Source organism: Mercenaria mercenaria, chromosome 11 (assembly GCF_021730395.1).
Source record: "Mercenaria mercenaria strain notata chromosome 11, MADL_Memer_1, whole genome shotgun sequence".
NCBI classification, from domain to species: Eukaryota; Metazoa; Mollusca; class Bivalvia; order Venerida; family Veneridae; genus Mercenaria; species Mercenaria mercenaria.
In genome coordinates this window covers 7421330-7492548 of record NC_069371.1, presented here as the reverse complement: position 1 = coordinate 7492548, position 71219 = coordinate 7421330, and the positions used below count along the sequence as shown (strand labels likewise).

Here is a 71219-nt window from a genome sequence, read left to right as displayed (position 1 = left end):
ATAGTCCGTTTCCAAGATGAGCGCGATATTGAACTGATATTGGATAGTGCATACAAACTGAGAGGAACTGAGTACGGCATTAACCGAGATTACCCTAGGGAAATTGTTGAGGCACGTGCAAAATTATGTTCTCGGTTTAAGAAAGAAAGAGCAACCAATCCGAAGGGCAGTGTTCATATTGGTTACCCAGCCAAGTTAATTGTAAAGAAAAAGGTAGTTCAGGACGAATTTCCTGACTGGAAAGACATTATGAAATCGTCAAGAACAAAAAACCCAAAAACATTGAGCCCAAGAAAAGCAGAACAATCAGTAAAACCACGTCCCGACTCAGTCCCAACTAGTAACATGTTCGCCGCACTTTCTATGGACACAATTAGAACAGATACTAGCGATGACAGCGATTCCACAGACGACACACAGGAAATAGACCAGTATAGCCAGTCTATGATCCAAATGGAAGCCCGTGTAAACCGCAGACATTCTACATCGGAATATGCCGCTGCTGCAACAGGCGGTCCTGCGGATGTTGTTGTACCCCCTAATCGTTAGGACAAGAGGGGGAATGCTAACAAATATAAGTATGTGCAGAACAATAAAACAGTCGACAGTTCTTTAACCGGAAATACGAATCATATGAACATTGCAGTACTTAACGTTTGTGGCCTGAAAAGGCGTATATTGTATCCTGAATTTATTTCAATCGTAAATAAGTATGATTTATTTTTTGTTACGGAGACCAAACTCGATGATAATGATATAATTGAAATTGACAATTATTCATTTATAAGTAAAACAAGAAAGCAGAAGTATTTAAGAAAATCAGGTGGTATTGGTGCCTTCATCAAAGATAGTATTATAAAACATATTGACGTTATAGAAAGTCAGTCAGAATATGTACTTTGGCTGAAAATTAGAAATGATTATACACATATAGGCTGCGATATTGTTATAGGTGTTGTTTATATACCACCGTTACATTCTAGATTTTACAATGATGACGAATATGAAATCTTTGAAACCGAGGTAGCTGCTAAATGTGGTAATTTTGAACATGTATATATTTGTGGCGACATGAATGCTTAAACAGCAGACTTGTTAGACTATACAGAAAATGATGATTTTTTAGCAGATTTTTTCAATCTTGATAATGAGATTATTAGGTTTTTTGACCAGAAAGCGCAAATGGAAGCTTCTAATATACCACTTAAAAGAGTATCTTAAGACAAAAAGAAAAATAATCATGGTTATAAGCTTATAGAACTCTGTAAAAATAATAATCTCAATATAATTAATGGTAGGCTCGGTAAAGATAAGTATAGGTAAAATGACTTTCAGAAACGTATCTATAATTGATTATGTAATATCCTCTATACCAGCTTACTCACTTCTTAAGGATTTTGAAGTTATAGAAGTAGATGGCTTAAGTTCAGATGGACACACACTTCTTAATTATAAAGTACAAGTGAAGGCAAAATGTAACACTGGACATGAGGAAATACGAAATTTCAGACCAAAATGGAATGAAACGCACAGTGAAACTTTTACAGTAAATGTAGACATAAATGCTATAAATAGCTTAGTTGCTGATATTGAGTCCACCCATTTCACAACAAGTCAATATAATATTAATAGTATAACAGATAAAATGTCAAATATCCTATTACAGAGTGCCAAACAAAGCTTTCCTGAGAGACATATAAGAATAAGACAAAATTATAATAAAAATAAACCATGGTTTGGCACAGATTGTGAGAAAGCAAGAAAAAACTATGCAAAAGCAAGAAAAAAATATGACAAATACCCTTCAGAATATAATAAAGTCTGTTCAATATCTGCATGTAAAAAGTATAAAAAAAAAACTATGAATAAATATATCAATATTTACAATAAAAATCATGAAAGTGTACTTAGGAAAATGCAGAGAAATAAGCCAAAAGATTATTGGAAATATCTAAATAAGGTCAAGCCAAAGAAAGCTAATGATGGAATGCCTCCAATCGAATTATTGTATGACCATTTTAAAAATGCCAGTAACCAAGCTCATGATACTGACGAAACAGAAATAATAAATAATATTGACCTAGAAAACAATGATAATATATTAAATGGTAGAATAACAGCCGACGAAATACCTCGGTGTATAAACAATCTACAGAATAGCAAATCCCCAGGCCTGGATGGTATTGTAAATGAATACATAAAAAATTCAAAAGACAAAATGTTACCTCTATATATTTCCCTATTTAACATTTTATTAGAAGCAGGTATTATCCCCCAACATTGGACCGAAGGTGTCATAATACCAATCTATAAAAATAAGGGTGACTCTGGGGCCCCAGAAAATTATCGCCCAATTACACTGCTAAGTTGTGTCAGCAAACTATTTACATCAATTTTAAATGAGAGATTAGGCAAATTCCTTGATGTAAATCAAGTACTCTCAGAAAATCAAGCCGGATTCAGGAAAAACTATTCTACCAGTGACCATATTTTTACTTTGAACTCAATAGTAGAAATTTTAAGACACTATAAAAAACAGATTTTTGTATGTTATATAGATTTTTCAAAAGCTTTCGACTCAGTCTGGCGTGTCGGCTTGTGGAGAAAAATTATTAATTGCAACATAAATGGTAAATTTTTTAGATTAATAAGAAACATGTACTCTAATATAAAATCCTGCGTCTCTAATGGGGTAGTAAACTCTCCATTTTTCACATGTAATTGTGGTGTGCGACAGGGAGAGAATTTGTCCCCTGTCCTCTTTTCCCTTTTCCTTAATGACCTTGAGAACTTTCTGGAAGCAAAAGGTCATCACGGGGTAGAGCTTAATAATCCTGAAAACGACATTGCCACTTTCCTCAAAATAATTGGTTATTATATGCTGATGACACAGTTATAATAACTGAAAATGCTAATACCCTTCAAAGTTGCCTTAACGACTTTGTTGAGTACTGTAAAACTTGGAATTTAATAATAAATAAAGAAAAAACCAAAGTCATGATTTTTGGATCAAGAGTAGATAGAAATTTTTCTTTTAAAATTGAAGATACAATATTGGATATTGTCAATACATACAAATATCTAGGAGTATACTTCGCAAAATCTGGAAGTTTCCTAACTGCAAGAAAACATCTTGCACAACAAGCAAGGAAAGCAATGCATCTTCTTTATGCAAGAATCAATAACCTGAATTTACCACTAGACTTAATCTTAAAGCTCTTTGATAACACAATTTTGCCAATACTTACATACTCATCTGAAATATGGGGTTATGAAAGTACTATTATATTAGAAAGAATACATACTGAATTCCTAAGGAAAATTTTTAAATTAAGAAAAAGCACACCATTGTATATGCTTTATGCCGAACTAGGAAGATATCCATTAGAAATAACTATAAAGTGCAGAATGATTGCATTTTGGAATAGGTTAATGACAGGCAAACAAGATAAATTATCTTACCGTATATATAATTACATGTTAAATCTTCCAAATTTTGAATCAAAATGGATAAGCTATATAAAAAACATTTTTAGACAAACTGGCAGAATGGATATCTGGTTAAATCAGCATGAACTCCAAAACAAAAATATAAAGTACATTATAAAACGTACCTTGCTTGACCAAAATCTACAAAATTGGCAAGCATCTTTACAGAATTCAACAAAGGGTCTTAACTTTTCAATTTATAAAGAAACAATTGAATTGGAGAAGTACCTAATAACATCGACTAAATATGAGTCATCCCTGCTTATTAAATTTAGAACAGGTAACCACTTCTTTCCAAACGAAACAGGGAGATGGGCAGGCCAAGATATTAATCAAAGAACATGTCCACTGTGTTTAAGTAGAGATGTGGCGGATGAGTTTCATTATCTACTAAAATGCCAGTTTTTCCATGAACAAAGAAAACTGTTTATTAAAAGATATTATTATACTAGAACAAATATACTGAAATATAAAGAACTGCTTACATCCAGGTCAATTAAGGAATTAAAAAACCTCTGTAAGTTCATAAAAATTCTATTTCAGACACTTAAACGATAAAATTTGTACACACAATTATTATATATAAGCTGCCGCAACCGAATGAATAAATAGTGAAAATATTTAAAATAAAAATAATCTATAAGATATATGACAAAACATTCCATACCGCATTGTATTTACCTGTACAATTTCCTTTTTTTTGTATATTTTTGTTTGTTTGTTTGTTTTTGTTTTGAACTGTGTATCTATCTCATAGAAGCATGAAATCTATATGAGCTTTGAATGTACACTATACAAGAAATTCTGTTCTGATTCCCCATTAAAATGTTTATTTTATATTTATATAAGGTATGAAAAGTCTTGTAATAAGTGTAGGTTTTCATAATAAGCATACAGTAACCCTATGTTAGATTCTGCTCTGCTTTGTAATGAAAAATAATAATGTGTAACAAAATTTCTAAAGTATTACTCACAGGTCATGAATTGTACTGTTACATCATGCCTTGATTTTTCTGTTTTGACCACATATTGAGCATGTTGAGAGATGCAAAATTTATTCCAATGTTAATCAATACGAATATACACTTTCACACCGCGTCATATAGATTTAAAACACTTTTCTATTCCTTTTGAATTTACTTTAACGAGAATTTCTTGTCTATGAATAAATTGCACGCTTCTGACCCGTATCTGGGTTTAATACACAACTGACACAGTTTCAATTGACACAGCGCGTGACATAACGACCAATCAAAATAGATTATTTTAATAGAATTGTTTGGAAATCCAAAATTATAGTCTGTTTCTCTAGATCGCGTGTGCATCAAATATGTTTAAAAAAAATAGGTCAAAGTATACATTCCCCCTCATTTCATTTCCTTGAATGAAATCCGCTTTTTAGTTCTTTTTCAGTTTTTTTTTCTATTTTTGTATAATATATTGTATCTTATATCTCAAGTCAATGTAAATTTTGTCTTTTTTTTTTGTAGCTTCTACACCATGTCACATTTTTGAGATATATACAATGTATTACTGTATACTCTTGTGTCACTTTGTGATTTGAGTTTAATAAAGGTAATGTTGTATGTTGTTGTTGAATAAAATTATGCCAAGAAGTTGTTCTAAAAGTATGCTAAATCCCAAAAAGGAACTTTCAGGCAAACTATTAAGTGGTAGGTTACCTATTTTGATCAGTATGACAGAGGAAACTAAAAGCTTACGTGGGACGTAAATTGTAAAACAAGCATGTGTCTTGCTTACAGATTTTGTAGCACTCTGTCCTATAAAGTATTCCGGAGGCAGAAATTTTCCAAGTGTGTTTAATTTTTGATAACCACCATTTGTAGCGCTGAATGTGACGTTCAATCTGTAAATTGAAATTTCAGACCTTTAGACTGACTTTTCAAGCTTCATATTAATCGAAGGGTAAATATAAATAATATCGTAAAATCTGACTTCAACTAGTTCAATGGCTACAGTCTAACACGCATAAGCGGACTCCTTTATATAACGTGACCCGGTCTGTAACGGCAAGCCTAAGGTCTGACGGATGAACATCCCTATATAAAGAATGAATATTCATATAGCGTGACTCGGTCTGTAACGGCAAGCCTAAGGTCTGACGGATGAACATCCCTATATAAAGAATGAATATTCATATATCGTGACCCGGTCTGTAACGGCAAGCCTAAGGTCTGACGGATGAACATCCCTATATAACATCCCTATATAAAGAATGAATATTCATATAGCGTGACTCGGTCTGTAACGGCAAGCCTAAGGTCTGACGGATGAACATCCCTATATAACATCCCTATATAAAGAATGAATATTCATATAGCGTGACCCGGTCTGTAGCGGCAAGCCTAAGGTCTGACGGATGAACATCCCTATATAAAGAATGAATATTCATATAGCGTGACCCGGTCTGTAACGGCAAGCCTAAGGTCTGACGGACGAACATCTCTATATAAAGAATGAATATTCATATAGCGTGACCCGTCTGTAACGGCAAGCCTAAGGTCTGACGGACGAACATCCCTATATAAAGAATGAATATTCATATAGCGTGACCCGGTCTGTAACGGCAAGCCTAAGGTCTGACGGACGAACATCCCTATATAAAGAATGAATTTTCATATATCGTGACCCGGTCTAACGCGGTTAAACACAAGCTAAAATGATACAAATGTCCGATAAAGTGGTCACTACCCAGTCACTAATAGAACGCCATAATTCATAAAGTTTTAAAATGCCTAAGTCATATAGCATTTAAATAATGTAGTATTCAAAAATATGTTCATTTCAATGTTTATATAGGTTTAAATATCATATGAATATGTTTTATACGTTTACAATGCATGTACTCGGTACAATAAGTAATAATAAAACCCGGTATTATTCTCATTTTTGATCACCTTATATTATGTCTAAAAATGAAATCCTGGATATAGTGGTCACCTGTCTATAGTGATCACTTTTATTCAGTCCCTTTGCTGATCGCTTTAAACAGGTTAGACTGTACATGTACTTGCTTACACTTGTCTTTCTCTATCAGAATTATGTACACATTTATATTCTATTAGGTTTCATATGTCAAACTGAGCAATATTTAAAAGAATTTAACAGGATCAATTCAAGTCATTTCAAAAACCTAATTGCAAACATTTATAGTACATGTACATGCATTTCTTTACATGCATACAATATCTTTGAACAATATTTCCATTGGGTTATTCTTAAGTTTTGTCATCGATGATAAATTACAAAAACGTTGTTTTTAAATTTGCTTTATTTCATCTGCACACATTTACAGATTGCTTTGGAAATATTTGGAAATGTACAACTGTCTGGCAAGAGAAAATGTACTGAAGGTCTCTACTTACGTGTCGGCGTGCTGAATCAAAGTTTTGAATTCTTGGTCTGTTATTGTACAGTTAAATAGTTCGGTTGGGCTGTCCCTGCTAGTTCCATTACATCTTATATAGTATTGTTGGTCGGCACGTTCCTCTGTATATAAGATTGTAAAACACAATTAGTTAATAAAACATAGTTGCCTGTTCTATTACGTTTCCGAAATGAACCATATTGTTTTGGCATTGGTCTGCAGGAAAATATCACATCTTGGCCATGATATGTGGAGTTCGATAAGAGTGCTAGTCAGGTTTAATATTCTCGTATAAAAGAAAGAGTAATCATTATATTTTATACTGAAGATTTATTTGTGCTAACGCAATTCTAGCATAAATGCGTAAAAGGTGATAAATTAATACATTGTCCCTCTACGTCATTAAATTTCCATGAAATGCGTGGGAACGTCTACGTTGTTTTTCCACGTTGACGTCATTTCCTTTTGAATTATCCGCTTTGGGGCCGTAATACATTTATTTATTTGATGAGTTTAACGTCGCACCGACAAAATTATAGGTTATATGGCGACTTTCCAGCTTTAATGGCGGAGGAAGACCACAGGTGCCCCTCCGCGCATTATTTTATCACGAGCGCGCACCTGGGTAGAACTACCGACCTTTCGTAAGCCAGCTGGGTGGCTTCCTCACATGAAGCATTCAACGCCCCAAGTGAGGCTCGAACCCACATCGATGAGGGGCAAGTGATTTGAAGTCAGCGACCTTAACCACTCGGCTACAGAGGCCCCTCCGTAATACATTTACTACGTTTTCCCTCCTATTAAGAATCCTCGAAAAGTTACAAGAACAGTAGTTTTATGCTAGAATATATATTCATATATAACTAGCAATGCTTAAATCGTCACAACGATATTATGTTGACGTTAAGTCGGCCATGTATGCATCTAGAAATATCGCTTACGAATTCGATCGAATATTTTACTAATCCCCAATGATAACGTGATTCCCGCCGAAACGCGAGGACGAGTCTAAGTCATGATAACTGATGAAATAACCATTCATAATGCTTGCACATTACTTGACAAGCAAATATTAGTATTTCTTTCATTTTAAATATCCACTAAGTATATGGCAACATAGCTCAGTTGGGTAAAATGCAGACAATAATTGGGTGTAAGCAGATCGTTTTGTGGGTTCGAATCCTGAGGGTTTTTTTCCAGAAATTTTTGTTGTTTTTCCTATTCGTTTTCGTATTCGTTTTCATTTTTACTTCCGTATTTTTGTTTCTTTCTTTGATGGTTTGTTGTCGAGCACGCTTGCGGTGAGCTGATACGGTCGCCACTTTCGGTATATGTGCGTGCGTGCGTCCGTCCGATTTTGTCCGGATCATAACTTTGGCATGCATAGACCAATCTTGTTTATATTTCACATTAATGTTTAACTCAATGAGAAGGCATGTCATGTGCAAACCCATGTTCCTATCTCAAAGGTCAAATTGAAGTCTGTCCGGAGCATTTCTCCTTCATACATAGGATTTTGATGTAACTTGGCATGAATGTTCACCATTATAAGACGGAGTGTCATGCGTAAGAAGCAGGTACCTAGGTCCAAGGTCAAGGTCACACTTAGAGGTCAAAGGTGCTGGTGGGCTCGACATTCTGCCCGTGGAGATACTTGTATTTGTATATATGTCTTCATATAACACAACAGTATGTTCATTATTTGCATTAATCAATATCATCTTTGTTATATAATAAACTATTCTGATCTGCCATGTCGCCTTTAGATACCTCTCTGTCGTGTTGTCACAGAGCTCATGAAGGAATCTTAATTTTTATGCAAAAGTGAAATAAAAATTAAAAAAATAAATAAATGTCGATGCTGAGTTTCGAACCCACACGGCATAGGATCTGTTGAACATGGACTGCATGCTTTACCACTGAGCTAATTCGTAACTAGTATAAAATCTAGAAATATTTAGATTGTAACATGTTAGGAAAATGTTGAATTCCCTATGTTCCATTTTAATCTATTTATAGTCATGTTTGTAAATATCAAGTTATCGTTGGGGCATAGTACTTATTCGCATGTTTAGAAAACGAAATATCACATTGCACTATTGTTTTGATTAATTCACACACCCGCTGAATTGGTTATTTTGCAACGTGTTTTAATAAATGAGCGTGACGACCTACCGTATGGGCATCATGCATGCTCGAAGAAACAGTTCTATATCATTTGATCTAAATCTTACAATTCAAAAATTCGAAATATTTTTTTGCAAAACTGTGTTTGAACATAATATATACACTCGGGCTGTTATACTTTGTTCGAAATAATGTTTAAACGCCCATCGTGTATAAATAAGTGTTTAGCTATAGATTATTTCTTAAGAATATAGTTGTTCTGATAAAAATCATTCAAATGATACGCTGTACTGTATAACATCAAATAAACAAATTTGACACACCATTGTTGAAATCAAGCACTCTTAATGAAATACTGCTTTCAATTATTCCCACACTAGTGCTGTTCACATAACCAGGTCTATCGGGTAAGGATTCCGGCTGTTCGTACGTTGTCTCAAATCGGAAGTCCATTTCGTTGAAAATTCTCTGATTGCTCCAGACCACTAACTGACCGTCTCTTTCGTCCGTGCCATCCAGCTCGAAATAATAGAGAGACTTGTTGTCGGTTCTGCGGATGTGACGGATTGTCGTCGTTGATTTTCCAATATGTTGTTTGTATCCACTGTCATATAAATGAAAAAGTATAAAGAATATGCTGTTCCGTTCAAATACTGAATGACTTTGAAGTTTAGCGAAACTTATAAAAATACAATATTAACAATTATCTATCTTGTTGTCGGTTCTGCGGATGTGACGGATTGTCGTCGTTGATTTTCCAATATGTGGTTTGTTGTTTGTAGCCACTGTCATATAAATGAAAAAGTATAAAGAATATGCTGTTCCGTTCAAATACTGAATGACTTTGAAGTTTAGCGAAACTTATAAAAATTCAATATTAACAATTATCTATCTTGTTGTCGGTTCTGCGGATGTGACGGATTGTCGTCGTTGATTTTCCAATATGTGGTTTGTTGTTTGTAGCCACTGTCGTATAAATGAAAAAGTATAAAGAATATGCTGTTCCGTTCAAATACTGAATGACTTTGAAGTTTAGCGAAACTTATAAAAATTCAATATTAACAATTATCTATCTTGTTGTCGGTTCTGCTGATGTGACGGATTGTCGTCGTTGATTTTCCAATATGTGGTTTGTTGTTTGTAGCCACTGTCATATAAATGAAAACTTATATAGAATGAGTTGTTCCGTTCAAATACTGAATGACTTTGATGTGTACCGAAATATATAATAGTTCAATATTTATAATTATGTATCAAGTATTTAAATCAAAACAAGACACAAAAGGTGTTGGAAATGTCAAGATCAATGTCAAAATTAAATTCCTGAACTGGCCCAATCAAACTTTCTTTTTGTTTACTTCTTGAGTATCCACGTTTTTGTACCATTTTGTTTGTGTAAATAACATATTATATTTACTGCACGACTTGAATTAGAATAATGAAATACATTGGCATTTTCAATGCTACAATAGAACAAAAATAATCTTCTTTTAAATAAGTTTGACCAGGGAGAAATTTTGGATTGCACGAACAATTATATAAAATATGTATGTTAGCAAAGTTTAGCTCTTTATAATTAGTTATCTATCCAAAATGTTCTCGGTCAGAGAAACAGTTATATCATTTCAAAATCTACAAGTGGTAGATACAAAGGAAAAGCAATTGAGAGATAATGATCATCAGACCTTGTCCCAATATCATTTACCAAGACCAAATTTAATGGCTCAAAATTCTTTTTCAAGACAGCGCAGGTCGACAGTAAGTTCAATTAACATTTGCAATACTGTATAAATGTCATATATAGTTCAAAGCACAGGCAACAAGTAGTAGATTTTAGAGTTATACAGGTGGGTTTGTTTTTGTTTATATTTTTCCCTTTTTGGTTTTATCTTTTGTAATTTGGTAATTCTTGACAAAAAAATCAACCAACATTATATAGTTCATAATCTATATGCAGCAATTTCGAATCATTAGTCAACATTTACATGATTCCAATAAAATAAGATGCTTCTACATATTTCCAGAATGTGTTTGTACAATATAGCATTGTCGCTCTAAGATGATTTATATGTTGCTTTAAACTTGATACATTCAACAAAGATGCCCACAAACGTTATTTTGGATGGATGAATGAGCTGCCATTTCAAGAGATATAGAAACAAATTGTTTTGCCCTTTCAGATCTAGAACTTATATTTGTTTTTATCCGTACAGAGTTTTGAATGACCGGTAAGCTCTGTGACCGTGACCCCTGACCTACTGACTAAAGAAACATTTAAGATGATGAAGTTTAATAACGAAAGGAATGAACATTCCCCACTAAGGATCACTGTCATCTTGTCCTTTGCCCTATGATCCCAGAAGCAAAAGGGTCGATCATCTTATGACCGCATAAAATCATCCTATGCACTTAGATATTTATAGACCCAAGGATTCTCCAGTCATTGATCGAAAACAGTTTTTAATACAAAGATCACTGTGACCTGTACTTTTTTACCCCAAAACAATACCGTTCGTCCTATCAAAATTGACAATCGTGGGCTAAAGTATTCTCAAGCTATTGATCAAAAATCAATTTCAGTCTCTAAGTCACTGTTACCTTGAACCCTAGCCTACTGGTCTCAAAAGAAGTTTCGTTTTGAGGAGGCTGCGTTTTTGGTGCGTGACATTCCCTGTTTGATATCTGCTTTGTTTTGTTTTTTTTTGTGTTATTTCATCACACATAATAGTCACAAGGTCTATTACTGTAAGTGCAAGAACTCTCCAGTTATTTATCCGTAAGCCTTTCTAGTTTCAATGTCATTGTGACCTTGACCATATGACCTTCTAATCTTCAAAAGCTACCCTCTCTCTTTTGAACAGAAAAGGCTTAAGTATACACTAACCTGACATCAGATTAGAGTTGATACTTCTGCATGTAACATTTATTCCAATGTGAATATGTTAGTTAAAATGTAAAGAACGGTATTGAAAATTTTAAATCCATTTGTCAATTAATACTTTTTAATAGCGTTAAAAGTGAAAAGAAAACTTACTTTTCATGCATCCGTACTCTGAGACAGACTCTTTGGTAAAACCAGCAGTGCAGTTACATTTGTTGTTGTTGAAACAGTTGCCAGGGTAACATGGCTTCTCATATGAACAAACCACTGAAACATCACATTCTTTATAATATTTCGAGAAGATTCTTTTAATTGCCTGTCTTAAATTAAAATGACATTTTAGAAAAGTACAAAAGTGTATGTCAGGTACCGGTATAGCTGTAAGTAATAATGTAACTGGCATTTAACTATTCACTGGTATAAACAAAAGTACGTGTAAGTTTAATTCTACTATTGATATACACCAAAATTTATTTAAGGAATACGTGTGACTTTAACCTAAATAAATCCCCGTTGAACGCAAAACAAATGAAATATAAAAAAATGGTTTAGGTAAACAGTATATAAACAGCCCTAATTGTCCATAAATAACATGCCATTATCTTTATACCAGATTTCTTTAGCGCCCTGTTCATTATACACACGTTTAAAGGCAAACTCCAACGCAGTGATCACCCTTGCCACTTCGCTCATTGATGTCAATGAGCGAAGCAGCAAGGGAGATCACTGCGTTGGAGTTTGGTTTAAAGGCACTTTACATAGAATTACTCCCTGTATGACGAAACAGCATGTTTCAATTCAAGGAGGTTATCTACCGTGTTTCGTTATTTTTTGTGTATCCTAGTGTGTTTGCTTTGTGTGTTGGTCGTGTTCACATCTGCGTGCCAGGTTAAGGTTTGGAGAGGCTGCGTTTTTCGAACATGACTTTCCCTGTTAGATACTTATCATTTTCTTTTAGTAAAAGGAAAAAGAAACCAGGCAAATGGGGTAGACGATCTTTGCTTTTATTATTACGAGATTTATTGTTGATATATCCTAAAATGGGCATACTTCGGAGAATTTGGAGATTTTGAAAACTGTAAAGGTCACGAAAATACAAAATATAAAAAATGATCAGTTAAGTAAAAATCATATCTTACATGTTTGACAGAATTGTCCATTCGCAAGTCCTTTACAGTCGCACACACTCGGATTTGTGCATTCTCCAGGACCACAATTTGGTCTACATATTGCTGAAAGTAACATGAAAGTATGTTTTTATTTCTAGGACTGTTTATTATACGTTTTCCGTTTTCTGTATTCAATAAGCCGATCCCAGTTGAAATGATTTAAAAACTTTTTTCAATTCCCCTGTTTCCACAAGTTCACATTTATCTTTCAGTTGATATTTTCCTGTAAAGACTCAAAACCTACGCCTGTTGTAGTGTGTGTATATATAATTCCAGCAATTTTCCGAGAACGAGCGGCTTAATCCTTAATAGTCGTTTTATTTAAGAATATACAACTTCAGGTAAGGTAATATTTTTTTGTTTTTATTGTTATCTCGCCATAAGCATATTTCAACAAATCTAATGATAATTTCTTTTCACTACTTTCACTACATCGGTCATTTAACTAAAATCTTAGTATCGATTAAGTTATTTAAACAGTGTTCTCAGTGACGCGTAGCCTGGGAATCCAGTCTGACTATTGTTTTCTACCTGCAAATTGACAGCCTGGGGAAAACTGTTTACCGACCGCAGCGTCACCTATATTACACCCGAAATATGCGGGTGTATGATAAAGAACGATAACTTCTGAAAGCAATTATCCATGGCTAAAAATAGAAACGGAAAAGACAGATGGGAATCGTGTACATATGAGGGTTTCCGAACATTTCCGGGCCATAGACAAATACTAGTTTGTACCTTCCATAGCTTTTCCATCAAGTTGTAACAACTTTTAAATATGTCAGAATAAACTTAAATATGCGCTATAGCTACCAATTGTAAGATGCTATATTAATGCAGCCCTACTGATCTACGAAAATTGCCGAACTTTCGGTAGCATGGCCTCGTTTTCGTTTCAAACAAGCGTAAATATGATTACATGTTAGTTAGGATATTTATAGAAAATCGATAATCAGTAGTGACATAGAAACTCCTTCAGATTTCCCCAGGTGTTGACAATATATGAAACTCGATGGATGCAAATTAACACTAATTAGCGCTAATTAAGTGAGATCTTTAATGCATATATATTAGGTATGCTTTCTTCTGACAAAGCACGAATATTATCAACGGTTTCCCAGGCTAAGTGAGGCGTTTTATAACGGTGTAACATTTTGTCGTTTATTATAGAACTAAAGAATTTACGGATGTTGCAGTTGTAGTCTCCCCTGTGTGTCTATCCACTTTGACACCTGTAAGCATCTACCAGAACATCGCATCTATAATTTCTCCAACAGGCGCATCCCCTTTGAATTGTTGAAATAAGATAACATCTGTAGCATTTTAAATCATTTTATACACTTGGAATTCCATTGAAACACTAGACATTAAGCATTCTATGCAGCATTTTAATTAGCACTATCCCAGGGCAAAAACAACATAATTATTAGAAGATGACTAATGTACATGATAATACTGACTAAGTAGGAGGTTGACTATAACCATACCATACACAATTTGTTTTGCTTTCAAAACATGTAACACGTTATCCTATTTAATACCCTGTTAGACATGGACCAATAAAACTGTGTATTATATAGAAAAACACACTGTTTATACTATCAATATTACGTCACAGCAACAATTGTAATAGCGAGCACAGAAAAAGAAAATCGTTCAATAAAAAGCAAACATTGATGGATTTCCTCAAGGATATAGACAATAATCTTTGATTACGTGTTGTTATCGAAATAATGTATCTCAACCTCTGACTTGATCATGTTTTATCATTCACTATAACATATTTAGAAAAGCCTTTAAAATGCTTTGATATTGAAACTTTTAATGAGTCGTTGAACGCTTAAAGGGAATGTTATATTAATACAAACAAGGAAGAATATCCAAAAGGGAAAGCTACGTTCCAAAAACGCAGCCTCCCCAAAGGCACACACACACACACACACACACACACACGCCACCTTGGAACGGTCAGTAGCAAAACTACCACTGGGGAGTTTAAACCGGTTTATGGTGCACCTTATCTCACTCTTACCCCTCCCCCACCCCACCCCATGTTCCAAAGTCACAAGACTGTGTAAATAAATGTTATCCCCGCCATGTGAATCCCCGCTATGCAATCCTTAAGAACCTAAAACGCATATACTCAATGCCTTTGCAGAAGACAGAGAAAGAAGGGAAACACCCTTAAGGGCCCGACGAAACAGGCCAGAAGACGGAAATCACAATAGCTCAGTGGAGGCCGAGAGTTTAAAATGCATAATAATCCCTGAAGGATGATAATATAACAATATTGATTGAATGTACGGGAAGATTTTGTACGGCCACCACACAGCACAAACAACACAATTGTGAGCAAAGCACGTTGTATTAGTACTTACGTTCACACCCCGTGTTCCAGTTTGTAATCTAGAATAAATGTCTGAATCTTTTTCAATTAAGTATTTAGATCGGAATATCTATTAAAAGGTTCCTCCGAAATAACAGAAAATGGCATTGGGTCTTACAAGACACACACTTTTGACGCACATCAATCTTGCATGTCATGTAGAATGGATCAGAATATTTCTATACAATTCCAACGATGCTCTTTACGAATCTAGTATTGCTTATGATATAGCTTAACTCTTATAAATTGTATTGGGATAAAAAAAAAAAGCATCCACTTCCTGTAATTTTGAATCGCAGATAAAATAAGGAATGTGATGCCATAAACACAGAATTTTAAGTTATTTTCACAACTTCCGCATATTTTGATAAATACATCAGTATTAAGTTATTTTTGGAAATCAAAGACAGTTATATATATAAATACTACATCTTAAATATTTCAGTTTTATATACAAATATTACATGTTATTAAATATTTATATTTGTCGAAACTGATCCTCAAACACAGGACTTGTTTGGAAGTAACACACCACCACAAATTTTAGACAAAGGCCGAACTTTATTTTATGCATGTATACGATATGAATATGGTCAGCTGGCTGATGCTCCTTTTATATGGTTGTTAGGTTGTATTGTAAATGCAAGCCTCTACTTGAATAACTGGTCTGATTACTCAATATGTTTGAATTTAATAACTTTAGCTGTTAATAATATCATATCAATAACATAGATAGATAGATAGATAGATAGATAGATCTATGTCATAAATTATGGAATATACATAACTTAATATTTCATGTATTAATTAGCATATCTATTCTAAGATTTTTATATAATATTTTAATCAAAGCATTTTAAATATACATGTCTTGATTATTGTATACATGTATTTTTACTGTAAAAGTTATATATAATGTTTTATGAACTTATGTCGGATACAATTTGAACTGAATTGAATTGTATTGAAAATCATTACAAAAGGTAATTTGTTCCGCTCTATTTTAACGGGTAACCAGTTTAAAACCTTAAAAATTTCATTATCAATATGAGACATATGACCAAGACTAAGAACAAACTTAATTAGTTTAGTTTACGCTGGATGAGTGCAATAACCAGAAGCTTCTTAGTGTGGAATGCAAGAAAATTACGCTTTCTGTACAGGAACTTTAACCTAGCATTGACATTTTTACAACAGAACTGGTTTGACTGTATTTCAGTTCCATTACATCTAACATTGACAGATGATCCCGACTTTAAACTTGCTTTGGAACCAAAACGAATTGTCTCTGATTTATCAAATATGAAGACGTAATTTATGGTCAATTAACCATTGACTGACAGACTGAAGTTCATCTGTCAGCTCTTTTTCAATGAAAAAAACTTTTTTTCCAGCATAAAGAATAGCAGAATCATTTGCATACATTAGAAGTTTATTTTTACCACTGCCTTTATATCATTCACAGACACTTAAAATAAAAGTGTCCCAAGATAGATCCTTGGGGAACACCACAAGTAACTCTACCACGAGAGGAAAAGGAACCAGACGCAACCACAACTTGTTACCTATCTGAAAGATATGACCTAAACCGTTGTAAAACATCATTGCTAAGACCTATGGATTCTAATTACATAACAAGGACCGAGTGATTGACAGTGTCAAACACTTTTTGAAGATCCATTAAAATCATGCCAACCCATATGGAATCTAATGAAATTTGATAGATGAGTTAGACAAGTGTCTATGGAGAAACCACCTCAAAAACCAAATTGAAACTTATATATTTCCTTCGGATAACAGCAATTGTTTTAGTAATAATGCTTAAAATAGATACAGGCCGATAATTTCCTGTTTTAAATTTTGTTCTTTTTTTTTGTTGTTGAGTTTAACGTCGCACCGACGCAATTATAGGTCATATGGCGACTTTTCAGCTATCACGGTGGATAAAGACCCTAAGTGCCACCCCGTGCATTATTTTATCGCGATGGGCACCTGGGTAGAACAACTAATTTCCATGATCCAGCTGGATGTCTTCCTCACATGTAGAATTCAACGCCTCGAACCCATTTTGGATAGGTGCAAGTTATTCAAAGCCAGCGACCATAATCTCTCGGCCACGGAGGCTCCCATGTATTTGTACCAAACAAGACATACTTTTGTGTCTCACGAACTCTAGCATAATTTGTGGTACAGCAGATGCATATTTGCAAATAAAAGATAGCTCGAGATTACTTTCACGCATAGTTGAGAACTTTCGCCGAAGGGCAACAAGACGCACCTTCGTTTCTTGACGAGTAGGGCCCTGCTAGAGAAGCGAGCTGTATGATGGTAGACTTTCCAACAATCATGACTGTTGCTATTCACTATTTTGAAACAATAAAGGCGCCCTTAATTGAATGTTTGCAGCTAGGTGCCCCTGATTGGATATTTGCAGCTAGCGTAACAAGTTTTAAATTTTGTCAAAAACATATCTAGAGCTATGTGTTGCAATGATGTTCATATATGTATGTTAAAAGAATAATTACTGCTTTTGATGGCATTTTTGTTAATGCCCGACAGCCATGTTCATTGTTCATGGGGGCTGTCGCCTTCACAGTAAGGTCACAGCACAAGGTCAAAGGTCAATACGTGTATTTTTGTTATACACGTCAGATTTTCGCCATTTTTTGCTACTTTTTAATATAAACTTGGTAATATTTTTAAGTTAATAATGAATTTTAGAAGTAAACTAAATTATATCGTGTAGATTTATTAAATTTGAGACTGGTAAAATTCAAAAAGACACGTAATTTCTACAGAATGAGCTAAACTTTTCGTACGCTCTGATATTTTGTTCATTCACGAAAGCTATCTTTCGCATGTTTCTAAAACTTCCGTTTTCAGGGTATAAATTTTTAAAAAGGCTGGTTTGTTGTCTTTCTGAACAGTACTGGGTGAAAAAACTATGGCGCGTATTTTATAAAGACTAGTACAATCAAAATTTGTTTGCTCGAACTCTGATTATCCGCTTATTACTCTTGGCTCCAACTAATCGTCAGGTCCTGACACAATATCTTTATAATATATATTTTACGTTGGCTCATACTACTGATATCTCGAACAAATTTTGCTTGTCCCGTCCAGTTCTAGATAACAAAGTTCGACTGTACTAACTGTTGACAGATCTAAAGATATCCTTCGGAAGCACAGAACTCATTGATGTAAAAATAGCAAACTTAATTTGACAATTACAGAAGAGCGAGCAATATCAAAATGTAAATATAGATATAAGATAACTGCAAATGTTATGTATTCTTTCATCCATTAGCATGAAAATAATACTCTTTCATGTTTTTGAATCAGCTAAAAAAATTCTTTGCACATTAACATTAGGCTATTCATGATAAGAACTGGCAACCGCTCTTGAAGTGTTTTGAACATTTACCTTTTTGTAACTAATTGTTTATTATGGTTCTATGGATGTCATAACTTCAAAAAGGCTTAATAGCTGTGACTTTTATAGTATATCGAATTTTATTAGCATGACCTTTATGACTGTAAATAAAGGGGATACGCATGTTGTTTTTTTCAAACAGTTAAGTGATTTTATCTGAAGATATGATAATTTTTTATATATTTATATGTAATTAATGTTTCGTCGTAGTCTTCTTCCTCTAAACACACCATATTTTACGTTTCGCACACATTACTCAAAAAAGTGTACGATAGGTAAATATTCTTTTAATAGTCAGTGCAAAGCTTAAATTCAAATTGTATTGCTGCCTGAAGTGCAAGAAATGCATTTGCAGTGTCATTTTGTAAAGTCAACAACATTTCTAACTCCACATCTGGTTTTTGTTTTTATCCTTACCGATTTTGACAGATTTGAATGAAAATTGGACACATTGTTTAATGACCAGTTCAGTTAAATAAACATTATAGTTAGATTAATTGTAAGTACATTCGTTGAGCCATAACCAAAAAAATAAAAAGTCACAAAAATAATGCAATTTGGTGCTGGTCTCTAAGTGACAAGTACTGTCATCTGTGGGATTAAACAGTTTTGCGGCTAATATTTCAATCTACAGGGGATTATGAATATGATTTTGTCTTGGCATAGGATACCACTCTGCAAGTGTGCATTAATAGAACATCAGATCTGTATTGAGAAATATGCGCGAGTTCTGCAGTAGAGAGTTTGTGCTACATATGTGGTGCAACATTACTCCGCGAAAACAGGAGTGCATATTTCTCGATGCAAAGCTTTTCATCATTTTGTTGCATATTCATTTGTACTTATAAAATCATACATATTTTGCTTGTATAGCTGTGAAAATTGGAAAATTGTTAAGGTAAATGTACTTCTTTATTCCAATTCAATCATAAATGTGGTGTCATTAATGACGTCACACCCTGATATAAAATTAACATGTTCACTGTTCAGATTGAAAATATTGACGGATGTTCCATTTCAACTAAACATGGTTGAACATTCAGTATATAATAATTTGAATTTCATCAAATTCATAGGATCAAAGTGTACTGTTGTGTAGCTTAAGATACTTCAGCGCACCCGGTTTATATGCTGGATTTGAACGGGAGCGCTGAAGTGTACTCTGTAGAGAAATCATACCAATAATCGTGCCAGAAATCTGACACACTCGCGTTTGTTATTAAAAGAAATCGGCAGCAGCAGTTTTTAATCCGTTAATGTATAGTAAACTCTACCATTTGCCATATTATACGCATCAAAACCCATAATTAAAGGCAGAAATACCTGACAATTTCGAACTGGCCTGAAACGTTTTACTTTACGCCGCCATCTTGCTCATTTGAAATACGAGACTGACCTTTCACCCGCGCGAACCGCTAAGAGAGCACTAACATGTGCCGCTTTGTGTTTGAAGTTGCATCAGCGTCCCGGTGACAAAAAAGTTGGGAATAAGGTAATTTTTTATTGAAATTGATTTGAATTATTATTTTATAGATAAATCCTTAAGAAAACTGGTATGTATTATTTATTTTTTTGTTTACAAGGTGCTCTACATGTATCTTTTCTTAGCGGTTCGCGCGGTGACGTCATGCGAGAATCTCGCAATAGCTCTTCAACAACGGCCGCCGAATTGATGCAGATCTAAATGTGATTTGTAACAAGAGGGCCATGAAGGCCCTGTATCGCTCACCTGACCTATTGACCCAAAGATCATCAAAATAGTTTCATTAAGATATGGTCATAAATGCGGCCTCTAAAACGTTAACTAGCTTTTCTGACCCAGATTTGATCTTGACCTACAGATCATCAAGATTAACATTCTGACCAAGTTTCATCAAGATATGGTCATAAATGTGTCCTCTAGAGTGTTAACTAGCTTTTCCTTTGATTTGACCTTGTGACCTAGTTTTTGACCGTACATAACCCAAATTCAAACTGGACTTTGAGATTATCATGAATAACATTCTGACCAAGATTCATGAAGATATAAATGTGTCCTCTACAGTGTTAACAAGCTTTTCCTTTGATTTGACCTGGTGACCTAGTTTTTGACCACCAGATGACCCAATATCAAACTCATCCATGATTTTATTGAGGGTAACATTCTAACCAAGTTTCATTAAGATGGGGCCAAAATTGTGATCTCTAGAGTGTTAACAAGCTTTTCCTTTGATTTGATCTGGTGACCTAGTTTTTGACCCCAGGTAATCCAATATCAAACTCTTTTAAGATTTTATTGAGGGAAACACTCTGACCAAGTTTCATTAAGATTGGACCAAAATTGTGACCTTTAGAGTGTTAACAAGCTTTTCCTTTGATTTAACCTGGTGACCTAGTTTTTGACCCCAGATGACCCAATATCGAACTCGTCCAAGACTTTATAGAGGGTAACATTCTGACTAAGTTTCATTAAGATAAGCTAAAATTGTGACCTCTAGAGTGTTAAAAGTCAAATTGTTGACGACGACGGACGGACGACGGACACAGGGCGATCACAAAAGCTCACCTTGAGCACTTTGTGCTAAGTTGAGCTAAAAATCGACGATTTTATTGTAAGATTTGCTTGCAGAATTTGGTAAATGCTGATAACTGATGTAGAAGTAATTACTTTATCAAGATACCCATACGTTTTCGTTCATAATTTCAGTTTGACTACGCGCGATTGTACTTTTGCAGAACCGAACTATTATCCGTTCAGAACTGATCTTCAGTTAGCATGACAGAGAATAATAAATAACATATACCATACATTATAGTGCATAACGCTTAAAATGTAGTTCGGCTACCTTTTTAATCTTGAACAGTTTTAGCCTAAACATCTGTCACAAGGCTATTGTCTCTGTATCATTATTTACTTGTTTTCCAAGAATGTATAGATATATTTCACGGAAAGTTTTGGAAATCAATGTTCTGGCAAGACGACTGTGATATCAAAATGCGTCATACAACATGGACATGCAAACGCGCAACAGATGGCAAACAATAACTTTAAGTAATTACCTTTGTCTAGAAATCAATATAATGCTTACAACATGTTCCTATAACTTTGAAAGAATATTTGAAACGAGATAATTTTGTTCATGTTTTTGGTGAAGGACGTAAGATTACGCGTGCAATCTCACGGAAAGGGCCGCCATTGATATTATTACTGCAATGGTGTTTATACAAAAATTAACGCTTTTGTCTTTCCATATAAAATGTATAGTGAATGCAAATTTTGTATACAACAAATAAGTTTGGAAAAAGTACTCATGTTGGTTAATTTGTGACTAACAAATTTCGTCCTGAATAAATAGACATCCTAGTCCAAGTCCTTCCAAAATGCCAGCCCCAACCCCTATCCCCTTCTCCGATTTGTAACGTTGATTAACTTATATAGACCTTTTTTTTACATTCCGAGCCGTTTGTGAGTTTACTGCACTAATCTAAAGAAGCATAGTTTTGGTTAGAAAAGTCACCAGAAGCCACCATTTCTATTTGTTTATTTGTTTTCTCTAAAATTTCTACGGGGCTCCGGACCCCGCCGGAGGAGGAGATTCTCTACCCCTTGAGTAACATCTAAACTGATCGCGCTACGCCCCTGATAACTTTTTGAGATACGTTTTAAACATTAAATTTGATGTTTAATACAATTTTAATAATTATTGAATCGCACCTCCATGTTGTAATTGTAAATAAAACTTCTAAAATCTTAGAAATAAACTTACCCTCTCAAGTTTTGTGAATCTATTAATGCAACCTGCGTAATTATTAGTACAACACTACAAGTTACTCCAAACGTCTTTGATAACATTTTGCTTCCGCCGCCCAATGTTCAGTGACTAAAATTATTTACAACGTTTCACAGTCTTTAAGTACCGAAGAGGACAAGAAAGTTTTTGAAGTTTTCTTTGTGGTAAATATCCGAAAAGAATAATTGCACAGTTTATAAAATGATCTCTTAATACACCTGACGGTCAATATTTAGTAAACAAATTTAGGAAGCGAAGCATGCAGTTTTCCTCAATAACCAATTTCAATCTGCATTCTCAAAGGTAAAACAAATCAATCTAAAAGAAGCTTGTGAATTTAAATTATTTGAAAATGGAAATCACCAGGAAAGTAGTAAAATGTGTGATATATCCTTAGATGGTGTTCTCAAACTCCTTAAAGAACCAAATCCAAAAAAAAAATGCATATGGCCTCGATCAGCTGTCTCACATATTGCTTAAAGAATTATGTTCAGCGTTGTTATATTTTCTGGTCCTTTGGGATCGTGGATTCCATCCATTATATGTGTAATAGAATTCCTCTTAAGCCGGTGCTAGGGTGCGTGAGAGGTGTTGCACATTTCTTTAACTCTCATGAACAGTCTCAATCAAACCGAGTGTGCTATTATTCTGCTTGGTTGCATTCTATGCTTCCAAAGGATCGTTTTACAGATTTTATGAAGTAACTCCATTTTCAGGCTTCTTAACAGACTGGCATTGTTCCCGACGATTGGAGAACAACAGTTGGTGTACCAGCGTACAAAAAGGTCCTAAATCGAAAGCTAGTAATTATCGACCGATCTCCTTAACATGCATTGCCTCAAAATTAATGGAGCACATACTAGTACTGGTTTCAAATATCATGACTCATCTTGACTCTAAAAATCTACTTTCTCCATTCCAACATGGATTCCGTTCAAAACACAGCTGTGAGACTCAACTTCTTGCATTCACCCAAGACATTTTTGACAAGTAAGAGGCTGGCTGGAAAACAAACTGATTTAATTGTAATGGATTTTTCAAATGCATTCGATAAAGTTGATCATGGGCTTCTTTTATACAAACTTATGTAACTTGGAACAAACAAAAAAGCAATTTTATGGATAAGATCATTTCTTAAAAACAGAACTCATACAGTAGCAGTAGAGGGTAGCAATTCAAATTCAGTGCTGTCAGTAATGTCAGGAGTCCCGTAAGATTCTGTGTTGGGTCCCTCTCTTTTTTCTATGCTATATAAATGACCTGCCAAACTCAGTTAAGAGTAGAGTCAGACATTTTGCAGATGATAATATTGTTTATTTAACTATTGATTCCTCAACTGACTCACAAAAACTGCAAAAAGATCTTAACAAATTAGAAGACTATGAAAACCAATAGTCTATGGAATTTAATCTTGACAAATGTGAAATTATTAGAATATCAGAAAAAGAAAAACATCTAAACTTCATAACACAGAATTTAAAGACACACAAGTGCTAAATTTCTTGTGGTTAGTGAAGAGTTTAACTGGAACAAATAGAAAATACATCGTCTAAAGCAAGAACACCCTTAAATTTGAAGAAAGAACTGTTCAGAGCAATTATCAAAATCTAAACGAAACAGCCTACAAAACTTATGTCAGGCCTCAATTAGAGTATTGTAGTACACTTTGTCATCCATGGCAGAAAAACATATCAAATTGAACGGGTGCAAAGGGCTGCAACTAGATATGCTTTAAACGATTGCTCCAATTCAGCAGAGTCACATCTATGCTAGAAGCTCTCAAATGGCAAACATTAGAACAAAGACGAAAACAAGCTTCATTTATCATGTTGTATAAAATCAGTAATAACCTAGTATTTATAGACCATCTTATTCAGTCAAGAAATCTCAACTACTTTATTCCTTTTCGTGAAAACAATACCACATGAAGTCTTTCTTTCAATACTAGAATGACTTGCCTTACAACATTAAGGCCAGTGAAAACCTAGCAAGCTTCACTGTTAGTCTAAATACTTTCATGTACTTATCCATCGTGTCGTTTTTTATCTTTAACATTGGATGTAGAAGTCTTACATTTTACGTTTCAACGTGTAACATAATTATTTTAACAGATTGTCCCTGACCTCCCAGTTATAATCAATAAATAATTGTTACGAGTAACCCCGTAGAAATAGAAGTAGAAGTTTTGCAATAAAAATAGAACCAAAAACCTTACGCATTCGTGTTTTATACATTAAAAAGAAATAACATGTATGAATGTATCTGATATGTCATTTAAAACTATTGTCATCTGGATTGTTCGCACCGAGAAACATTTGTTTCAATTTACTTTAAAACATTTTTATTTCCATTTATAAGTCTAATGTTGAAAAAAAGTGTTAATTATAAAATTTACACATGTGAAAACATTCCTTGAAAAACTGCATCATTGATTTTGAAATTATTTAAAATGCCATAAAATCTTAATAGTCAAAAAGTCTAGCCGTTCATTTGCATAATTTCCTTAAATACTAGTAAGTTTAAAAGCTTACAAGCCGTTGCATATAACTTACAAGCTGCTGCATATTGCATGTATCTATGTGCATTTGTATTGAACAACGTTCAGATCTCAACAAAGACATTTCACATTTTCATCATGCTCAATATGTTAAATATAAAGATTTGTTATACAAGTATGATATTACATGCAAACGTAATATAAGGATTTGGCTTTTGATGATTCATTAGGTGTACATGATTGATAATAAGTGTCCGTTAAAGCTACTTGCCCACATAGAGAGAGAGAGGGGTGTGTGTGGGGTGGGGGGTGGATATTTGTGTTGTTGGCATGATATAAAGAGGCATAACATAGTTTAGAGAATTATGTGACTAGATGGAAATTGGACAACTATTTCAAAATGTAAAATGCGAGCTTCTGTTAAAATAGTTCCTATAAAGAAAGCCGTATGAATACCTATTAAAAACACATTAAAGTAATTATGCTAAACTGTCTAGTAAATAATTCTTTACTAATGTTTTAAAAAACAGGTAACTTCTCAGTCTATGCTATACTAGCAGGCAACTTATTCCATAAGAAAATACCAGATAAGAAGTAATTTAACCCAAAACCTTTGACCTTAGGAACAGCAAGAGCCCCTTTGTGACTTAACCATGTCCTATATGAATGCACAGTATCCTAGGGGATAAAATGGTCTCCCATGTAGTCCAGGGCTATGCCAGTTGTGTTTTGGTATAAATACCTGACACAGAATAATCTGGTGTACACGTTTGTTGACAGGTAACCAGTTGAAAAATTTAAAGTTGAGGTGAACTTTTCAACAAGTTCATTTCCACCAAATTTGCTATAGGGTGTCTGTATATGGCATTAAATATGATTAAGCGGTTGAAGTAAGTGTTGGATATTGGTAAAAAGGCAAGAAGAATTGTTAATTTTCTCCATTGTTTTAAAAACGTTGCAACGATTTACTCCCTGAGACACAATATGTTTTTTTTCTAGTGAAATCATTGTAATAATACAACAGTTAAAAAATAAATAATCATTATTGCATGGAGCAGCTCTGTTCCTTTGATCTTTACATCGCGATATACATGGGTACAATCTACACATATGAATAATTGTGCCAAATACTGAGATCACTGGGATGATATATATCGAAACGTTATGAAATTCAAATCTCAGTAAGGCATGCAAAGAAATTTCAAATTATTTGCATTGCATTGCACTGTTATCTTTATTACAATATTGTTACGCACTTTGATGCATGGAATTAAAAATTCTACATGCTCTATGATTGAGTGTCGAAGGTAACAAAAATGGCCCTGGGTAAAAGAATGCTACAGCTGTCGTTTCAAAAAGCCATTTTATTTTTTGTCTCTTTAGCACTACGACCTTGACCTATAGACAGACCGACATGAGCAAATCAATAGGTCAATGTGGGGTAGGGTGAATGGTGGAGAGGTCGGGCATAACAAAAGCTGTACATAAGACAGTGCGGTTACATATTTAACATTTTTCATGTCAAACAAAGACACTACTTGGAAACATTTACAATAAATATATCATCGAATTCTTAAAAATGCCTGCTACAGGGTACTGACTTCGGTGTCTCATGTGACTTGTAAAGACCCACTGCAACTTAATGTCCTGATTCCTCTCCTCCTCACATAACCTTCATTATTCATATTACTACAACGCGATGACTGTACTTTCTGAATTAATGTATAATCACAACTTCGTCTGCTCTTTCATAACAAAATATGATAGTATAAACTTATAATTTAAAAGAAGGAATTAGACTTTAAATTGTCTGTCTAGTGCATTGAAAGAAGATACACTAGGATGCAAAAGGAATGCTTATTACTTCTTTTAGTTTTGCATGTAATTAATATTATACAACACACGTTTTTTAATGTATTAGTACATGTAATGTTTTATTTCTATGGAATGGTTTCATATATTTCAAATTTGTGACATGTAAATGTGTATCATTACAAACATGTATAACAAAATTATACTTGAATTGAACTAAACTGTATTGTATTGTATCTTATCGTATCCTATCGTATCCAATCCTATCGTATTACAGATTTTTTTTTCCTGAAGAGCTCTATGAACCTCTATAATAAATTATGATTCTTTTAAAGGAAACGTGGAATAAACTGTGTTAGATAAGCTAATTATACCTCTTTCCTGTGTATATTTATTGCGTTGTTTATAATAGATATCAAATTGAATTGAATTCAAATCGTATTGTATTGTACTGTATTGTACATGTATCGTTTTGTACTTGACGTAGTCCTATAAGAATGAATAGAGTAAAGGGGAATATTGTTTTCACACATATATTCTTGAGGAAGACCATTTTCTTTTTTAAACATTTCTAGGATTATTATGTACACAACACGACTTTCGATATGGTATAAAGTTTTTTAAGCCTGAGTCAATCGAACTTGACTTTGAGTGTGATCTCCTTCAGGTTACAAATTGATGCGTTTAAGCTTTTAAAGCACGCATTTGCCGTAATTGATGGATCCAAGTCATTCGTTGTTGAAGGACTTTTACTTGATTCTCATTTTCGTGTTGGCTGTATTTTGTCCAAGCTGAAACCTAATTACTTGTAATGTGCATGAACTATGATTTTAATTACAGCCGAATTGGAAGGTAATGATCAATGCTTTTATTGCAATATGTAAGCAATAGTGTTTAACGACAGCGAGCAATGGGCGGATAAATTTACAGATCAGTAACATGTGAATTTAGAGTCCATTTTCGTTTTGCATCGAAAATCAATTTCTGTGAGAGCGGAGACCCTTTTTAAAATTAATTTTATAAAGACAGTCATCTTATATTCTCTATGTTTCAGTGTTTTTGTTGATCTTGTGACTTTTGATTTTTTATGCAATTCTGTGTCTCAGTTCAGTTTCAGGTAATGCCGGATTTTACTGACCAGGAAGTTAAGGATTAAATTTATTTTTACTTATGTACAGTTGCAATATAATATCAGAGTGTATGTAATACACTTTTCTTATACAGCACAGTTGTGTTCGATATTTACAATAGCTTTTACGAATTAGTTGGGGAATTTTGATTTTGCCTAAACGTTGGAGGGGATTTTTAAAACTTAATGATCAATGTGTATCTCAATTAGATTTCTTCTTTCAAATGTGTATAAATTCATGCTCATTTGCCCTGTTTTTGGTTTTGTATCACACCGACACAATTATAGGTCATATGGCGAATTTCCAGATTTCATAATGAATGAAGACCCCAGATGCCCCTCCGTGCATTATTTCATCACAGCGGACACTTGGGTAGAACCACCAACCTCTAGAGAAAACGTTAAGAAAAAATATTCAAAGATAATGGAAGTTAGTTGTTTTTGTTTTTTTCTTTTTCAAATATTCCTAGGAAACGCGGCGCATAGCAAATGGCATCACCTCGACATCAGCTACCCTGTAAATGTGCAAAGTGTGATATTCGTTGGAACAGGTGTGCTGATATCTAATTTACCCATCTTTAAACTGAAAGTTCATCGTTGTTTGAATAGTGAAAAGTCTCTTAGGCCTCTTTTTATAAAAGATGTAACATCTGAATCCATTGAACTTGTTTGAAGCTTTGTCATATTTAGTTTTCGTTTTCATGTCACTTGTTCATCTATTAGGTAGACTTGCAATTATGAGGTTGAACATAGGTTAATTAACAAAGAATAATTATTCTTCCCATACTAAAAATAATAGGTAAGGGTAGATTTCTCGGAAGCACAGAGCACTAAAAGAACTCCCATTGGCATGACAAAGAATGATAATATATAATGATTATATTCATCATTTCATTTGATCATTTTGGAATTGTTACTTATGCTTTAGTCTTTTTGAAGCATTTCTCATACTGTTAGGTGTACTTTGCTGGAAATAATGTAACACAAAAAGTCATTGTCATCAAATGAAATCACAACATTTTAAGGTAGTGGTTGTAAGTACAACATTTTAAGGTAACTGACAGGTAATGACTCAGCAATTCAACATTTTCTGGATGAAACTCTCACGATCATTGTTTTCCATGAAAAACGAATAAATGCTGAAAAAGCATAATATTATGGAGATTACTTTATTTGGTGATTTTAGTTACAGGTCATCTACCCTATAATATATAAGGTACTTATTTATTGTTGTAAACAAGGTAAAGGTAAACGGGTAGCTTAAACTGCTTACACAACCTGAAAAAAATATTGTTGGGGCCTTTCATTTGTAATATATCAACAATTATCGCCTGAATTGAGTGCATTTATGAATGAAAAATATTGATGGTAAAATGGTGTGTGGGTTTATTTACATTATGAAATCTTTAATAACTTCTTTAAGGTACATTTGTGGTATTGTTTTGGTAAGCTTATCATAACGAGCATGTCATTCTCTTCCACTCAGACTTTTTTCATTAGTTTTAGACTCTTGGCTAGTCTTGGATTTTGACTTTATTAAAAGACAAAGGGAAGTTCAGTATAGGCTCTTTCAAAGTGTTGAAAGTAGACTAAAATTACACTATATTCTATTTCTCAATTGGAGAAATCCTAAAATCATTGAAAAACGGTCATTACAAGAGTTGTCCATTTTGCTTCAGATATTTTGAGAGAGTCATTTTCTAAATATCAAATAAATCTTTTTTTTTACATGGAGAGGAGAAAACCCATAAATATATTTAGTAAATTGGTGCACTTAGCTATCATTTCACTCTGAAAAAAATATGTAAAGATGAATTTGAATGTTTTAGGTACCATCTCTAAATTACATATACCATACATTATAGAGCATAACGTTTAAAATGTAGTTCGGCTACTTTTTTTAATCTTGAATAGTTTTTGGTGGTAAATATTCACTCAACAAAATAGATACGTCAATTGTTTTGCCATGCAATCTCATAAATACTAATTACGCAGGATTTACCTGTTGAAAATTGTTATTACCAGATGACGCATATTCAAGTTATTTTAACTACACGTAAATACAATATCAAACCTATATCTATATTTACTCCATGATATTGTAATTTTATATGTCTTTTATTCTAGTGTGATATTAATTTATCTTTAAAATGTAATGTTAAGATTAGTTCTTGTTTCAAATTTTTCCTGTGATAACTTAGAAAGTAATTTAATGAAGATATTTAACAATTAACTTTTAAAGAGTCTTTCAAAGTGTGCTACTTGAAGTTTAATATTTCAAAAAAAACAATTTTGTTTTCTTCCGATGTCATACAATACTACATACAGTTGTATTAGGGCCCACAACGGAGGTCATCAATACTCTTTTTTGTGTTATCCTTGGTATGCAATGTGTTGTGACATGGCTCATTTCAATGTATATTAATACCGATTTGTTTATTTGTTATTCTATGTATATGATCATTTGCCATGTTGTATTGATACATTATATGTTGAAATCATTCAATTAATAAATCAATTAATATATCCCAACTATAAATTATCTAATATTATGAATCCTGTATCTTTCCTCCCCAATGTTAACACCGCCTATATGCTTTCCTGTCGTATTTGTATCTACAGTTTACAAATTACCTGATAAAGACTAAAAACCTATCGCAGTAAGTTATAATGTCGTGGTAGTCAACTGAAAGTGATCGGTAACTCAGGGTGTGGCATATTTCGAAACATTTTGTAGGACTAGAGTCAAACTGACACTATTTTGAGTCGGGGACTTCACATTTTCCATGGTGGGAGGATACTCAATTACCTCCCCCACCCCATGATATTTTAGGCAAAGGCAGGTACATGGTTAAAAGAGGCAATTATACAATAATTCCCGAACAAATTATAAATTCGTATACAACTCCTATACATTTTTTAAATTCGAGATAATAGTTACTTCTAGTACACATAAACGTGTCTTATCTGTTATTTAGAATTGTCCCTTATACTCCCAAATATACGTCATAACTTTATGAGATACGTTTCTAAAAACATTAAATCTGATGTTTAATACAATTTTAATAATTAAGGAATCGCACTCGTGTTGTAAATGTAAATAAAACTTCTAAAATCATAGAAATAAATTTACCCTCTCCAGTTTTGTGAATCTATTAATGCAGCCTGCGTAATTATTAGCACAATACTGCAAGTTACTCCAAAAGTCATTGATAACATTTTGCTTTCGCCACCCATTGTTCATTGACTTATTTATAACGTGTCAGTCTTTATGTACCGAAGATGACCAGGACGTTTTTGAAGTTTTCTTTGTGGTAAATATCCGAATAGAATAGTTGCAAAGTTTTCTAAAATGATCATTTGATACAGCCAGCTGATTATATTTCAAAAACGGTGATTTTGTAGAAGACAAGCTTGAAGTTTTGCAATAAAAACGAGTTTGTTTCCGGGTCTATAGATATTCAAATTCCATCCAAGATCTCAGTGATTGAAATTGTTATAAAATCGAAGCAAAAACCTTACACATCCGCGTTTTATACAGTTAAAAAGAAATTTATTTATTTTGTTGGAGTTAACGTTGCACCGACACAATTATAGGTCATAATGGCGGCTTTCCAGCTTTGGCGGTGGAGGAAGACCCACAGGTGCCCCTCCGTGCATTATTTTATCACGAGTGGGAACCTGGGTAGATTAAAAAGAAATAACATGTATGAATGTATTTGATAGTTCATTTAAAACTACTGTCATCTGGATTGTTCTAATGTTGAAAAAGGTTTATTATGAAATCTACACATGTGAAAAATTTCCTTATAAAACTGCATCATTGATTTGGAAGTTATTTGAAATGCCATAAAATCTTAATACATTGTAGTTAAAAAGTCTAGCCGTTCATTCGCTTAATTTTCTTAAAATACTAATAACTTTAAAATATGGCCTATTAATTTGTGATGCAGTTTTAACAAATAAGATATATAATGTTTTTCTTGTTACTTTTTGGGGGAAAATCTGGAAAATGATATGCGTCACAGCTTTTAAAACTTTATTCGTAATGCATTTGTAAAAAAAGAACAGCTTGTATCTGTCTTTTTCGATTTAGAAAAAGGTTATGATGCCACATGGAAATATGGTATTATGAAGGACCTTGACGACTTAGGTTTAAAAGGTCGCCTTCCAGTATTTATCTCTGAGTTTGTAACAGATCGCACTTTTAAAGTTCGTGTTGGTTCTACCCTTTCTGACTCTTTTGAGCAGGAACAGGGCGTTTTGAAAGGTTCTATTTTATCTGTTTTAGCATTAAAAATATTAGAAATTAATAATATTGTGAAATATTTGTTACCAGGGACAGATTGCTCATTATATGTCGATGATTTTTGATATGTTATCGTTCGAAAAATATGCGTACAATTGAACGCCAGTTGCAGCAGTGTTTGAATAAAGTTCAAACTTGGGCCATGAATTTTTTTTCAAGTCTAAAACTCAGTGTGTCCACTTTTGTCAAATACGGAAACAACACTGTGACCCTGAGCTTTTCATAAATGGTACCAAAATACCTGTTGTTGACGAAGCAAAAGTTCTTGGTGTTATCTTTGATAAAAAAACTTTCTTTTATACCACATATAAAATATTTGAAAGCCAAATGTTTGAAATCATTGAATCTTTTAAAGGTAATTTCAAATACTGATTGGGGAGCCGATCACCAGGTTTTAATAAGACTTTATAGAGCTTTGAATAGATCCAAGTTAGATTAGGGTTGTGTTGTTCAGAAGAAAATCTTACTTACAAATGTTAGATACCATCCATAATCAAAGTCTCCGTATTGCTCTTGGCGCATTTAGAACATCGCCTGTTGAAAGCTTCTATGTTGAGGCATACGAACCCTCTCTTTACACACGCCGAGAAAAACTTTCATTACAATTTGCTTTGAGTGTGGCTGCAAACAAATCCAATCCTGTTTAAACCCAAATACTTTGATTCATATGAGAATAAACCAAACCAAATCAAACTGTTTGGATTTCACATAAAATCCTCTATGAACGAAACTGATTTTGAATTCGAAGATATTAAAGAAAATTTAATTCCGGATACGCCACCATGGACCCTTGCTTCCCTTACAGTTCTTTTTAATTTGAAAACCGCCTTTAAAACGTCAGAAATAAATCCTGAAATATTCAAATCCAAATATAATGAGATCAAGTCACTTTACAATGGTTATTTTCCAATTTACACTGATGGTTCGAAAGATGATTCGAGGGTTGGCTGTGCGGCCGTCAGCCACTTTCATCAGTCAAACTTAGTTTGCCGAGGCAAAAGTTATTGATTTTGGCCATAAATTCTATATCAAAGTGAAAAAAAGTTATTATTTTTTCCGACTCGCTTTCTGTTTTACAGTCAATTCACAACCGAAATATGCAAAATCCTTTCATTCAAAATATTCTTCTCAGGGTTCATGCACTATCTTTCAAAAAGTCTATCATATTCTGTTGGATTCCTAGTCATGTTGGTATTAATGGAAACGAGAATGCTGATACTGCAGCAAAGAAATCCCTTTTATTACCACAATCTTATATGAAATTACCATATATCGATTTTAGGCAAAATATCAGCAAATACATTTGATCTAAATGGCAATCGTCATGGAATAATGCTTTGTTCAATAAACTTCATCATACTAAACCGACTTTAAATGAATGGCACCAAGGGAACAGATCTGTTCGCAGGGAGGAAGTTGTTCTTTCTCGTTGTCGAATAGGTCATACCCGTTTCACTCATTCATAGCTTCTGAACAAAGAAGAACAACCCGAATGTGTACCATGTCAAACACCGCTTACTATTAAAGATATTTTAATCGATTGTGTGGACTTTGTTTCACAGCGCAGAACTATGACATTCAATCTTTGATAGAGTTGTTTAAAAAAATCAGTCAGCAATATTTTGTCCTTTTTAAAGCAGATAGGTATTTATCACAAAATCTGAAAATCATATATTTTTCTTCACATATTTTGCAATATTATTGTTTGTCACTAACATTTTAACCCTTTATATACGTTCTTGCATAAATGTTTTTAGACGTGCTTTACAATTTACTTGACCATTTATATGTTTATACATTTTTACATAATTATTATTAGAGATGCTTTACAAATTACGTTTTCAAAACACTTGTTTTCGGCGATATATAGCCTTTTTGTGTCGATTCGCCGTACAATCTAACTCACTCACTCACTCACTTGTAAAAGCCAACTTACGCCACTGTTGTGGAGCCCGCTTGCGGAAGTGAAGACAAAATTGTCCAAATGGCTGTTCGGTGGTGTTTATTTGTGTGTGCGTTCGTCCGTGTGTGCGTGCGTCCGTCCGGATTTGTTTGTCCGGACCATAGCTTTGACATGCATGGAGCAATCTTGTTTATATTTGGCATTAATGTTAACCTCACTGAGACGGAGTGTCCTGCGCAAACCCTAGGTTTCTATTTCAAAGGTCAAGGTCATAGTTTGAGATCAATAGTCATGTCAGATCTTGTCCGGCCCATAACTTTGACTTGCATTGAGAAATCTTGTTTATATGTGGTATGAATGTTTAACTCAATGAGACAGACTCTATTTCAAAGGTCAATGTCACAGTTAGGTCAAAGTGCGGGCTCGACATGTTCCCCGTGGGCATCTAGTTTAAAGTATGTAAGTATCCAAAGTGAAATCGGCTGTTGATGTGTTTGGTCCTCGGAGTTGGGCTAGGTTAGGTTTATGGAGGTCGATTTTTTTGAAAGTTGTTAAAACTGGATGAGTTGGGTTTGTTTTAAGTTTGAATGTGATTAAACTATAATCGCATTAATGATGTACCGTCGGTTTTACTTGAGGACGAGTATCAACTGGCGTTTTGTTTTTCTCATAACACGTACTAATGGGCACTACTTATCAGACCTTGTAAAAATCACTGGCATTGACTTACAGTCTTGTACATTTAGATAAGGGTTAGGGCTTTGGGTATTTTTGAAAGTTGAATGGCATGTTGTTTACTGCACAGCATTGGGCAAATTACTGTGACAATCGATCTTGTTGGTTGACATAACATATCATAGCATAACATAACAAGCACATGTTCAAATTCAGTTTTATTCAATTCACTAATATGTATCAACATCAGTTCAGTTTAGTTACGAGTGCCAATAGCTTGATAAATGTCCCCGAAACACGTTGCGTTTCTTCTAGGCGTCTGATAAAACACAAAAGGTGGCATAGGCCTGTAATGTTTCTTATGATCGACTTCTCTCATGAATCTGTCCGTTATCCCATTATCGACAAACGACAGTAGAAACGTTGCATTAGCCACAATCCAAACTATCGATACATATTCTAGAATTGGTCTTAGGTACAATACATAAATTTGGTTTAGAGTTTTCCGTTTTAGTTTAAACATTAACACACTCATAGTTCCTGAAACCTTACTCGCTGATTTTGCTATATCAGAAATATGCTTGTGCCAAGTTCCATTGTCATTTAGTGTGATTCCTAGGTGTTTATGCGTCTGAACGTAAGTTAACTATGTATTCTGAAAGTAACGTAAAGGGAGATTTCTATTAATTTTTTTTGCCAAAGATAAGTACATAACATCTATCTTGGATGGGTTAAACTGCACAATCCATTGTTGTGCCCAGTTTGACAAGATTTGAAGATCGTGATTGATGATAGTGATTATAATTAGCGTCATTCGAACTAACAGCCAGGGAACTATCACCTGCAAATAATCTGGTAAAACCGACTAGAGAATCTGCAATGTCGTTGACGTATATTAAGAACAAAAAAGGACCAAAAAACCGACCCTAGAGGCATGCCGGTGTAATGAAGTATTTCGACCCCCATAGAATAATGAAACCCCGGTCATTATTCTATAGAAAAAGTGACCCCCCGGTCATAGTATTATGACCTCCAGATCATAGTACTATGACTCCCCCACGTGAAGTAAACTGAACCTCACGAAGAATATTGACTCCCATAAAAAACGACCCCGGTCATTATTCTATAGAAAAAGTGACCCCGGTCATTATTCTATAGCAAAAGTGATCCCCAGTCATTATACTATACAAAAAGTGACCCCTGGTCATTATTTTATAGAAAATGTGACCCCCAATCAAAGTACTACGACTTCCATATCACAATATTATGACTTAACCACGTGAAGTGAAATGAATTATAACGACTCCCCGGTCGAAATTCTACAGAAACAGCACACTGATTATTACTGCCACTCTGAGTTGAAGAGAAAAATGTAGCATTCAGTACAAAAGTAAACAGATGTAGTTCAACCGAGCAAAGAACATGATCGGGAGCTATTCAGTGCGATAGGTGGTTGTCCGTAGAGTACCGTCGTCGTACTTCAGACAAAACCCGAAACGCCTGGCCAATTTATAAATAACTTCATTCATCCCATCGCTTCTGTTGTTCAGTTGCTAGCTATCCTAGGCATTAGGACTCTGAACGGTCGTACATCAGATGATAATCCACGCGACAGTCTGGATTCAATTAGGCCTTAGATATCACTAAATTTGACCATTAGCCCCAGATACCATCACTTGACACAGAAATCAGAGCATTCCGCAACGGGAAATGGGATTCTATTTCTAGATGCTGTGTCTTGGTGTATACATTTTTTTCAGGAAAATAACAATTCACAATACGTTAACAAAACATACCAGTGTCAATAATCCCTGCAAACTTCGGTATGAAGTAATTCTTCAAAAGAAAACTGCACAAGAAACTGCTAGCATAGAACTTAGTATTAATAGAAGTTGCAATACTTAGCAATGGCAGTAAAGTACGGTAGCGGCAACAATAGAAAGTAGTACATTTTGTAGTAGTAAAAGTAGTAGTAGTAGCAGTAGTAGTAGTAGTAGTAGTAGTGGCAGTGGTAGTGGCAGTTGCAGTAGTAGTAGCAGCAGCAGCAGCAGAGGAATAAGTGACAGCAACAACAACAGCAGGAGAAGAAGAGGTAGATGTACAGGACGTATTAGTGGAAGCAGGTATAGTAGTAACAGTAGTAGCAGTTGTAGTAGTAGAAGTAGTAGTAGTAGTAGTAGTAGAAGAAGAAGTACATGTAGTAATAGCAATAGAAGTAGCGGCACCAGCAGTAGTAGTACTATCAAAATGTTAACTATTGGCAATGGAGGGTATTAGAGTTGTAGATCTAGTAAAATTGTCCGTTGGGTTTGGTGGGGATCACTTTTTAATAGATATTATCGTCGAAAGTCTTTTTAGGAGCCGGTGTTTTACACGGAAAGAGTAACATTTTAAATAGAATAATGTCCGGGAATCGATATTGTATGAGAGTTCGAATGTAGTAATTTCGGCAGTGAGTATTTTACATGATGGTAGGAGTCACTTTTTCTACAGAATAACAAGTCAAATGGTTTATCGCAGCCAAAAATTTGTACAAACCGAACAGAAGTTGTCATTTGTGCAGGAAAGAAGCGTTTACCATAATGTCCAGTACTGGACAGGTATAGTGACATACGTTTAAGATATCATGCTTTCTGTTTATGCAGGTAAACTTGTGTTTGGTTAAATTTCAACAGAGCACAATTGTCTGAACAGTGTACAAACTCATTACTGTTTTTTCAGGCAAGGTGGAAAAAAAAGTGGTAGACAATGAAAGCAGTAACATTTTTATTAAAAAAAAAATAAACAATGAGACAAACATTTCCAACATCTTTGGACGGTTCAAAAATCCCATGTTAAACATACGATAAAGCCCGAAACGCGTGAAAATGTTGCGAATGTAAATCGGGTGAAGTAGGCGCTCTATGTATAGAGTTAGATTATGCGTCTTGATACTGTACCAGAGGGGTCAGTCAATTGTGGGTTATTGATTACACTGGGCGAGTCTACTTACTTATTACTTGAGGATGAAAAAAACGTGTTTTTAAATGTTGCTCTTAAGCAAGGGTGGCGGTTGAACTACAAAAAGTACAACAACAGTTAATTCACAACAAATCGTACGGTATGTTTTATAATCAGTAGAAGCTAGTCGTATTTACGCTTATGAGACCTGTTTCATCCATAAGTAAAGAATTTATAGGTCCGTCATGAAATATTTTCCCCAGCGCGCATATACTTCACCTACTCAATATGATCGCAGGCCGCGATCAATAACCGGGGTCGTTATTCTATGAGATTCGAAGGGAGTCATCTTTAGGGAGTCAGTATTTTACTTGGAGGGGTCAGTTTTTCTATAGAATAATGACCGGGGGTTCGTTATTCTATAGAGGTTTTAAAGGGAGTCAGTTTTTTATAAGGGGAGTCAATATTTTACAGGAAAGGAGTCACACTTTCTATAGCATAATGACCGGGGGGTCGTTGTTCTTCATTACACCGGTGTTTTACACGGAAAGAGTAACTTTTTTAAATAGAATAATGTCCGGGAATCGATATTGTAAGAGAGTTCGAATGTAGTAATTTCGGCTGTGAGTATTTTACATGGAAGGAGTCAGTTTTTCTATAGAATAATAACCGGGGTCGTTATTCTATGAGATTCGAAGGGAGTCATCTTTAGGGAGTCAGTATTTTACTTGGAGGGGTCAGTTTTTCTATAGAATAATGACCGGGGAGTGGTTTCAAAGGGAGTCAGTTTTTTATAAGGGGAGTCAATATTTTACAGGAAAGGAGTCACATTTTCTATAGAATAATGACCGGGGGGTCGTTATTCTATGGGGGTCGAAATACTTCATTACACCGGCGTTGATATGTTTTTCACTTTACAAAGACTTTTTTCCAGTTACTGATATCTCCGCTAAACCCATACTGTTTTAATTTGAAAATAAGACCCCTGTGCCAAACTTGATCAAAAGCTTTACTTATATCGCAGAATACTATACATGTTCATTTTTTGTCATCAAAGGCTTTACATATTTGATTATATATGTCAATTACTTGGTATACTGTTGAGGGACCAGGTAAACAACAGACTGATGTTTGTATAAAATATTATTCATATGTAAGTAACTATAAAACTACTTGAACATCACTCTTTCCATACTTTCCCAACACACCTCATCAGGGACACAGGCCTATAATTTGAAGGAACGGAGGTATCACCCTTTCTGAAAAGCTGCATTATGTTTACCCCTTTCCAACAACTTGGGTACGTATTCTCAGGTCTGGATCGGTTAAATAGCATTTAAGCAGTCTACTGACAGAATAACTTGTATATTTCAGCATTTGGTGACTAATTTCATCCGGTCCTATTGCTTTATTAGTACCTAAACTAGAGCTGCTTTTGAGAAAAGCGCATGTCTCCCACAACTGCCTAATCATCTAAATAGTAAGTCAGTCTTTATATAGTATTTACTCTCAACAAATATACATTTGAAGAGTAAAAACGCTGATTTATGGTATTTCAAGGGCCATAATTTCAAAGTGCCTGGGTCGATTTGACTAGTTATCGCACTTGGCCGAGGACTTTTGGCCAAACACGTTTTGTTAAAGTTTGGTGAAAATCGGATGAAAAATGTTCGACTTAGAGCGCGGACAAGAGTAAAAAGGCCAATTTTCGGTAATTCAAGGGCCATAATTCGGAAGTGCTTTGGCCGATTCGTCTGTTTATCGAGCTTGGCCGAGGACTTATGATCAAACACATTTTGTTCAAGTTTGGTGAAAATCGGATGAAAAATGTTCGACGTAGAGTGCGGAAAAGAGTAAAAAGGCCGATTTTTGGTAATTCAAGGGCCATAACTCCAAAGTGCTTGGGGTGATTTGGCTAGTTATCGAACTTGGCCGAGGACTTATGTCAAACATATTTTGTTCAATTTTTTGAAGATCGGATGAGAAGTGTTCGACTTAGAATGCGGACAAGATTTGTGACAGACAAACAGATACACAGACTGGAGTAAATCAGTATGTCTCCCACACCACTATGTGGTGGGAGACATAATTAGTTAAAACGTCAATTTTGTCTTGATCTGATACATCAATATCGCCGAATGTTTCATTTGTTTTTATTGTAAAATTAGGTAACTCAGAGTTAGAATCGTCAATAGCTGATATAGACCCGAAGTAATCATTTAGTGTGTTGGCTTTCTCTAAATCAGAAGTTGCAAACAACTCATTTTTAGCTCACCAGAGCACATAGTGCTCAAGGTGAGCTATTGTGACCTGTCATTGTCCGGCGTCCGTCGGCGTGCGTCGTGCGTCGTCCGTCAACATTTGCCTTGTGAACACTCTAGAGACCACATTTTTGATTCAGTCTTTATGAAACTTGGTCAGAATATATGTCTTGATGATCTCTAGGTCAAGTTCGAAACTGGGTCATGTGAGATCAAAAACTAGTTCAGTAGGTCAGATCAAAAGAAAAGCTTGTGAACATTGTAGAGACCACATTTGTGACCCAATCTTTATGAATTTTAGTGAGAATGTTAATTTTGATGACCTCTAGGTCAAGTTTGAAACTGGGTTATGTGGAGTCAGAAACTAGGTCAGTAGGTCAGATCAATGGAAAAGCTTGTGAACACTCTAGAGACCACATTTTTGACCCAATCTTTATGAAACATAGTCAGAACGTTGGTCTAGATGATCTCTAAGTCAAGTTTGAAACTGGATCATGTGGAGTCAAAAACTAGTTCAGTAGGTCAGATCAAAGGAAAAGCTTGTGATCACAGTAGAGACCACATTTGTGATTTAATCTTTATGAAACTTAGTCAGAATATTGGTCTTGATGATCTCTAGGTCAAGTTCGAAACTGGATTATGTGGAGTCAAAAACTAGGTCAGCTGGTCAGATCAATGGAAAAGCTTGTGAACACTCTAGAGACCACATTTTTGACCCAATCTTTATGAAACTTGGTTCGAATGTTTGTCTTGGTGATCTCTAGGTCAAGTTTGAAACTGGGTCATGTGGGGTCAAAAACTAGGTCAGTACATCAGATCAAAGAAATAGCTTGTGAACACTCTAGAGACCACATCTTTATGAAAATTGATCAGTATTTTAGTATTGATGATCTCTAGGTCAAGTTTGTATCTGGGTCATGCTTGGTCAAAAACTAGGTCAGTAGGTCAGATCAGTGGAAAAGCTTGTTAACACTCTATAGGCCACAGTTGTGACCCAATATTTATGAAACTTAGTCAGAACGTTTGGCTTGATGACTTCTAGGTCAACTTTATGGGCCATGTGGGGTCAAAACTAGGTCACTTGGTCAAATCAAAGGAAAAGCTTGTGAACACTTTAGAGGGCACATTCGTGATTCAATCTTTATGAAACTGGGTCGGAATATTTGTCTTAATCATTTCTAGGACAAGTATGAATCTTGGCCATGTGGGGTCAAAAACTAGGTCATTAGGCCAGATCAAAGGAAATTCTTTTCAACACTCTAGAGACCAAAATTTAAGTTTGAAACTCATTGGAATTAGTCAGAATGTTTGTTATGATAATCTATAGGTCAAGTTCGGATCTGGGTCATGTGGGGTTAAAAACTAGGTCACCGGTCAAATCAAAGGAAAAGCTTGTGAACACTCTAGAGGCCACAGTTATAACCAAATCTTTATGCGTTTACTGGAGATTTTCCTTATTTTTGAATTGTACCGCGGTCTATCGTTGGGTCTAATTGCTACAAAGCTGTTTGGAATACACGATTTTTAAGTTCTTTGTTTGTTTGTTTGTTTTTGGTTTAACGCCTTTTTTCAACAGTATTTCAGTCATTTAACGGCGGGCAGTTAACCTAAGCAGTGTTCCTGGATTCAGTACCAGTACAAACCTGTTCTCCACAAGTAACTGCCAACTTCCCCATATGAATCAGAGATGGAGGACTAATGATTTCAGACACAATGTCGTTCTAAAAAATGTTTACCTTAATGTATGCAAAAGTTCCGAAATGATCGCTAATGTTTCTGTGTTTCTTCAATGTACCAGGGTGATGACATGTAATATTATTTGTTATAGCTATAGGATCTATTATCGTTTGAAAGCTTGTTTGTTTGTTACATTTGTCATATTATTCAAGAGCAGTATATCTCGAAATTTATTATTAGTCAAATTCATTTGATCTTCGTTAATATCTCCAATTACAGCTGTTTTATTGGTAACTTCATGAGCTTTATGAAGACAAATGTTAATTCTATCCCAGAATTTGACGATCGAATAGGGTGGACGATACAAATTGCAAATTAAAAATGTTTGAGAAGAATCTTTAATTTCTATCCGTATGAGTTCCGGAAGAATGTTTTCCAGTCTTGAAAGACGCCTGGACTGGATGTGTGAAGCTATCCATCAGAGTTAGCAGTACTATCCTTTCTTTACATTTTACTATATCCGTCCAATTTTAAGAAATCATCAGCAATATCAAAAGAATTTACTGTCTGTAAAACATAGTTTATTAAAGGAAAGATAGTTATCTTTAATATAATCGAGTTTATGCTATATACTACGTATATTTTGGTGTAGAATTGAACGACAACCATGTTCTGTCTCAGGTCCTGAATTTAACTCGATATTGTCACATAGCATGACAAGAAACTGTGCATTAAGAGTGTAATAGACATTCTCAACTACAATACAACTAGGAAATACATACAGGTTCTTCCTGTTGACAGTATGTGACATTACATACTAGTAAAACTGTTTAAAATGAAAATCTGTAATTAAATATACTGTAGTACAATTCAGAGATGCTTTCACAACACGCGGTCATTAAAAAATAGAACAGTTTTTGTATAACATAACGGTAAATGGACGCGATCTGAAAATATCCGTGTTACATAGTTTCTGCCTACGTATATGAAACAACACAATGGTCAATCGGCAAAAACTATATCAATCACCTATAAGTCTTGCACTACACGTCAATGTGTGACCATGTGCTCAAAGTTTCAAAGCCATATATCAAACAGTTTAGACAAAATATGGAATGATATGCGAAACTTAACTAATTTCTATGTCAAAAAAGGGCCATAACAGCGCTAAAGTCCTTGTCCTAGTTATGTAGTATTGCCTACGTATGTAAACTATGACGGTAAACAAGTGGTCAAAGTTTCAAAGCCATATGCCAAACAGGTAAGACAAAATATTGACTGGTATGAAAAACTGAACTGATTTCCAAGTCAAAAAGAGCCATAACTCAGTCAAAATAGTTGACAGAGTTATGTACTCTTGCCAACAGATGGAAATCATAATGATAAAGTTGCAAAGCCACATGTCAAATAGTTTTGACAAAACGTTGACTTGTATAAAAACTTAACCAATTTGCAAATCCAAAAAGGGCCATAATTCAGCCAAAATAGTTGAGAGTTATGTACTCTTGCCTACAGATAGAGACTGTTATAATATATAAGTGATAAAAGTTTCAAAGCCATATGTTAAACACTTTACATAAAATATGAACTAGTACGAAAAACTTAACGAAGATTTTTAAGTTAAAAGGGGCCATAATTCTTGATTGAGTTATGTAATCTTGAAAAAAACTGGACATGGTGATGATACACGAGTGTTAAAAGTTTCAAAGCTTTATCTCAAAAGACTTTGTCTAAATGTGGACTGGTACAAAAAAACTCAACCCAGGTGGACGCCGACGCCGACATCGGCGCCGAAGCCAACGCCGACGCCGTGGTGATAGGATAGCTCTACTTATTCTTCGAATAAGTGAGCTAAAAACGTACAAAAGAATCACGTTTCCTAACAGCTACAGAAAAAATCTAGATAGATCTAGTTCCTACTGGAGGGCAAAAAAAATGTTAAAAGTCGCTCTACTAGAGTACCAGGATGTTTAAATAGTCAAGTACAAATAAGTTAAAAGAATATTAGATAAATTGCCTAAAAGAGCAGCAGATATGGAGATACACGGACAAGACAACAGACAGAAATATGCAGTCAGACAGGTAGACAACAAAAAATCGCACATACAGACGAACGGCATTGGGAAATGAGTGCAGACTAACAGGTAGACAGACGACAGAAAAACGTAAACAGATGGACAAACAGCGGACGAACATGAACACTTGGACAGACGATCGAAATAAATGTGCGCAAACAGACGGACAGACAGCAAATGAGTATTAACATATATAGACGGTCGTACAAATAGATAAGAACAAGAACTGTCTGCAAGCAGATTGGTCAAAATATATGATTAATGAAACTGAGAGACGCTGACGGGCAGGCATACAGACACAAAAATTATAAACCGTTAAACGGACAGATTGACATGTAGAATTACAGACTGATCTATAATCCTAGCAGACGAAACGGACATATTATCGTTTTTGAATGCCAATATGATGGAAAAAGAGCAGTTATATAAACAACTGCAATGTTTTATTACAGTTAAAAAACAACAAACATGGCATACAAGACAAATAGCAAAGCATATACAATAAATCTAAATTATGTCAAATAATAGTACAAATAAACTAAATATATATATATATATATATATATATATATATATATATATATATATATATATATATATATATATATATATATATTATATATATATATATATATATATATATATATATATATATATATACAAATAGTTTCAATGAAACAAAATATATATAGTTAAAAAAAAAACAAATTCACTATTTTACCTTTTCCGATAAAAAACTGAAAATGGTCAGTAATAGAACTACCTAAACAATAATAAGTTGAATCAACGATGCATATTATAAGAATTACTTCCCATGAATTGTGTACGGACAATGGTCAGATATGTAAACCCATGTAACAGTATTGAATAATTTGCTTTTAAGGGGACACATACTTTGAAATTAGAAAAAAAGTGGGTGGGGTATGATAAAATTTACCTGCAAAAAAGTACAAGGTTTTGGTACATGAAATGGATACTGTTTCAACTGTTATAAGTACACAAAGGATTGCTCACTAAAATAAAAATGAGAAAAACTGAAACAAGAAAGTTATTGTTGCATTACATAAGACTTCTTGTGTACATTCAAAGTCAACAATTAATACTATTTTGTGCGAATATAACAGTGCTTCACCTTGTCCAAACATTTATCAATCTCCTACAGATTCTAATTTAAAGAAAAAAAGTGAAATAAGTTCACTGTCTTGCTTTTCATTTTGCATATGTAAACTAAAACACTTTATTTAGTTTGTTTACAAAGTAGTGCACAAGAAAAGATACGGTGGTCAAGGAATGCCACATTCCAAAACTAAAAGAGTATACTCCCCTTAATACATTAAACATTTATCGTTACAGAAGTCTAGTGGCTTACAATAAGGGCCTAGAAATGTTGCCATTATTAATTTTTAACTTGGTATTCATGAACTACAATGCACTTAAATATCAAAACACATTCAACAAACTTTTGAAAATGTATTGTCTTAAAAGTCCCTAAATTATGTTATGAAATTTGGTTGAGAGGTCCAGTCAATGTGTATATGTGCAAAAGTAACATTCTAATCTTGTTCATAAAGCTTACTAATACACAGCAGGAATGTCAATGATCAAAAATGGAGGAATATACAGTTATCCTCACTTTAATGTCATTTATAATTTGTCCTTGAATTCTCCACCATACTTTTCATAACTCTGTTTGCACAAGTTGCACGAGAATGCTGTCATTCACGTAAAAAACGGGGTCAGATAAGTTGTAAATGCAATATCACCTAAACGATTATGCAGTTCAAGATAAATTTTATCTCATAACGTAATGAACAAGTATAATGTTGCAACAACAACTATACTTACACTGATGTAAGTAGCAGTCGATTTATAAGTGACTTTATTGATTCATTTTGTGTTTTGTTATTGTTGTCAAAAAGTATAACGGAAATGCCTCACAACTGAAGCGGAAACTAGTTTGATGCGCAAAGTAGTCCACTGTAAGTAATATTTATAAAAGTCCACAGAAATTAATAATTTTCTAATATTAATGACGAATATCTGAATAGGATTCGTTACTTGATAAGAAATTGTAATCATCGACATGTTTTTTTTAAAAAATCATACACGTGCTGACACCTAAGTTGTCTCCCGTTGTTTATTAGAGTTACCTTTCGTCCGGCGCAGTAACACATTTTGTAGTGAATCGCCGAGAAGTCGTGGGAAAATTAAAAACCATGTAAATAAACTAGAATTAACCACATTTTCAAGATGAATTTCAAGTGATCGACATTATGCATTTAACCCGCCTGACCTGTGTAGCATCTTAGATATCTGTTCTAAGGTATTCATTGTGTAGAATGTCATGTTATGCCCTTGCAATGCTTATCACACTCTGACTTTTTTGTTTACATTTTTTATCAATGAGAAATATGGCGTTCATCCCGAGCTGAAATGACGTGGCGTTAAATTTTTACATGTTTAAGCAAACCTGGTGTGTTAGAAAGAAAATTTCATCCCTTCAACATTATTTGTAACACTGTTATTGTAAAAAACCTGTTTTTTCCTTATACAAAAGCATAAAATTTTGTGTTGAATGTACTTTCACAAAGACCTCTGTTTTCCTATTACATTCACAGTACCACATCCTTATCCACAAAGTACTGAATATTACAGGTGTCCATCAGTATTATATCAGTTTAGGAATATGTTTTTTATCTTCCCACCATCGATTTCTTGAATATGCACCCCTTCCTCATTTCCGTATGAACTGTGAATGTAGCAATATGCGTTCCCTTAACTGTGAAAAACAAGTTATGTAAGGAATAATTCGACCAAGAAGTATGATTCAATCAGAAATAAAACTTTAGTGCGCATTTATATCTTGAACATTTAAACTGGTTTTGTAATAATAATACTATTAGGTTATTTAACATTATTCTGTAAAATACGGAGATATATTTGGACGAATGCACAGCTGAGAAAACCATATTGGACGAGCCGCTAGGCGAGTCCAATATGGTTTTCCCAGCAGGGTACAACATTAAATAACCTTTTATTGTACCGCTGGGTACAACGTAAAATAACCTTTTTATTCTATATCTATTTTTTTTAGATCTAGTTTAAATAAAAAATGATTCACTGAATATTGTTTTTCTGCCTTTTCTTATTTCAAGACACATAATCAAACTCTGTACATAGAGCGCCTACTTCACCCGATTTATATTCGAAACATTTTCACGCGTTTCAGGCTTTATCGTATGTTTGACATGGGACTGCTGAACCGTCAAAATACGGAAAAAATACAGTTTTTTTGTACGCACTGCGTCCAATACAATAATATATTGTAAGGTCACGTGTTGCAAATAAACGTTCACGATTTGATAAATAAAAAAGATATAGAATAAACTAGAATAACCGTCTGCTACAGATTGTTATCGACAGGTAAGATTACAAATTATATACGCTTATATTATATTGTATGCCTTTTATATAAATTGATCAATATTATTGAAGCCGAAGGTCATTAAGTAGCACAATGCACTGTTTGTAAACAGACGTTTGGTCTGTCAGTATTAGAAGCTACTCGGAGGGGATGGTCTTTCTTCAAGAATCGCCCTGAACTGGTCCATGTTCGTTATTACGCGACCTCTGACTTCACCAGGCAATAGGACATAGTACAACCAGCGACCCAAGTTGTTGTCACTAATTCCGTTCTTTTCAGCTGTCAAGCCTCGTACCCTATTTGCCCACGAAAAGGTGTCAAGTTATCATGCATGAAAATACCGACAACAAGGTCTTTCCTGGTCGCATAAACCCTTTGCATGGCCTTGGAATTGGTGAACATAACGATGACTTTACGGTTCACCAATAAATCGGGATTGAAGTTTCTATGGCATTTATCAATATCTGAACTTTTCAGGTCCAGGTTATGTAGCTTGGCATGGTCCAGAATATTATGTTCCACATTTTTGTCAGGCGAGCCAGTGTCTCCCGGTATGCCTGAAATATCCAAGTACATTCTTCTACCGTATTGTTCAAGCTCTTCGCGTTTTGCCTTTCAGATTTGAGTTCTGTTTCAAGTTCGGCTACCCTAGACTTCAAAGATTTAATTTCATCTCTGAGGCTTTTAGTTTCCTGCCTCACCAGCTCTTGGATATCATTCGTAAATTACATCAGCTTTGAGAGCTGCTTTGAGGTCTCAAACAAGTATAGGGGCAAGTCTAGCACTCAATTCTGTTATTTCTGATTCACTGAATTTTGACATGTTTATAGGAATTTTGGGTGGGGTATTACCAGGTGCGTAGTCTTTGTCTGATTCAAATGGCTCAAAATAGTCAGGAGCCTCACTTTCGCTATCGGCTATGTAAACGGAGTTATAAACTGTTGCAGAATTGTCAGTTATTTTGTGCATTTTACTGGATGGTTTCAGTCCCGGGGAAGATTTTACTCGTTTACGCCTTCCCATCAATATAGCGGTATGTAACCTCCACCTGGCTCAGGTAAAAGTCTGTTTTATGATTCAGCTGAGGTTTTGAGGAATCGTTATACTTATACAGACATAGGTGACTTTATGACGACTCTATCGGCACATAATCTGGCTGTCAATCCCCTCAGGAACCAGTAAAGTTATAAAACGTTTACATTTTCTTTGTTTTTAAAAACAAAATCACAACCATCATGTTAACACATGCGCATCCCTAATTATTGGTTTGGTTTGGTTTGCTTTGATTTGCTTTGCCATGTCTTGCGTCGCATCGGGCATTTCATCGCATTGTATCCTTGCATGAACTGACTGAATCAAACCGAGTCTGTTGTTATGTTGCTTGGTTGTATTCAATGCTTCCAAAGGATCTTGTCACATATTTATTTTATTAACTATCACAACAGAGGTCTTTAAGTGCCGTGTGGTGGCTGTAAAAAGTCTCCCCGTACTTGGGCTCAGTGTTCTGATACTTGGAATCATATAATACATTCATTTTCACCATGATAGAAGTCCACTTAAGCCGGTGCTAGGGGGCGTGAGAGGTGTTGTACATTTCATTACCTTTCATGAACTGATACAATCAATCCGAGTCTGTTATGTAGCTTGGTTGTATTTTAAATTTTATGTCTATTCTTGTAAAGGATCATTTTACAGATTTTATTTTTTATAAGCTGTGCAATATGGCAAAAACTGTAAAATATTGATTAATCTATACTGTGAAAAAATGTTAAGTCAGTATGGCTTTTTGTATGTTTCTGATGATAAATTATCTGATTTTAAATCCATTCGTATGACGTTTAAGCAAAGAGTAGTTGATTGCTTTGTTCAAAGAATGATATGGGTGTTTGGAGTTTTATCAAATTATAAATTAGTTAAGACTACACTTGAGTACGAAGTCTATTTGAACATTTTATCATTCTGTTTTCAAAATCACTTTTGTATATTGGGAGTTTATGTATTATATTAAAAGAGTACAAACAGCTCGTTTACTCAAGAAATTATATTCCGGAAAATGAACGAAAATGTTTGTGTTGTAATTCAAATGCTGAAAAAAAAATGAATTTCACGTTCTATTCAAATGCTCATGTTTTAATGATCTTAGAAAAAAGTACATTTTACGTCATTTTAACAACAGACTGTAAATTTAAACTCACTGAGATACTTAATTCATCAGATAAACACATTCTAATAAATGTATCTTAATTTGTAAAAGAAACATTATGTTTCAGAGATGCTATGTTAAATGTGTGATTGTTTATCCTCTGTACACTTTAGATTCAAATCTGTAAATTTGAATTTTGTTTTCTTTATACTTGTTTTGCTCGCTATGGCTGTTATCATGGTTATTATATTGTATATATGTATATTATGACTATGTACTTTATACATGTCAAAATTAAAGTTCTGTTCTGTTCTATTCTATATTTCCTTTGGATGTCGCACTCCTTGTTGATGGATGGATGTAGCCTCGTCGGACAAGTAACACAAACAATACAATAACAATCGCAACTATGGCTAAGACTCCTGAAAGGCAACACCAACAATTAGATTAGGTCACAATTTCTAAGAAAAAAGTATTGTACGTTTGTTTCTTTATACTTTTTCATTATTCAATGAGATTTTAAAGTCAAATAAATCTAAGGAATGAGTATTTTCAGAGTTCATGTGAAATGAACGGCAAAATAGGATCGGCAAATCCACAAATCGAGCTAATGCATCGAGCATAAACTCTGAAAAAGTAAATTAATATCTTGTTTAACATTACATTTTTATTCATTTTAACCATGCGCGTAGCGTGGCATACTCGGTTACTCAGCTGAGTATCATTTTAGATCCAAAAATAAAAAAAGGCTAAAAACTTAATAGAAGCAATAAAAAAACTGATCAGGAGTAGGTATGGAGGTATGGACAATGTCATAGCATATGAGTATGCTGTTGTCTTCGTCCTTGACATTGTTATAATTTTTGTGACAGCAGACTGCTGTTGCCCTTTTATCAAAATTTCTATCAAAATTTCTAAATTTTGTTTTTTCTTGCTTCACTTGCACTTGTTATTGTAAATTCTTATTTCAAAAAAATATATTTAAAATTCCAAATACACATATGATTTCAGATGCATATATACTATAGCTGCTATTGACCATAAGAACAATTTGCTTAATGGCAATTGTCCATCACTAGTAAAATTTAGAAGAATAAACAACAGTGTCTGTAACAACTATGAATTCCCAAGTATTCTAACATGGCTCGATCTGATTTCCAGTTAAACAAAGAAGGAAATGTTGTGATTTATTGTATAATTTGTCCCTTTTCTCTACGCTCAAACAAAAATAAGTTATCTTTCCCATAATCAAAGAGAATCAACAGGAGCAAAAGGAACAAATTCATAAATTAACATTTAGGCTTTGTTATCCGGACTGCCATAGTTGTATAACACTCAACATCAGTCATATAAACTATCAATTCATTAATTGCTACCTTATATATATACTTTCCGGGTCATTATGCTAAGAGGCACCTACTCATCCCTACTTCATTCCGTCGGGGAAGGGGGGCGGGTATAGAGAAACAAAGTTACAACACCAGTCACCTTCTTCTTATGCCCTGACACCCATTTCCCAAAATTTATTGCCGGAAAAATACATAAATTAAAATTATTTAACGCATGAAATAATTATTCATCCTACACCTCAATACCTTTGAAATATGGTAATACCTCGATTTCTTTAAACCTAGGATACACATATGTAATAACTGCTCATAACTAGCATTGGGTAAATTCTGTTTTAAATATTGCAGTTAAAGAATAATGTTGTAAGCATTATATTGATTTCTAGACCAAAGTAATTTTAGCCATCTGTGGCATGTTTACAATGTTTACAAGTTGCATGCCGCATGTTGCATTATAATATAACAATCGTACTTGCCATGAACATTGATTTTCAAAACTTACAATTTCCGTGAAATGTATCTCTACATCCTTGGAAGTAAACAATGATACAGAGACAAAAGTCTTGTGACAGATATTGAGGTTGAAATATGAAACCTAAGGTAACGAAACGATAATAAAGGAAATGTGTACACGACATTTGCAATTAAATATTTGTGCTTGAAGAATGAAATAAGAATATATTGAAATAGCTTCATCATTTTTTTCTGTTTTGAAATTGTGCATAAATCAAAGTTTGTCCTCAGCAGTCTTATCAGTTCCTAGGCAGTTTAGAATATTTATTGCAAGGTGATTTGCATACTAATATATTCCGTTGTAACACGTATGCACACATTTGTACTTTATTCAAGAATTGAATGCTATTTTCTGGGACGTCTTGTAAACTCATGAATCGCGTTAGCGATTCTTTTGATTGATTGGCAAGAAGCCTTCCAGTGTGGTTCATACCCTTATATATAAACGCACAAAAATACCATTCAATTTTACGACAACTTGCTACAACAAGAGCGCCGCCAAGCGGGGCAATATACGCCCGAAGGGTTACATCAGAGGGTGGGAGCAAAATTTAAAGAACTTGACTGCTGAAGCCCAAAGGACAGGAACAACAAAAAAGAAGAAATTCCAAAAAAACAAACAAAATTTCTACGTCCACAAAAAATTCTTACCAGGTACAGTTATGTCAAAATACATCTAAAAATTGGATGTACCATCCATGTTTTACCACAGAAAAGTGGTCTCGGTTTTTCCCTACGACCAATAATAAAAAAGTTTCAAAATAAGCTATTTATAGTAACAAAAAAGGGAAGTAATTAAAAAAATATATTATAAGAGAACAAAAAGGAATCTGCCAAATAAAAACAAGAGCACTGCAATGCAGAGCAATATACACAAAGCAAAGTCATATATGACCTTTGACCCCTTAGTGTGACCTTGACCTTGAAGCAAGTCATCCAGAACATGCGCTCTGCACGTCACCTCAGTGTGGTGAACATTTGTGCTAAGTTTCTATGGAATCATTCAAGCAGTTCAAGAGTTACAGAACGGACACAAAACACACTCATATGACCTTTCACTCCTAAGTGTGACCTTGACCTTGAAGCTAGTCATCCGAAACAAGCGCTCTGCACGTCGTCTCAGTGTGGTGAACATTTATGCCAAGTTTCTTTGAAATCCTTCAAGCAGTTCAAGAGTTACAGAGCGGACACGAAACACACTCATATGACATTTGACCCCTAAGTGTGACCTTGACCTTGAAATGACACATCCAAAATATGCGCTCTGCACGTCGTCTTGGTGTAGTGAACATTTGTGTCAAGTTTCTTTGAAATCCTTCAAGGGGTTCAAGAGTTACAGAGCGGACACGAAATTGCTAACGGACGGACGGACGGACGGACGGACGGACGGACACCGGGACCATAACATAATTCGTCCCTTCGGGCGTATAAAAATGACTGATTTCTTTCCAGGAGTATCAGAAAATCAAAATAAATGCCAAGATATCGATCTTTTAATCACAGTTAAAAAGACCCGCCCACGTTCAAAATAATTCGCCTTCCGATAAAAATACAGTTCCTGGTTTTTATTTAAAATATGTTTAACTCAAGTGATAACTTATACAGTCGTATCATTCAGTTGTGATCTTTGACGTCAGAAAAATTAGTTAAAACTATAATTAAATGTTCTTTTTGAATGTTTCGGCGTCCACTTTTGAAAGAATGTTTGGAACGAGACCACTGTCTTCATGTTTTTGGTGAAGGACGTCAGATTACGACAGCAATATCGCGGAAAGGGCCGTCATTGATATTATTACAGTATTGCAATGTTTAACGCTTTTGTCTTTCCATAGTAAAATGTATACTTAATGCAAATTTTGTATACAACAAATAAGTTTGGAAAAAGAGCTCATGTTACTTAATATGTGAATAACAAATTTCATCCTGAATAAATAAACAGCCTAGTTCAAGTCCTTCCAAAATGCCAGCCCCACCCCTCTCACCGACCCCGACTTGTATCGTTCAACAACTTATATATACCTTTCTTTACATTCAGAGCCGTTAGTGAATAGTTTCTTCAAAACTGAGGAAGCATAGTTTTGGTGAGAAAAGTCACCAAAAGCCACTGGATTTGCTTTAAAGATTCCACAGGGGAGGCTCCCTGGACCAAGCCGGAGGAGGGGATTCCTCTCTCCCACACTCTTCCCTTGAGAAACACCTAAACTGATCACGCTACGCCCCTAATTTCCATTTGTAAACAAGGTTTTATTATAAAATGTACATATTCTGTTATATTTAGCATTGTAATCAGTTTCCCGGTCATTCTATTCGCTAGACAGAACAACTACGATGTCTTCTAAGGAACGTTTTCCCTGACTATACCTTTGAGTCGTCAAAACAGCTGCACGTAAAAACAGAAGAAAAAAAACATATTTTTCTACAACTGAAGATAGTCAGTAACAGGTTACATACCTACGGCCGCAAAACAATGAGTCCATCTTGACTCACTGGATCTGGCAAGGCTTCTGAAATAGAGAATTTTTGGTAGTTGTAACGTTACATGCTACAAAACCACTGCATGAACGTGTGGGGGCATATTTTCTTTTACATTTAATTAATACCTACAAGGGAAAGATAATTCTGTATTAACAGATTGGGATAAAAAGAATTAATTCGTTCGCCTCTTCAAGCGACACGTCCGAAATACAAACACCTATGAACAAAGACATATGTTTTCTGTCCCGCAGTAAATTAACCTCTCGAGAGCAGCAACCTCTATAAACACAATTTAATTAATCCTAGGGTGTTTGCTCCAGAAAGGCTTAAATATACTTTTACGACATTAACATGTGTGTAATTCATACTTTTACGACATTAACATGTGTGTAAGTTCATACTTTTACGACATTAACATGAGTGTTAGTTCATACTTGTTCTAGCTTTGAACGACATTGGTTGGCTTTTCCTTCCATTTATATTAGATGTGAATATAAACTCGTATTCCGTATCTGGGTCCAGCCATGCAATTTCGAAATAAGTGCGGGATCCTGGTACAGTGTGCGTTACCACTTCTGTGGTGCCATCAGCATTCTTAAATTGAAAAATAAACACTACGGTATATACATTTATGTATGTATGTTTTTAAATATCATCTAACGACGTTTACCCATAACAGATCAAAGAGCATAGCATTTTATGACGAAAACTCCCAACTGCCTGTGGCGAGATTCGAACCCGGATCTCTCGGGCACTAGTCCAGTGCTCTAACTACTGAGCCAAAGAGTTGACTCCCTGACGGAGTTGTCAGAGATAGGCTTTAAATGTACAAGCTATGCGTAAGCGAGTTAAAGAAGTTATCATTTATGATGACATGTAAGCCATTTTAGCATAGAAAGTGCACTTTTTCGCGCGAGATAAAGTCCGTTTCCCGGACGAGCCCTCATCTTACGACGGTTTGATGTAACAGAACTTAAAGGTCCAATACTAAGGAAAGTGAACATTTTAATTTCTTTTAAAAAGCACAGAAACTATTTCATTTTATTGGAAAATGAAAGTTGGTATGTAGAAATTCGAAATAAATCGCAGTATATGTACAATTATTTTTCTATGAAGTATGAAGAAAGTTAAAAAGACCTGGGGGGTCATTCTGTCGATTCATTGAAATTTCAACATAATACACATACATTTCTTTGAGCTCCAAAGACCTTCTGTATATTTTGACCTGCCAATCTTCATTATTTAGTGTCTTGCAGAAGTCTATGCACTGGCTATGAAAAAAAATTGCCAACTCACTTTCCCTTAGTAATGGACCTTTAAAGAGCATAGCATTTTCCCAACTGACTATGGTTGGATTCGAACCCGGCTCGCTCGAGTATTAGTCCAATTCCAAAGAAGTGACTCTCAGATGCAGTTGTCAGAGATTGGCTTTAAACGTACTGACAATGCGTAAGCAACCGTAACAATTATTTTGAGCTCAACTTTGAAATTGACTTGTGTAGCGTATGCAGAGCAAATCAAAGACTGACATACAATAGCCACTTTTTGCATATATGATATTCAAGTAGCATGTTCACTGGTAAGCTAGTTAAACTTCATCATTTTTGACAAGCACTTTCCAGGACATTTCACAGGCGTTTACAGGAGTTTCACTACTTCATAGGAAAATTCATCTGTGATATGGAAATCAATTGCAGGTCATTAATGTTTGTAAAGGCCTACAAAGTAAGATCCGTTTTCTCCTTGGAAGAATATGAACAGACTGTTTTTGTGTCTTTTTCTATCTATAAGGATTACTGGGCATTTCACTTGATGACAATTACTCCGAAGTTCGGCAAAGGTTGGCGTATTTATTATATCTCTGTTATTGCTACATTGTATGAAGGCGGTTTTGAAAGTATTTGACTGGCGCATTCATTTGTTGTTTTCTTTTTCATGACCGTTTTACATTTGTAATGGTGGGTGAAAGCCTATAATTCTATCTTGGCATTATTAAGTATAAACTGTGAAAAAAGTGGTAACTGAATTACCCGTTTATAAAATATTATTATGATTTCTGTCTGTATCGCATAGCAAGACATCTTTTTCGGGAAGTCCCACACGATTCGGAAACTTCCGGTCATCACATTTTCCACTCTGAGCGTCTCTGGCCCTTCATCTGTTTAAAAAAAAGAACCACAGCATACAATTATAAATATTGATAAAACACAACATATGGCTGCATGTGAAAATACTCAGTATACTGCATGGACAGCTGATATATTTCTTAAGATAGAAATATACCTCCTTGTTATATCATTATATGTATTTCATTTAAAGCAATTTAATCGGAAAATCGTTTAATAATTAAATGTGTTCACCAGGTGGTCAGGTAAATCTTAGATGTATGAAGAATGTTTGTAAGGATGTCTTTCATGTATTTGTTTTGACCTTGTCTGTTTATTGTGTGTGTGTATTGTGCGAGTGTTGTTCGTGTGTGCCTTTGGGCAGGCTGCGTTTTTGGAATGTGGTTTTCCCTGTTGGATATTTTTCCTCGTTCTTGTTATAACTATTACAAATCAGTCCTTAAAATATTCATGCATTCAGAAGCTCCCTAAAACAGAGTTTCACACGAATTTCAATGATCTCTTTCATTATACTCTACACAAGATGATCTATATACAAGAAATGAACAATGATGAGAGCAAAAGCTTCAACTTACATCTTTCCAGTCCTGTTAATTTGATGACAGACGGAATCTGTAAATATATGTATGTTTCATTGCTAAATAAAGCGTTATAAGAGTGGCATTTCTTATGAAAGCACCAGTGAAACAACATAAGGGTAATCTTTAATGGTTTACTTGTCTAAAGCAGTGGACAAGAAAGAAAGTGTTTTATTTCGTGCCAAAAGTGTGTTAAGGTAAATTATAAGCTTTTTCGAATTTGCTCATACAGAGTGTTTGTTCTGAAGAGAAAAATTGAAAGATTGCCTTGTGATATGAAGTAAAATGTAAATATTCCACAAAGAAATACATATTACATCTTTATCTAGCGAAATACTATAGATATTATATAAATCTAAAACATTAAATTGAAATATCCTGTTAAACGAAAACCTAACATACCTCAAAACTGACACTGCTGGTCAGCATGGCCTGGTTGTAGGCAAGGACGTTCACAGTAGCACTGGCTGAAGATAGGTGGGATTGCTCGGGCACAGTCAACCAGCAATTGTCTAGATATACTGTCTGATCCTGCAGAAAGCAGGTACTCTTGTCCTTTGATTCTATACAGCTGACGTCCCTGTCAGGATGTCTTGTCTGATACAGAGATTAAAGAATAAGACAACGACATACACACAAATACAAGGAGTACGTAAAAAAGACAAAATAAGACATGTGAGCATTATAAACCAATCTGTTTTTGTTTGCTTTGGGTTTTATGTCACTGTAACATATCCTAGACCAAACAACGTCTTTTTTAAATATAATAATGTTGGATTCCACTCTAAGTACAGGCTAAAACCGAGGAAGAATCATGGAACTTCCGTAAACGAACTGGAATGTTTTCCGCAGGTATGTAATTTGGCACAACGGATGAGTGCGGGGCAGCGGCCACATCCATATGGACATGAAAGCGATGTAAATTAGAATTCTAGAATTCCGTGTTTGTTTATTTCTTTTAATTATTGCAGGTTTGTTCGCGAGGACTTTGGCAATAATACATACATTAAACAATACTGTCACGATTAGATACACTTGAAGACTGAAATATCTTCTGCAGTCAAACCACGATATTGCAATATTAAAAGAAACTTAGAAAGTACAACTGAAAATCAATTTTTTTCTTATCGAGTTTTTATCTTAAGGTTATAGCCAAAGCAGATCAAATATTCGAAGTGCTTTCGCATAAAATTATAAATATTTCCAAAAATCTTACTAGATATACTAACATCGTCTGTGTTTGCTTTAACAGTCTTCTTCACATTGATGTCGGGTTGACCAGGCACCTTTATTGAAATATCCAGACCTAATTCGCGAAGACCACTCTCTGTATCACTAGCGGTCAGATGCAGTCTATGTAAAGATCAGTTTTCATATTTTAAAACTTGTGTCATAAAGCCCCTATTACTATTAGTATAATGTTCACAAAATGTTATAATGAAGCATTCATGTCCATTTTTGTTAAAACACGACACGTCGACATGTTATTTGGGGCCATACAGGCGACGAGAAAGAGTGCTACTACATTTGATCTGCTACTTTATATAAAAGACATTTTAGAATCAAAATGAAATAATATAAAATTTTTACACGTTACTTTACATACTGTATCGATTATTAGGCGAGAAAAATAAATTCCTAGAGGTCTGCGCAAAGTTATTCCACGAGACGTGTTAACACTGTCCAGGTAGTACTGCATATTCGGATAAAAACATTTTGAACTATGTAAAATATGGTTAGGCTTTGTTTTTTCAATACGTTTGAATATAATAAGAAAATTTGTCAAATGAAATGATGTTTTGTGCTTGATTATTTGCTCGGAAATAGAAAATATTCCATAATTCTTTGGATAATATTAACATTTGCATAATGGCATTATTTGACCAAGTACCAAAATGATGAGAAATTGTATCGACATACATTTATCAGAAATACGATATTTGTTATAAATTAAAAGTGTTTAATGCTTTCATCGAAAGGACGAAGCATAAAATGCACATGATATTTACCACGTAAGTTCAGATAGATCTAAACTGATTCAATACTGGTTAAACATAGTACTTGAGTTTTTTTACCTGCTGGAGTAGTTAAATGGTCCGTCTTTAGTATTGAGTACCATGTATGTTGTCGTGTTATCATCTATACTGGATACTGATGGTGGGGAAAAGTCGGTGGTAACCATAGTAGAATCGATCTTTGTGTTGTTAAGAATATCACGCGCTCGTATCCATACCTTTATCTGGTCACCTGGACATTTTCAAGTAAAAATATAAGTGTCATATATATACAGGTTCTTAGTGTGCCTTTTTCATATTGACTTCATCAAACACGAATGACTTGACAGGACATTTTGGACGTCGTGGGAGTAAAGTAAAGTCATAACATAGTTTTAGCATTAAAGTTCAGTATGAAAAGAATCCTGTGTTATAGAATAGTAGGTAACCCTTATAAGTACAGAAATGCCAAACATCTATTAACAATAATTAAATCTTTAAACTGATCCATTGGATCCAGGGTTCTGTTCCCGATGATCTTAAGAATGCCCGGGTTATCCCTCTTTATAAGAAGAACGATAAAACCGATGTTGGTAACTATCGTCCTGTGTCTATTTTATGTATACTTTCCAAGATTCTTGAAAGGGTCATTTATGATCAAATGGAAGTTTACTTGAATGAGAAAATTTTTTTATACAGTTTTCAGTCGGGGTTCAGACGTGGATTTTCCACGGATACCTGTCTTATCAATCTTTCAGATTTTGTCAAGTTTCAAATGGATAAAGGTAACATGGTTGGAATGGTTCTGCTGGATTTACAGAAGGCGTTCGATACAGTTAATCATAGTATTTTGTTAATGAAACTGAATGCAATTGGCCTTAGTTCAGATGCTGTTCTCTGGTTTCAATCATATCTTTCTGATAGACACCAGTTAGTTGCTGTTTCAGGTGTCCATTCCAATCGTGCCCCTGTAACCTGCGGGGTTCCCCAAGGTTCAATCCTTGGTCCCCTTTTATTGTTAATCTATGTCAATGATATGTCAGCTGTGGTCAAAAATAAGTTATAAATGTACGCTGATGACTCTGGAATTCTTGTATATGGTAAAGGTATAGCTGATATTGAGTCTATTTTAACTATGGAAATGGAAAATGTAAGTGAATGGCTTATTGACAACAAGCTTTCACTCCATCTTGGTAAAACAGAGTCTATTCTCTTTGGGTCTAAGCCTAGGTTAAAGACACAAAATGATTTAAATGTTTCTTGTAATGGTACAAACATTCAAGCAACCAGTTCAGTGAAGTATCTGGGTGCTACATTAGACCAAAATCTTTCCGGTGATGAAATTGCACGTTCAGTGGTCACAAAGTCTAATGCTCGGTTAAAAGTCCTTCATAGAAAGAACCAGTTCTTGGATCTTCATACTAAGAAGCTTTTGGTAATGTCTCTGATACAGTGTCATTTTGATTATGTATGCTCTAGTTGGTATCCAAGTTTGACCAAGTATTTGAAAAATAAGCTTCAAACTACTCAAAACAAAATGATCAGATTTGTTTTGAACATGGATAGTAGGTCTCATGTTGGGTCAGAGCAATTCAAGTCTCTAAATTGGTTGCCTGTCTCAAAGAGAGTAGATCAGATAACTCTCTGTCATGTCCATAGAATAAAGTCAGGCACTGCACCGGAATATCTTAAGGAGCATTTTACATCCATTTTCCAGCCCATGACCATTTTATCAGATCTAGAGTGTCTGCACTTCCATCATCAAATTCTTTTTATTCTAATTATTCCTTTGTTGATACTGATCGGTTTTCTTTGCCAGAGAGGATGGGTAGCTTTGGTAGAAAGTCTTTTGCTTACAATGGGATTGTTTTGTGGAATGGTCTCCCTCAACATCTTAGGGATATTGAATCTTCCCATTCATTTAAGCATGCCATCAAATCCTTGTTAATGCCTAATTGATTTTAATAGTCTTTTAGTTGTAGCATATTAAAATCTTTTAATTGATTTAAACAGACAATATAATTCTTATCTCAGTCATTTATATTTTTTTATTTTTGCTGCTGTACTGATTTCATTTAAATGTAGCTATACTTACATTTTTAAAGTATAAATATTTTTATTTTCGTCAGAAGTAGTGAGTTTTCTATTTTAGCTGACAACTTTGTGATCATCTTATCCTTCACTGATCATTCCTCATGAAATATTATGTGATAAATCCTTTACTGTGATACATATATGTGATCTCAATTAGCTTTCATAAATTATTCAGTATTTAAGATTATGTATCTTGCTTTATTACTCAAAACATAACAGTTAAACATGACTTTCTGTGTCATGCCGCCAATAACAGGGACCACAATGGAAATAAGAAGAATCATTTCATCTTTTTTGTGTTATCCCTGGTATTGGTGAGCATTACATGGCTTTGCTGAGTAATATGATATAACTGTCTAATGATTTGTTGGTTTATCACTATGTAATATTTATTATGCATTGATTTGTCATTTGTTTTATCGCTATATTGCCATGTCATGTACACTTGTGCCAAATAAAACTTACTTATTTTAAGTATAGAAAGCAGGAAAGCAAATCAACAGCAGACTTTGTTTGATTGAATATGTTAACCTTTATTCTGCTAAATTTCTAAAATGGACTGGCCTGTCATTCAATTTAGGGAATACCATTATCATTCAAAGGGTTGTTCACTGAAAATTTACTGGCTGAAGAGCGAGCAGTGCAGACCATGATCAGCCTGCACTGAAGATCCTGGTCTACACTTGTTGCAAAGGCTGAATAATTTGCCGCCTGCAACTAAAGGTTAAAGAGAAGTATCACTAGCGCCGGCTTTAGTAATTTATCCTTATAATTTCCCCATTTTGTGTATACAATAGAAAAATACTTCATATAGGGTGGAAAACATATATGACATTTCAGTATCGTTCACACGAGGAAATCGTCCGATTAGGGTAACATTTTTACTTATATTTTTTTCATACTTTTCTTATTCTAATATATCGGAGACAAGAAAACAAGTGTTTTCCTTGACACTAACCTGTCTGACATTCTGAATATTTTTCTGAAATACTTCACCAAAGTGTTGTTTTTTACGGACCGACCAAATGTGAAGGTAATGTACACACTGGGATTTGGGGAAAGTGTTCGAAGAAAGTATTATTATTATTATTATTATTATACCAGATTTATATAGCGCCCTTTTCATGATCAATTTCACGTTCAAAGGCGCTTTACATAGTTCAAATGCAGCCACATAGGGCGCATAATTCATCCTCTACTAGTACAGACACAGAGCAATCTGACCAGAGGGACAGAGTGAGACAAAGCCCCTACGACAGAGAGATCAGAAATCAGATACAGGCTTGTCCGGCTAACTTAGCCTAGCTCGTTGCGAATAGACAGCCTGGTTCTTTAACGTGCCCAGTGTATAGCACTGATACACGCAAGGATTGCCTGGGTTCCTGACCAGTACACCTCTAGTTGGGTGGGAAACACTGAAAAGCGTTTCTGAAAATTCCCGAGTAGCTGCCGGGGATCGAACCCCCGACCTCAGGATTGGAAGGCCAGTGTGCAAACCACTGATAAAGTATTGATAATATGTATCAGTGAGACGCTTAATGCCGAGGAAAGCACTCGGTTTCCTGTCTTCTACGCCTTTTTCTATTGAAATCCGTTAAGTTGGCTGTCCTGTTAATAGATATGCGTGCTAATTTCACTTATTTCACGATTATATCGTGTGATTAACTACATGTTCAAAACTTTTTTCTGTTTTATAATTATTTTTATGTTAATCAGTGGAGTTTCAGGATTACTGAAATGATAAAACATAATTATGAACTATTCACTATTTCAGTCTATTCTTTCGGTAGGAGTCTAAAATATATATCAGATGCGGGACAAACTCAAATGATTAAGCTTACTTTATGCACATGGCTGTGGTTACCTTATATGTAATCTGGTTATGAAAGTGCGTTCTAAAATCAGATAAATTTTGATAAAATGAGCATTTAGTACAAGTCATGTTATGTAAGTGTCACGTCATACTAACGTGTTTAAAGAATTTAAACGTATGATTAAATTATGTTTTCACGAAACTGCATTATTAGTTTTCACTTCTTTAATAGGTTTTAATGCGAGATAGACATTTCATACCTCATTCCGTTTAATTCACGTCTTCTTATTTTCCAAACCTGTTGTGAACCAGTAACTTTCAAAGAAAGTTTTGTTTGATAAAAAAGAAATTCTTTTTATTCGCTAAATGGCAGGTAAGAAGTAAAATTACATAAGACTTTGTATATCTCCATTTCAGTGTTATGCCAAAGTGGTATAAATGTGATTAATAGCAAAATAGAAACAAGTAAGTACCGCTGCTCATTTGTTTTATTATTGTAGTGGACTCGCTGAGAGGAAAGACGACCGTCCAGTTTTCTCCAGGCTGCTTGGAGACAACGTCTCTGGTATACTGGTACTCGAACTGAACAATACCACGGATGTTTGGTAATGGATCACGTGTTCTTTCGCCTTCATGGTCATCCAGCTTTGAATCAACAAATCTTATAAATGGAAGAAGTATTTTATATGAAAATCCAGTGTTTCAGGATCTCATTATAATTGTACTGAACTACTTTAATAATAATGATATGCTTTTCAGTTAACTTTTCTTTTCAACTGATAAGGACAAGAAATGCAAGAACTAGAAATGTTTGAGGAATTCCTTTTTATAAACATTTGTCATGTGTACATAAGTAGTTTTTCCTTAGATTTATAAACATTAACAAAATCGAAACTTATGATACTCTCAGCAAGTTGTTTTTGAAACTATTATACAAAAGTGGCCAACCAACGTGACTTTTGAATATTGTACACAATAGAAAATGTCCCGATTCAGATAGCTCTTTGCCTATATTTTCCTGATCACTTCGCGGATTTTCATAATACGTATAAAGAGCGTCGAGGACAGAAAAATAAGTGTTTTTCAGCACGAAACGTCTGTAATCAGTTCTCGGGACTTTTCTCAAAAACATTTTACCCAACTGCGAACGTGTGCACATTATCTACACAGTAAGGTCACGAAAAGCAGGCGGACGAAGTGTTTGAAAATAGTTTTGTTCTGAGAACTGATGACATCTGCTTTGTGTGGAGAAAAACACTCATTATGATGTCTTCGAATCCCTTTATTATATATAGTTCTAGACTTGGGCTCTTCATTTATTCAAAGTCTTTCATATATTTTATTATTACGGACAAATTCTAATATTTTGTTTTGAAATCACTCATGCGTAAAAATAAATTGGATGGATTATCGAAAAACAATCACTTCTTTTGGTATGCGATGCATTATGGTAGAAACACTCCTCATTTCACAACAGACGATGAAGCGGAAAAACTCGTCATTTCACGTATGATAAAGATTTCCAAATAGAGACATTGTACAAAGCAAGCAAGTTTGATTTTACAGCACAACTGGTAATATCGAAGACTTCATTCAAAGGGATGGATTATGTAAACGTTTAGTATGTTTTAAAACAATACAAGAAGTAATTTTCTTCTAACATATTTTGACGTTCTTGTAATTCTAGTTTCATTCTCAGTAAGGATAATATATTTAAAGCGACTAACCAACACATTGTGATTTGTGACGTTTGAAATGATTCATCAACGAAATAAAATCTGGAAGGTAGATCCCTCGGAAGCAGCGAGAACAAAGCAAACAGTGAAAATTGCAGACTCGGTTTGATTGAGTCTGTTCATGAGCATTAATGGAAAATGCAACACTCCACGCCCCCTAGCACCGGCTTAAGCAGTATTCAATCTTCGAATCTAAATGAGTTGAAATCAATGATCCCGAAGGACCAGAAAATACAACAACACTGAGAAGAAGTCGGGGCAAAAGACAAAATGCCGCTACTGTTTCAGCAAACAAAAACTGCACATGCACATATTTTGCTTCCGTTCAGTTTATGGACTGATGGCATGATTTGCCTTGCCTTATTTAGGTAAGAACTACTATCGTACTGAAAAACAACACAAAATCTTCTGACCGTTCCTTTATAAAAAGATCTCATAACCGAACTATATGTATCGCACAGTTTTAGGGCATAAATGTATATGATCAAAGTGCTAATAATAAATAGAATGTAAATTAAATATGAACATCAAACTCATTGGAGTTATTCATAGTTGTGTTAGACGTACGTTTTCAAAGCCGTTCAGTGTAATTAGAATTTACATGTTTTAACAACAATAAAATGCACACAATCGTGAATAAAACAGACTTACTTTCGGGAGAATAAGATACCATCATTTTCTAAATTTTCAAACTGAGGCTTGAACCTCTGGATCCCATTGTGGTAAAACCCGTCCTCGTGCGCTTTATTCATGAAGTAACCTGTCCAATCCACAATGATTGACGTATTTTCACCTAAAAACGTTTTAGAAAAATAATTCATTTCAGCGAGGATCAAGTTTAGCCCAGTTACCTCTTTTTAGTGCTGGGGGGCCAAGTAAAATATTCGGGTCGTTCATTCAGTTCAAAAATGCTTAACAGTTGTTAAATCATGGCGTAATTCAGATGTATCAATAATAGCTAAAAATGCAAAGGCCCTGCGTTGCAAGAACATTTCCCCGTGTTTTTATTAAACACGCTTAACACTATTATGCCTAAAAAAATCATTTTACGTATGTATATACGGTTTAGAAGTAGAATTGTACCTTATTTGATTTATTTTTGGGGCTTCTTATCAACTCAAATGTCGCCGACGATGGGAGACTCGTCAACAATCTCCACATTGACCAAGCAATGTTGTCTGCTACTAAAGTTATCCGCCAATAAACCGAGTTAAGTTGCCGAGTTTCATAATCACTATTTTTCTATTTATCAAAGAAACCTTTAATTTTACAGATTTAAAGTTTACAATTTCTATCTGCCTGTTAGAGGTTAGAGCAGTAACTGGCACTAACTAGGACTGGCAACCAAATGTACCTTTTCCTTCCAAATTATGTAGACACGCCTTTACATAACTGAAATTCTGTTACGGCGAACATGCGGGAACGGAGATAGTTTGCGCGTCAGGCCGCTAACATGGTTCCTGTTTGTGACTTTGTTACTTCCTTTTGGGGACTGAAGTGTGAGCAATGCAGAAAGAGTACTGGAATCCGATTTATATCTAATTTCAAAGAAATTAGAATATTTAAAGAAATTTAAGCTAGGAATCGAATGTGACATTATCATATCACAGCAGGAGCATTTCCAGATAGCAATTCCACCGCTGGAATCATCAGTTAAGTAGTTTTTATGGTACCAGCTCAAACACGTGTCAAACTATACACCTTTACAGTCGAATTTTACAGGAGATTGTCAGTTTCACAGGGGAACGACTGTGGAATGTCCTTTAGGAGATTTTCTGCTCGCACTGATCTGAATTGCTACCTATATCTAGAAATATTGCTTGAACAATATGAATTTGATTTGCAAACAGCGCGAAATTAGCACAGGAATTTCAAAACCGTTGTCAGCTTCACTGTACCTGGGTAGCTCCCGATGGAGTTTATTCTCTCTTGTTTGTAAAGATAACTCAGTGGGAAAATTACCCAGTAGTAAGGAAAATGCTAGTTAATCTAGTCTCCCTTATTGTCAGGAGGAAACAACTAAACGTTTTTTTCTCCCTTGCTTGAAAAGATAACTAAGGGGAAACTAACCAGGAAGAAATCCAACTGCTCAGTTTTTTCTCCATTGTTTGAGAATAAAATAAAACTATATTGAAATAAAACAAGTTCATTTCTTCACCTAAGAAAGACAATAATTAAACTTTACAGCGGCAGCTTTTTAGTAAATTATACATAAAATAGTGTAATCTAACGTATGCAAGATTTTGCTGTCAAGGTATTTTAAGCTTGTAAATTTACATGCAAATACGTTAGCCCGATATATATTAGCGCGTCGAATAGAATGGGAAAGTCTTTCTTAAAACGATTGAAATATCAATTAAAGGCTACCACACATCAATGCTCGACGGAATTTTAGGGCGATCACTGTGTCTGCCCCCGATAAATTTGTTGCTGAAAATTACCTTCTTTTCCTGTTGACTGCCACTTGAACTCCGTTTGGTTTTGTGCAGACGATATGTGCAGTCCATATGGACTGTCTTTATTCAGTTCAACGTCCGATACATTGTCATAAAGTACAAATCTTCTGGTTATTCTTGAATTGTTTGATATGTCCCGTACTTCCATTAAACAACTGCAAGATAAACAACCGTAACAAACATGCAATTTTATAGTAATAAACTGTGTATTATGATTTCAACACATTTAAATATCCTCTCTACCAAGTTTTATTTAACCATTATCTATAAATACAAAATTCGACGAAGATAATTCATTGTTTTATATTTTCTGGTCCTTTAAATTAATTTAGAGATCATGGAGTCCTTTCAATAGTTGTGTAATAGAGTTCCACTTATGTAGGTGCTAGAAGGCGTGAGGGGTTCTGTACATTTCATTACCTCTCATGAACAGACTAAATCAAACCGAGTCTGCCATTATTGTTCTATGTTGCATTCTATGCTTCCAAAGGATCTTTATACAAATTTTCTTAAACGTATTACAGCTTTGTAATCATAAACGAAGATGTAAAAGAGAATTATATCTGACTTGGTTGCTTTGTATTTCCATAATGGGTTGAAAATTAGACTGGCATCATCGTTAAAGTCCGTCATTAAATCCTCTCTAATAGCACTTTTAAAAAAACATCTCTTACCTCTGACTCTAACTATTTATTGAGATGTGTCTAGAGAGAAAATGGTTTTCTCAGTAATTATTAGGTCCGGGACGATTTCAAAATTTTGAAACCGGTTAATCATTTGTATGAAATCGAATCGAACTGGTTAATCGGCCGCCATATTGAAAATGCTTATTGCTTTCCTGATGACCGTATCAAGGTACTTCAAGCAGCTGACTTCATTAAGAACTTACAGACTTTTTGCAAGCAGTTTAAAAATTAATAGATAATATTTTGGTGTATTTCATTTTAAATATATCATGTCAGGCGAATCCGAGACTATTGATTATGTTATGGGATGTGTTTTAGCAGAAATATACTGCGGGTCAATGTGCTGGTCAAAGAAATATATAAAGATAAAGTACGATTCGTGATGTTCATTGTTTAAGAGCGATTAGCGGTTTTGCAAAATTGAAACCGGTTTTACATAGTAATAGAATCGGATCCGATTCACTGAGTAATCGTCCCAGTCCTAGAAATTATCAGTGTAATTATGAATAAAGAAATAAACTTTATAACAGATTACTTGATCGCAACAGACTTTGTAAGTCTATTGCAAAATTTAACGTCTGCCTCATCGAAATATCACGCAATATGACTGAAATGTGAATTATTGCTTCTTCATATACATTAAACTTATGCCGGTCTTGCAGTTCAAATAGAAAGAAATAAATAACAATTTTCGTGGTTTCATTCTGTTGTGTGCGAAATGTTGACCTTCTGTTCTTTTGCGAATGGCAGAACGAGAAGAAGCAGAGCGACATCCGTTCGTAACGTCCTATTCGAACGCCGCCTCTACTGAACAAAGTTATAATGCCAGAAGCAAGATAGACAACTACCTGTACATTCCTGGTTCTTTAGGTATAAATGTATGGGAATGTACGATATCACCCATGTGGTTGACCTCTGCTGTAGCCATAGGTCCAATTGGATTTCGTTCTGTAAGCTCTAGTGTAAAATCCTTTACAACCAGCTTGTGAAGTTCTAGATAATACATCCACAACTGAGAACCATATTGATCATCTCTCCAACCCTTCCAGTATATTGTTATAGGCTTCTGTAAAATACAGATCAACTATATTTTTTTTAACAATATTCAAATTTAAGGAAGTTCGTAGGCATTGTACCTAATTTAAAGAATATTTAAAAAATGGAATAAAAAAGTAAATATTGTCATATATGATGTCATTGCATGATACAACAACTTTTATTTTCAATGTTCTGTCATCGGTAATGGAATAATGTTCAAAAGATGATCAACAACAAATAGTCCTACCTGTGTAAAGGAAAGGTAACTGTGTAACTAAATATTGGTTACTTAAGACAGTACTAGTTATCTCCCTTATCAATTTGCATATAAAGTGTCAGAATTGACCCTAAATTGACCTGTTTCATGTAGCAATCTTTACCTAAGTCAAAATTTCTTGATTCAAAATGGTTGGCTGTACCATCCTTCATGAAACTTCATAAAATCATTTTAATGACATTTACAATGTGTATCTGTTAAATGTTTAGAGGAATGTAATTTTAATAACTGGCATTATATTACCCTTGACATGTTAAACTTGTTAAAGAGTATCATTTGTACATCATTGTACAATCAGACCATCTTTCACTTCTGTCAACCTGACTAGACATGTTGGACACCCTGAAATATATAAATGATAAAATCTGTGAACAGTTAACAATCATCATGCAAAAACCATAACACCATCTTTATAAAAACACCTTAACACCTTGATCTTAAAAAATATTATTATTTCAAATTATTATTGTCCATTAACGTATAATGTATCCCATCCATAAATCATTACATGACTCCTTATATAATTTACCAGTTCATAGTTTGGAATGGCTTCAAGTCTAAATCCAGAAGCTGAAAAAAAAAAACAAATTATGAAAGTTTATTTGTGGTGTCATTTAAAAGAATGACCTGCCTGTTAATTGTCAACTGTTTGCTCTTTTTAATATTGATAGGCAATTGCATTTTATCAAATGTTGTCTAATATATATATCAACTGTCAATAGTTTACAAGACTTGAAGTGTTAATTAGATGTCACTGACTTGTTTACTGTCAACATCATAAAGAGAGATAAAACTACATGTAAATTGTAAAACATTGTATGAGATACCCTTCCATCCTGTATAAATTGCCTTTAAAAAGAAATTACATAGAAGTAGTATCCCACTGTTTTGACTGCCCCTGCTCTATCTAACTTTTCAAGCTTCTGCAGCCACTTTAATGTGTCATCTGTTCGCTTGTACTTCTTTTCTGAAATGAGGTAATTATAATATAATATTTCAATAACCTATAATAATAAATATATTATATTATTCTTTTCCTACAATTTGCAACAGTTTATTTTGAAAATTCATTTTATCTCAATAACATTCTGTTCTGACTACAGCTAAAATATATAGAACAGACTATAAGCTATTATAAGGTCAAAGGTCACTCTAAAAGGAAAAATCGGTAAACATAGGCCCAGTTAATCACAGATGCTTTAAATAAGCTGTCATTTCACACATTAATTTGCCATAGGATTATGTATCTACAAACAAAAAACAAGAAAAAACAAATTAATAGAAAGAACATTTTTGGGCAATTTAAAAAGCGACAATGAAAGTGAAAGTAGAAAGTCAATATTTTCTTATCGACTTTTCTTTCATAATTTCCATTTAAAGCGTAACAGTTTACTTTCATACTGTATTGAATAATCCATTAACATTATACTTACCGTTTAAATGCATGAAAAATCCTCATGGTACCCGTAAACTTATAATTTGTTGATAACCTCTCAGTTTTCGGCCGTTTTCACGTGAAAATACGAAACCGGTGTTAACATAAATGTTCTACTTCCGGCGGTATTCGATTGCGTAAATCGGCTCTAGTACTATGCCTAAAGTTCGTTTGTTTGAGGCATGAGGGATACCTATCCTTGTTTACAAAGAAATTTAAGTTTGTAATTCACATTTATGATGATGTTGTGACAAGTCTGGTCGAACTGTTCTGTCAAATAATTTCCATATTAGATATTGAGACTATGTTCCCTTTTTTTTTTCCATTCATATTTTATATTTTCTGAACTTTTCTATATGCAATAAGTAACCGACACTGCAACATGTTATCAGAAAACTGTGCTAAGTAGGTTGACTCTGTTTACAGTTTACTGCTTTGCTGGGATAATATAATACACTGTAAGAATTTGTTTTTACTTTAAATTAAAAATGTGTCCAATATTCAAAACCTAATTTTATTTTGCACTGAGCACTATTCGCTTTCTTCATACCTTTGTAAATTCAGGGCCAACATTTAACATTGACGCGTTGTTCCCACATGTCTTCAGGGTATAGCCTCCAACCTCGTCCTCTGAGCAATGTTTTGGTGCTCGGAAATCAAACTTGATGTATACCTATAACAAGATTTTATGATTTTAAAAGTTTTATCAAACTAGTTCTATCAATATCTTCGTTACTATTTTGTCACAATGTTAATGAAATCAATACTTGTTTTGCTGGGGTTTTAGTCATTATCTTAGATAAATGTGGACACCTGACCTTTGGTAACACAGCTTTAGAGCTCCATTATCTAAAAGATTATCAAAAAAGAGATATAGGAATGAATGTAATACATGTATTACAAAATGAATCAACAGTTATTAAGTATGGTTATCGCTTACATCAGTAGAAGCAGAAAAATTGTTCTCAATCTACATAATAGATTCATTCTTCTTGTCTGCGGTATTATCCATATTTAGAGAAAAGTATTTCTTGCACGGCGGAATGATGTTTAAGGTGATTTTACCGCTACTAGCAAAACAAAAACCATTCCAGATGACTCTGTGGCTGTTAGCGATGTTTAAAGATTCGTTCCGTTCATTGTTTATATTGTTTCGGTAAT

At 34.4% G+C, this 71219-nt stretch overlaps 1 protein-coding gene across 2 annotated transcripts; it reads right to left on the bottom strand.

Annotated features, from left to right (window-relative positions):
• Positions 1–44647: 44647 nt before the first annotated feature.
• Positions 44648–70296, bottom strand: LOC123532301 (uncharacterized). 2 transcript variants are annotated; one of them, XM_045313705.2, is made up of 15 exons: positions 70057–70296; positions 69490–69590; positions 68867–68965; positions 68157–68374; positions 66608–66777; positions 64818–64959; positions 62904–63091; positions 58605–58776; positions 57759–57882; positions 56932–57126; positions 56527–56563; positions 55856–55983; positions 54260–54419; positions 53802–53854; positions 44648–49910 (listed from the first exon to the last, which is right to left on the bottom strand). In XM_045313705.2, the coding sequence occupies exons 3-14, from the start codon at positions 68897–68899 to the stop codon at positions 53802–53804; spliced, it is 1620 nt and encodes a 539-aa protein (XP_045169640.2). In that variant the 5' UTR covers positions 68900–68965; positions 69490–69590; positions 70057–70296; the 3' UTR covers positions 44648–49910. The 2 variants fall into 2 exon arrangements, with proteins under 2 accessions (XP_045169640.2, XP_053374458.1); XM_053518483.1 differs by having other exon boundaries at positions 69490–69585.
• Between the last annotated feature and the right edge of the window lie 923 nt (positions 70297–71219).

Bases quoted from the DNA above. Each gene is read 5' to 3' on its own strand.
- LOC123532301 (XM_045313705.2), bottom strand. From the start codon at position 68,899: ATGATACTCTTTAACAAGTTTAACATGTCAAGG. The intron at 68,375-68,866 runs GTAATATAATGC...TGTATTTTACAG, and splicing joins ACAAGTTTAACATGTCAAGG to AAGCCTATAACAATATACTG. The intron at 55,984-56,526 runs GTAAGTTGAAGC...TTTTTTAAACAG, and splicing joins ATTAACAGGACTGGAAAGAT to ATGAAGGGCCAGAGACGCTC.